Source organism: Mya arenaria, chromosome 10, assembly GCF_026914265.1.
Source record: "Mya arenaria isolate MELC-2E11 chromosome 10, ASM2691426v1".
In the NCBI taxonomy this organism is placed as follows: domain Eukaryota; kingdom Metazoa; phylum Mollusca; class Bivalvia; order Myida; family Myidae; genus Mya; species Mya arenaria.
Genome location: NC_069131.1, coordinates 73,440,824 through 73,512,912, shown reverse-complemented (window position 1 = coordinate 73,512,912; position 72,089 = coordinate 73,440,824). Strand labels below are relative to the sequence as shown.

The window sequence follows — 72,089 nt, the reverse complement described above, 5'->3', positions numbered from 1 at the left end:
AACATATAACAACGCAGTTGTACACACTCTCAAACATATAACAACGCAGTTGTACACACTCGCAAACATATAATAACGGAGTTGTACACACTCGCAAACATATAACAACGCAGTTGTACACACTCGCAAACATATAATAACGGAGTTACACACACTCGCAAACATATAATAACGGAGTTACACACACTCGCAAACATATTACCACGCAGTTGTACACACTAGCAAACATATAACAACGCAGTTGTACACACTTGCAGACATATAACAACGCAGTTGTACACGCTCGCAAACATATAACCACGTAGTTGTACACACTCTCAAACATATAAACACGCAGTTGTACACATTCTTAAATATTAAACCACGCAGTTGTTCACACTCTCAAACATATAACCAGGCAGTTGTACACACTGGAAATCATAAAACCACACAGTTGTACACACTTGCACACATAAAACCACGCAGTTGTACACACTGTCAAACATAAAACCACGCAGTTGTACACACTAACAAACATAAAACCACACAGATGTACACACTCTTAAACATAAAACCACACAGTCATACACACTCACAAACATAAAACCACGCAGTTATACACACTTACAAACATAAAACCACGCAGTCGTACACACTCACAAACATAAAACCACGCAGTCATACACACTCACAAACATAAAACCACACAGATGTACACACTATCAAACATAAAACCACACAGTTGTACACACTATCAAACATAAAACCACACAGATGTACACACTCTCAAACATAAAACCACACAGTCATACACACTCACAAACATAAAACCACACAGTTGTACACACTATCAAACATAAAACTGCTCAGTTTAACACACTCTCAAACATTAAACCACACAGTTGTACACAATCAAAACCATAAACCAACACAGTTGTACACACTCTCAAACATGAAACCACGCAGTTGAACACTCACAATCATAAAACCACACAGTTGTACACACTAACAAACTTACAACCACACAGTTGTACACACTCGCAAACATAAAACCAAGCAGTCATACACCCTCTCAAACATAAAACCACACAGTTGTACACACTAACAAACATAAAACCACGCAGTCGTACACACTCACAAACATAAAACCACGCAGATGTACACACTCTCAAACATAAAACCACACAGTCATACACACTCACAAACATAAAACCACACAGTTGTACACACTATCAAACATAAAACCACACAGTTGTACACACTCACAAGCATAAAACCACGCAGTCGTACACACTCACAAACATAAAACCACACAGTCATACACATTCACAAACATAAAACCACACAGTTGTACACACTATAAAACATAAAACCACACAGTTATACACACTCACAAACATAAAACCACGCAGTCGTACACATTGCACACATAAAACCACGCAGTCGTACTCACTCGCAAACATAAAACCACACAGTCATACACACTCACAAACATAAAACCACGCAATCTTAAACATCATCATCATCATCATCATTATCAATCATTATCATGAAACCGCGCTGTCCTACAAACTCGCAAACATAAACCACCCAGTCGTACACATTCCCAAATATAAAACAACGCAGTTATACACACTCTCAAACATAAAACCACACAGTTGTACACACTGATAAGCATTAAACCACACAGAATAATATATATAATTTTTAACATAATAGATAAATTATATTATATGTCCAGTAAGATGCTTTAAATTGATGATTTATTGCGTTAGGTGTTGTATCAATATTTGTTGATACCAGCCCAAGTTGTTATATATAGTTTGATATATATATATATGACATATGTATTTATGAACATGAAATTAATGAAAGTTGAAATTTTACTCATGAATATCGTTTCTATTTAAGTCAAAATTCAATGAATCGATTACTATCAACTGTCCTTCTTAGCTGCTTTAATATAAGGTTGACAAATTTCTGCTTTAGACATTTTAAAATTGCTGTTTCAATCCGTTTAGTCATGGATCAGGAAACCCTGACTTCGTCATTAATAAAAGTATTTTTATTTCATAACAAATCTTTACTACTGTGTTCCATAGACACAACGTTAAGTTTTCATTGACAACATTTTTAAAATAAAGCTTTTTCTTATAAGAATGGTGACAACTGAAAATTGTATTTGTTTTATTAAAACATATGAGCACATCGTTAGATATTTTTACCTTTATCATTTGAAAGGGATGTTAACTGGTATAGTTGTGAACAATCGGACATACGTATGTAATGTTAATGTTTAAAGGGAAGTAATGCCAATCCGGATCTTTATGTTCTTTTATTGATACCTTCCCATGACACGTGTTATATAGCACAATGTTCATTTTGTATACGTCCATGTGTTATATTATATTTTGGAGACAAACACAAACCCAACTGTTACTTCCCAAATCTGTCTTCTACACCTCTGTATGATTTCTGATTGCAGAGAAAACCACAACCTTGCCTACAGTCTCTTTTCTCAGTCTCAACGGTCAGGGATCTTTTTCCTACCATTTTTAGCCTAAGAGTTTTACACAGGTCCTGACAAAATGAAATGCAAGGAAGTGTATTTGTTAAAAGAGCACAGATGCCTCCACTTTTACTTACTTGTATTTTGATTTTGATAGAAGTACAAAAATACAATAATGCATCCACATTTCATTTTGAGATTGCTATAAATATTTTGAGTTAGCATTAAAAGTTGTTCTTTCATCCGCAACACCTATATAAAGAATAAATAAAATAAAACACAAAACCACTCGTTGTATTGCAAACAATTGTTTGTTAATGTCGGTGAAAGTCATGATTAGTTTTCATTCAAATGTAAAAGGCTTCGTTTAAGGCCTCCGCATGTAAACAGCGTATATTTTCAATATGACTTACATTTTCTTTCTATAACGTTTCTTTTAAGGCAGTCTTTTTCTTGCCACTCAGTTTTGCTTTGCATTGCCATCATTTCGTATTATCCTTTTGAGTGGCACTGCCGTACCGCCTATTTAATCGTGGCAGTATTTCTGCGAGCAACAATGTGTGTGGCATTGGTTTAGTATTGAGCTTTAGATCGGAGTACGTCCATGTTAAACGATTAAATTATAAGATTATTTATACAAATTTTCAATATTTATCAATTGACACAACTGTGAACGAAAATAATATTTACTGCAATTATTTCTCAATAAAGACTTTTTTCTGTTTTATCGCGCTTACTGATACTGCTAAAGCTTAAGATTATTTGAAATAATAAGGTTTACAAATTAGATTGCCTATTCCAGAATAACGTCTATCTTCAGCAAGAATGTTTAGGATAAACATTTTTATCAAAATAACAATTACCTGCGCACCAGCGGGGTATATTTTTTTGTGTGAAATAATGTTTTATTTCTCTATCAATCAAATGAATTGCATGTGTTTAATTGCTACAAACATTATGTTAAATCAGATTGTTAACTTGATTCCACTCCCATCAATATTAACACTATGTAAATGAAAAAAAATGGCAAAGTTGGATTAAAGGCAAATACCTCGTCATAGCAATTACAGAAGAGGACTAACCACTGGACCTAGTTGTCCAGCAGCTAAGGTGGTGTATAGAAGGACCTAGGTTTCCAAACCAGCAACTAATGGCGCATGAAGAAGGACCTAGGTGCCGAAAACAAGCAGCTAAAGGCGCGTATTGATCGACCCAGGTGTCAAAGCCAGCAGCAAAGCGCGCTAATTGAAGGACCCCGGTGTCCAAACCAGCAGAAAAGGGGGCAAATAGAAGGAAATATGTGTCCAAACCAGTAGCGACGGGCACGTATACGAGGACCCCGGTGTCCAAACCAGCAGAAAAGGGGGCAAATAGAAGAACCTAGGTGTCAAAACCAGTAGCGACGGGCACGTATACGAGGACCCCGGTGTCCAAACCAGCAGCAAAAGGTACGTATTAAAGGACCTTTGTGTCCAAATTAGCAACAAAGGGCGTACAAAGAAGGACCCAGGTGTCCAAACCAGCATAAAAGGGGGCGTATAGAAGGACCTAGGCGTCCAAACCAGAAGCAAAGGGCGCGTATGGAAGGTTTTTGGTGTCCAAACCAGCAGCAACGGGCGCGTATAGAAGGAAGTAGGTGTCCAAGCCACAAGCAACGGACCCTAATAGAAAGACATAGGTGTCCAAACCAGCAGCTTAGTACGCGTTTAGTAGTTGCTAAGTGTCCAAACCACAAGCAAAGGGCGATTTTGGAAGAACCTAGGTGTTTAAACCAGCAGCAAAGAGTTATTATGGATAGACCAAGGTGTCCAAGCCAGCAGCAAAATGCGTTTTTAGAAGAACCTAGGTGTCCAAACAAGCAGCAAATATTTCTTATAGCAAGACATATGTGTTCAAACCAACAGTAAAGGGCGCTTTTAGAAAGACCTAGGTGTCCAAACCAGCAGCAAAGGGCGCTTATAGAACGGCATAGCCAGTTGTCCAAACAAGCGGCTGAGGGCGCGTATTGATGAGTCTAAGTATCAGAAACAGCAGCAAACGGCACGTATTAAAGGACATAGGTGTCCAATCAGCAACAAAGATCGCTTATAAAAGGACCAATGTGCCCGAACCAGCAGCTAAAGGGGCGTATAGAATGACCTAGGTGTTCAAACCAGCAGCAAAGGGCACGTATAGAAGGACCAAGGTTTCCAAATCAGCAGCTAAGGGTGCGTATGGAAGGACCTAGGTGTCCAAACCAGCAACCAAGGTCGCTTATAGAAGGACCTATGTGTCAAAAACAGCAACAAAGGGCACGTATAGAAGGACCTAGATGTCAAAAATAGCAGCAAAGGGCAAGAATACTATTCCTATTATACTATTACTATTCTACTATTGTTCTTTATTAAACAGTTACAATTACACTATTACTATAAAACTATTCCTATTGTACTATTGTTACTTTACTTTTCATTATACTATGTTGTACTATAACTATTATACTCTTCTATGAAACTATTGCTCTTGTACTATTACTATTAAACTATTACTAGAATATTATTTATATTATACTGTAAATCTTATACTATTACTATTACACTTTTACTATTATACTATTAGTACTATACTATTATACTATCACTTATACACAATTATTATTCTAGTTTCACTATCATACTTTTGCTATCATACAATTACAGTTATATTATTATAATATTACAATTATACTATTACAGTTATACTATTATACTATTATAGTTATACTATTACAGTTATACTATTAAAGTTATACAATTAAATATTTACAGTTTTACTATTTTACTATTAAACTATTACTATTATACTATTACTTTCATACTTTTATTTTACTTTTACAGTTATACTATTATACTATTACTATTATACTATATCTATTATACTATTACTAGGATACTTTTACAAGTAAACTATTATTATTATTAAACTATTACAAGTATACTGTTACTATTATACTTGTACTATCATCCTGGCACTATTATACTATTTCTACTTTACTATGATACTATTAATATTATACTATTACTTTCATACTATTGCAAGTATACTATTACTATCATACTAATACTATTCTACTATTGCTCTATATAATACTCTTACAATTCTATAGCTGTTACACTATTGCCATTATTGTGTTACTGTTATGCTAGTACTATTATACTATTGCTTTTATACTATTTTTATTACTATTTTACTATTATTATTATACTATTACAATTGTATTATTTTACTAATTATATAAGTAATACCCTACACGCTTATATCGAATCATATCGAGACACGATTATGATATGTTTGCTCTTATCAAAGTAGAAACAATATCCTAAACTCATTAACACCGACCATGTAAATTCCGAAGAAGCAAATGTATATACACACGCTATGTTAACTTTTGATCAACATTTATTTATTCAGTTGCTACATAATTCAGGGTGTAAACGCGGCCCCGCTTAAAACATACTATAATAATCCAACCTTTCAAGCATGTGTAAAGGTTTAATTGCATGCGTATCGAGTACTTTCCATTCCTAAGGGTCTGCGTACTGCGGAACACCCTTGCGTTTTTTAACGACACGAAAACTGCGTTCTCAAAGTCATATATCAGTATACCATATGAGAGAGATCCAGTTGGAGGAAGCTGATTATACAGGTTGAAAAAAAAAATAATAAGAGAAATTCTCGTTCTGAAATAATTACATTTATTTCTTAATTTGCTCATTCCAGGCGCGCGCTTACCTTATAGAAAGTTTGCTCTACATCAGAGGGGAACATCTGTGTAAAATATATCTATCTTCAGAAGCTGGCATTTTGTCAGTGTTGGAGCGCATAAGATAAGTATTGCAGTTTAACATGTGAATAGATGGCTGCAATCCAAACACAGGGAGTTGAGCCTTTCATACCAACAACACAAGATCCTCGGCCTGTCATTGGACACTAAATGGGTTCTAGACGAGTTCACCAGAATACTTCCGGCGATTCTATTGGCGAAAACATAAGCGTAAAAACTTTACCCATTACATATATATTATGGGTTGTGTGCCTCATCTATATTGAACGAAACTGGATATTGATCATATTCTGAAGTCCATGTCATATTTGTTATAACACACGAACAGAAATCAATATCACGATAAAAAAAATTTTGGAAATACTGATAAACGTTTAACTCTGGCATTGACCTGTTGACCTCAAAATAAAAGGGGTCATCAACTGATCAATGGCAACATACAATTGAAGTCTTGTGGACCTTGGTCAATCCGTTCTAGAGTTGTAGGCGGACGAGACTTGGCCTACCGACCGATATTCCATCCGTCCAGCCGACCAGCCGACCAACCGACATGTGCAAACTCAATTCCAAATATAGTTTGTGAGGCATTTGGTTCATTTAACTTTATGATCGTTGTATTACTTAGAACTTAATACACGGCGTAGCCGGGCCGTTGAGTAATAATTGGCCCGATTGACTCATAATGGCCCGAGACGTAATCGAACACTAGCATATCTTACTAAACTGCGTTCGCGTTTGCCTCCCTTGAGGAGTTTAATAATAAATATCAATAGATCAATAAATTTTGTTTATTTAGTCAAGACATTAATCTATAGTCGCCAAAATTGATTTTAAGGCGAAAATTTAATTCACGTGCGAACGTTCTACTTGCCACAAAATAATAATCGATAATTGGCCCCGGCCGCAAAACTGATAATCGCTGAGTCATGCAAATTATCGCGAAATCCCTGTACAAATGTGTTACTATATGTAGTAATATGTATGAAATAGTTAAATGATTATAATAGCGACGGCCCGTTATGTCCAGATAAAGGAAATATAATGAGTCACGAGGAACATAAAGTATATGTTATTCAATAAACACTTGTTAATTTAGTTCAGCACATATTAAACAATAGTTTCTAAAACTTAGCAAATACAATAACAATGCAAAAGCAATTCTTTGTATAATCAATTTAAACCATTTAATTACGTTACCATGACGACAGATCAGCTAAATGTACAACCTATATGCGGAAATTAAAAACAACAACAAATAATATGCAGACAAGTAAAGTTCCTAAAACATGAACAATCCCACAAGCAAACACAGTCAATTTAAACTAGAAAAAAGCTTTCAAGGATTGCACAAATTCTTGATAATAAAAGGCATAGCTTGTTGATAACATTAACGATGACGTATGCAATATGGCGGACATATCGAACATTTTTGAAATCTTACGGATAAAAACCTATTTGTTATAGTATAAACCAAGCAAAAACACTTTTTGACAAATAGAAGGATTGAAAAGTGATTTAAGAAACGTTTTACTAAAAAATAAAATCGGATTATTTAGTGTTTTACTGGACTTATAGGCAAAAACAAATTCAAATCAAACAAAGAACACAAAGGATTTTCCCGCGATCCGCAAATCCACAAATAAAGCCTCCTAAGAGCGGGTGGTGATTGAGTGATTGAGTAGCTAAGTTATGGGTGCTGTTAACTTTATTTTCCGGTACATGTTTGCCTGAAAGTGTGTATTGAATTGGATTATATGTGCATTCTGGATGGTATCTTCCGTTACGGCCACTTTTCACTAATTTCGGACACATACAATGTTAACACGAACTTAAGTGTGGGATGCCTTCAAAGAAAAAAAACAAAAAGAAGAGGAATCTATCATCCCCGGACAACCTCGGCACCCCGGTTAAGCGCACAGTCCCACATAACCCCTCTCCGGGCAGCTCCCAGTTTTCCAGCATGGCGTCCCCTGGGCCACAAGGTTACGTACAGCCTCTGAACATGTCAAACTCAAATGCAATGAATTCTTATCAATCTCAAGCAGCGGCTTTTTTTACACCGCCACCTCCCCAGTACAATATGCAACAACTACCCGCAGTACCGCCGCATTGCCAGCCTACATATCTGCAATCTCCAGTAGCCAGTGACAATGACAATTTCAAACTGATATTTGAGCGGTTTAACTCTCTCGACAAACGTCTATCAAAACTAGATGTGATAGAAAAGCAGCTCTCCGATCTCTCTTCAAAACTTTCCTCAGTTGACAACCGTGTTTCGTCTCTTGAAAAAGGCTCTCGCGATCAAGGAACACGTATTAAGGAAATTGAAGCTACACGTGCATACGAATCCTCTCTGTGCGACGACATTACAAAAAAGCAGTCCGAGTTCGACAAGTCACTAAAGTCCGAACAAGATCGAATCTCCAAACTTGAACGTGAATTTGCTAAAGTTAAACAAGTTAACGAGGACGTTACCGACCTCAAATCTCGCTCTATGAGGAACAATCTGTTATTCTTTGGTTTCCAGGAGCGCGCATCTCCTGATGATAGGCGTTCGGAAGAATGTGTCAAGCTCCTGCTCGATTATTTCCGCGACACACTTCATATTGCCGATGCTCATGAGAACATCAAAATCGAACGAGCCCACCGAATTGGTAAATATGACACTTCCAAAAAACGACCAATTGTCGCAATGTTCAATCATTTCCCGGACAAGGTCCTTGTGAAACAGAAATTCCATGACATGGATACACAAAATGGTTTCAATGCCACAGTCGGCGGTGATAACTCTACTCGGATCCGCTGTAGTGAACAGTTTCCTTCAGAAATCCAAGAGCGCCGGAAGTTCCTCATCCCTGCGATGATCAAGGCCCGTCAGGACGGCAAAACGGCACACCTGTCATATGACAAACTTTTTATTAACAACAAAATGTACACGGTTGAAACTATCCGTACTTCGGGCTTTAGCTAGGATCTTGGCCAATCACAACTATCTTTTTTAGTTTGGAATGTCCAAGGCATCAAAGCAAAACTTGACGATTCAGATTTTTTAAACTTTGTGTCTAATTACGACCTACTATTACTTACTGAGACTTGGAACTCTAAAATAACTAATGTATCCATTGAAGGTTTTGATTACTTTAACTGCCCAAGACCTAAATTTAATTCAAAAGCTAAGCGCCACAGTGGTGGTGTTATTGTTTATATTAAAGAATGCTACAAAAATTACATTGAACTAATCGAACTATGTGATAAAGGTTATATTTGGTTTAAATGTAAAAAAGAATTGATAAAATCAATCCGTGATGCTTACTTTTGTGTATGTTACATTCCTCCGCATGATTCTTATGTTTATAGAAATGTTAACTCCACATTGTTTGAATTTGATTTTTTCGATCAGCTTAACTCATGTATTCGTAAATACACGATTCTCGGCGATGTGTATTTGACAGGTGACCTAAATTCACGCACGGGTGAGCTCCCGGACTATATACCTGAAATACACCTTGACCGATATATTGATTTACCAGGGTATAGTCAGAATGCAAATAACCTACCACATAGACGTAATAATGATAAAATATGCAATCAATTTGGCACACGACTTTTATCACTTTGTAAAGAGAATGATCTTTGTATTCTCAATGGCCGTTTAGAGGCAGGTAACTGTACTTTTCACGGATCGTGGCGAAATAAACCAACTTCAAGTCTTGTGGATTATATTATCTGCAATCACAATAGTTATGAAATTATAAATAAAATGTATGTTATGGACCTGACAGAATTCTCGGATCACTGTCCAGTTTATTTTTCTTTAAATTGCACTGAACTTGAAATAAATGATACTTGTCATGAATATGACAAAATTGTGTGGGATACTTCCCGAAGAAACATTTTCTTGCAATCACTTACAAATAAGTCTGAGCTGTTTGATAATATAAATACAAAATTATTATCCAATCAATCCTCGATTGACGATTGTCTGCAAAACTTTTCAAATCTGATGTATGACATCTCTTTAAATTGTTTCGGGAAGACTTTTCGTAGCCGCAAATCTACCGGAAACAGAAATACCAAAAAAGCGTCTTGGTTTGATGAAAGCTGTAAAAGCGCGAAACGTGATTTCTTGACTGCGAAACGCACTTATGATCATAATCATACTGATGTTAATAAATTACAGTTTTTAAACGCTAGGAGTAAATTTTCTAAAACAAAACGCAAAGCTAAACATATATTTTATGGGGCAGAAAAGAAAAAGATATCATCTTTAAGTAAAACAGCACCTCGTAAATTTTGGAAATACATCAAAAAGTTCAGCAATTCTGCTAAGTCATCCACTAATGCATCTGAAAATTCGTTTTTTGATCATTTTTCAAACATTTCAAATGAAGCTGAGGGTCAATTTAACATTAGAGACCATAATATATCGAGAGACGAAACTCTCTCCATTGATTTTCTCGACTGCGAAATATCAATAGAAGAAATTGTCAAAACCATAAAGTCGCTGAAGCGGCACAAAGCCTGTGATTTTGATAGAAACGTTGCGGATTTTTTCATTGACAGTAACGATTTTATTTCGCCTTATCTTTGTACTCTGTTTAACTATATATATGATAATTGTGTTTATCCTAAATGCTGGACTAAAGGCGTAATTGTCCCTATTTTTAAAAAGGGAGACAATACTAATCCGGCAAATTATAGAGGCATTACTCTAGTAAATGTTACTGCCAAAATATATTCACTAATATTAAGAAATCGAATTAACAAATGGTGTGAAAATAACAATAAATATTATGATGGTCAATTTGGTTTTAGAGATGGTCACTCTACAGCTGATGCAATTTTCCTTCTTCACGCTTCTATACAAAAAGTCCTTAACAAAGGTTCCAAACTGTGGTGCGCATTCATAGATTACCAAAGAGCTTTTGACACAGTTAATAGAGATGCATTATGGGTAAAATTGATTAAATCAGGTATCAGCTGTAAAATGATCAACATGATCAAGTGTATATATAGCGACATCCAATCCTGTATAAAAATAGCTAGAGACAATAGCTATTCTCAAATGTTTGATGTTACAATCGGTTTGAAACAGGGGGAGCCTTTATCTCCCCTTTTATTTATATTATTTATAAATGATATATATGAAAATATTGATTTCAACTCACTCTGTACTAAAGACCTTGAACTGTTATCTATGTATATGATACTATTTGCTGATGATATTGTGCTTTTTACTACTGATGCAGCCAGTCTCCAAGCTCAAATTAACTCTATTTTTCATTACTCTATCAAATGGGGTTTGAAAATTAATGTTAACAAAACAAAAGTTTGTATATTTGAAAAAAGGAAGCAATATAGAAATATTGAGTTCTTTATAAATAATGAGACTATTGAAGTTGTTGATAATTTTACGTACTTAGGTATTAATTTTATGTATTCAGGCAATATGTCTAGTGCTGTTAAGATATTACATGATCAAGCTCTTAGGGCATATAATAGTCTCCTGATTTTGTTCGATCGAGTCAAATTAGATGTCAAGACCAAGTTATCGTTGTTCAATACTATGATTGTGCCTATTCTTGTATACGGGTCAGAAGTCTGGGGAGTTTATAATTTTAAAGAAGTTGATAAACTGCAAGTTCGATTTTTAAAGCATTTACTTTGTGTAAAAAAACAGACTCCTAACTATGCTGTATACGGTGAATTTGGGGAAATACCATTATCTGTCGTTTGCAAGGAAAGGGCAATCAAATTCTGGTTAAAGATTATGAAAAATGGTGACTCTCCGATGAATTATATGTATCTCGATCAGTGTAATAATATTAATGGCCCATGCTGGGCGACTAAGATGAAATCTATTATAAACCATTTAGGATTAAATTTTCTTACTGATAATTTTGATGTAAATGCCGAATACTTTCCTTTGTTAAAAGCTAGACTCCGTGACCAGTTTATCCAAGATTGGCGTGGATCGATAAATAGCATGACTAAATTAGAAACATATTGCTCACTGAAAACAAATTTTGAATACGAAGAATATCTTGATAGAATTGAAAACGATAATTTACGCAAACATTTTTCTTCCATGAGATTGTCTGCTCACAAGTTAGAAATTGAAGTCGGCAGATACACCGGTATTGCAAGAGAAAACAGACTTTGCAAATGCTGTAACGCTAATGTTATAGAAAATGAATACCATTTTGTATTATGCTGTAGTAAATTTAGACTCTTACGCTTAAAATATCTAGGAAATATATCATGGCCAAATTTAAATATGTTTAAACGACTAATGTTAAGCAAAAGACAAACTAAGATAGCAATCTACATTAAAGAAGCCATGAATTTAAGAAATACTTTCCTTGTACAATAGTAATCCGCCTTATGTTAACTTTTGTTAATTTCTGCTTTTTCCTTCTAAGTGTTTAACAATTTATATTTTCATATTTAATTACATGATGTATATTTATTATTATTCCGTTACTTTTTATAGTTGATTTATGTTTTTGCCATATTTATGTTGTTAATGGCCAAAGGCTATTCTATGCCGATCTGCCAATAAATTTTGAAACTTGAAACTTGATAATGTTGATGTGAAAACCGATGGTATAATTTTGATTATATTGTTTTCTGGTATCTGTTTAACTGCCCTAATTGACATGAATGCATGAAATTGAATTCCTTTATAAACAAATAATCCTTAGTGGGTCTAAAGTAGATTCTTTAAGCGCCATGTCGCAATTAAAGAAAAGCACTAACAAATAACACATTAAAAATAAACTAATATGCGATCAAATATGTTCTTAAGAAAAGAATAAAACATTTAAGACTCTAGACGTTAGTGCATATGCCATAGTGCATATGGACCAATAATGCACATTCAGACTCAATACGTTAGTGCATATAGACCAAGAATGCACACTCAGACTCAAGACGTTAGTGCATATGGACCAAGAATGCACATTCAGACTCAATACGTTAGTGCATATGGACCAATAATGCACACTCAGACTCACTACGTTAGTGCATATGGACAAGGAATGCACACTCAGACTCAATACGTTAGTGCATATGGGCCAAGAATGCACACTCAGACTCAAGACGTTAGTGCATATGGGCCCAGAATGCATACTCAGACTCAAGACGTTAGTACATATTGGCCCAGAATGCACACTCCGACTCAATACATTAGTGCATATGGGTCCAGAATACACACCCAGACTCAAGACGTTAGTGCATATGGGCCCAGATTGCACACTCAGACTCAAGATGTAAGTGCATATGGGCCCGGAATGCACACTCGGATTCAAGCTGTTTGTGCAAATGGGCCCAGAATACATACTCAGACTCAAGATGTTAGTGCATATTGGCTCAGAATGCACATTCAAACTCAAGATGTTAGTGCATATTGACCCAGAATGCACGCTCACACTCAAGATGGTAGTGCATATGGACCCAGGCTGTACACTCAGACTCAAAACGTTAATGAATATGTGCCCAGAATGCTCACTTAGACTCAAGACGTTAGTGCATATTGACCCAGAATGCTCACTCGGACTCAAGACGTTAGTTCATATGGATCCAGAATGCACACTCGGACTGAAGACAGTAGTACATATGGACCAAGAATTCTCACTCAGACTTAAGACGTTAGTGCATATGGACCAAGAATTCTCACTCAGACTTAAGACGTTAGTGCATATGGGCTCAGAATGCACACTAAGATTCAAGACAGTAGTGCATATGGGCCGGTTATACACACTCAGACTCAAGATGTTAGTGCACATGGACTCAAAATACACACTCAGACTCAAGACGTTAGTGCATATGGACCAAGAATGCACACTCAGACTCACTACGTTAGTGCATATGGACCAAGAATGCACACTCATACTCAATACTAGGGATGCAAACGAATATTCGAATATTTGGTATTCGAATGTCAAAATCGGTATTCGAATATTCGGATGAAGAGTAATGATACTAATTCTCAATAAAGAAAGTTTGTTTGTCTTGTTTTTACATCGACTGGCCCATAATGCCAGAGGTGTGAATGTGATGACAATACACTAAACACGTGTCATATATCATTAAGGGACATATCGTCGGGTACTGTAAAAAGTCCCCTTACTTTTACAATAACTGACTAGGAATTGGCTTTAACGTTTAAACACCAATGTTTTGTCCTGGCTGCAAATTAAGCTGGGCAACATAGCTCAAATCGCCGTGATGATATGAATGCCATGTGCTACAGTAATGTTGTTACATATATGTGCTTTAAATTGTATTCCATGTTTCGATACAACGTTCGCGCTTTAAAATGTAAATGTATAGTATAGCGTTTTATGATATATTTCCTCCACTGTTGAACACTGGATGAGTCAAATCCAGATATGTTTTCGTTTTATTTTTTTACTAGTTCCCGAGTTGGTTTGGGTTTTCCATAGTTACATTTAGTCAATTTAAAGATCAATCTCAGAACGAGGCTGCTTGTCCTATGGAAAGACCCTCTGTTGGCGCAAAACGCTATTTGACTAGGACTCTGGGACAGCTAATTTCACATTGTTTACACATATAAAGGCAGCGGAATTGAAATTATTTTATTGTGTTGTTTGTCTGTTTATAATGTATTCTTTTTTCTTCCTGAAAATTGCGAATTTCAAAGGCATATTTGGAGAAAATCGGGGTCCGCCGCTACGACAAATACGGTCAAATTGCCCCGGCTATTACTTAAGCGAATAATAATAGTAGTTTACTACATCTTCCAAAATATTGATTTCGGTAAACGAATATTCGAATATTCGATCGAAAGAATTACCGAATATTCGAATATCAATTTTGCCATTCGTTTGCATCCCTACTCAATACATTAGTGCATATGGGTCCAGAATACACACCCAGACTCAAGACGTTAGTGCATATGGGCCCGGAATGCACACTCGGATTCAAGCTGTTTGTGCAAATGGGCCCAGAATACATACTCAGACTCAAAACGTTAGTTCATATTGACCCAGAATGCACGCTCACACTCAAGATGGTAGTGCATATGGACCCAGAATGCAAACTCGGACTGAAGACGTTAGTACATATGGACCAAGAATTCTCACTCAGACTTAAGACGTTAGTGCATATGGACCAAGAATTCTCACTCAGACTTAAGACGTTAGTGCATATGGGCTAAGAATGCACACTAAGATTCAAGACAGTAGTGCATATGGGCCGGTTATACACACTCAGACTCAAGACGTTAGTGCATATGGGCTAAGAATATACACTAAGACTTAAGACGTTAGTGCATATGGGCCGGTTATACACACTCAGACTCAAGACGTTAGTGCACATGGACTCAAAATACTCACTCAGACTCAAGACGTTAGTGCATATGGAACCAGAATGCACACTCGGACTCAAGACGTTAGTGAATATGGGCCCAGAATGCTCACTCAGACTCAAGATGTTAGTGAATATTGGCCAAGAATGCACACTAAGACTCAAGATGTTAGTGCATATGGGCTCAGAATGCACACTAAGACTCAAGATGTTAGTGCATATGGGCTAAGAATGCACTCTCAGACTCAAGACATTTATACCTATGGGCCCAGAATGCCCACTCAGACTCAAGACGCTAGTGCATATTGGCTCAAAATGCAAACACAGACTGAAGACGTTAGTGCATGAGGGCCCAAAATGAACACTCAGACTCAAGACGTTAATGCATATGGGCTCAGAACGCACGCTCAGGCTCAATACATTAGTGCATATAGGCTCAGATACACAACCAGACTCAAGACGTTCATGCATATTGGCTCAGAATGCACACTCAGACTCAAGAGGTTAGTGCATATGGGCTCAGAATGTCCACTCGGACTCAAGACGCTAGTGCATATGGGCCCAGAATACACACACAAAACAAGACGTTAGTACATATGGGCCCAGAATGCATACACAAAACAAGACGTTAGTACATATGGGCCCAGAATGCACACACAAAACACGACGTTAGTACATATGGGCCCAGAATGCATACACATACTCAAGACGTCAGTGCATATGGGCACAGGATGCACACACATACTCAAGACGTTAGTGCATATGGGCCCAGAATGCACACACTTACTAAAGACGTTAATGCATATGGGTCCAAAATGCACACACATACTAAAGACGGTAATGCATATGGGTCCAAAATGCACACACATACTTAAGATGTTAGTACGTATGGGTCCAAAATGCACACACATACTAAAGACGTTAGTGCATATGGGTCCAAAATGCACACACATTCTCAAGATGTTAGTGCATATGGGCCCAGAATGCACACACATACCCAAGACGTAAGTGCGTATGGGCCCAGAATGCACACACATACACAAGAGGTTAGTGCATATGGGCCCAGAATGCACACACATACTCAAGACGTTAGTGCATATGAGCCCAGAATGCACACACATACAAAAGACGTTAGTGCATATGGGTCCAGAATGCACACACATACTGAAGACGTTAGTGCATATGGGCCAAGAATGCACACACATACTCAAGACGCTAGTGCATATGGTCACAGAATGCACACACATACTCAAGACGCTAGTGCATATGGGCCCAGAATGCACACACACACACTCAAGACGTTAGTGCATATGGGCCCATAATGCACACACATACTCAAGACGTTAGTGCATTTGAGCCCAGAATGCACACACATACTCAAGACGTCAGTGCATATGGGTCCAGAATGCACACACATACTCAAGACGTAAGTGCATATGGGTCCAGAATGCACACACATACTCAAGACGCTAGTGCATATGGTCCCAGAATGCACACACATACTCAAGACGCTAGTGCATATGGGCCCAGAATGCACACACATACTCAAGACGCTAGTGCATATGGTCCCAGAATGCACACACATACTCAAGACGCTAGTGCATATGGGCTCAGGATGCACACACACACTCAAGACGTTAGTGCACATTGGCCCAGAATGCATACACATACTCAAGACGCTAGTGCATATGGGCTCAGGATGCACACACACACTCAAGACGTTAGTGCACATTGGCCCAGAATGCATACACATACTCAAGACGCTAGTGCATATGGTCCCAGAATGCACACACATACTCAAGACGCTAGTGCATATGAGCCCAGAATGCACACACATACTCAAGACGTTAGTGAATATTGGCCCAGAATGCACACACATACTCAAGACGTTAGTGCATTTGAGCCCAGAATGCACACACATACTCAAGACGTTAGTGCATTTGAGCCCAGAATGCACACACATACTCAAGACGTTAGTGCATTTGAGCCCAGAATGCACACACATACTCAAGACGTTAGTGCATATGGGCCCAGAATGCACACACATACTCAAGACGCTAGTGCATATGGGCCCAGAATGCACACACATACTCAAGACGTTAGTGAATATGGGCCCAGAATGCACACTCATACTCAAGACGTTAGTGCATATGGGTCCAGAATGCACACACATACTCAAGACGCTAGTGAATATGGGCCCAGAATGCACACTCATACTCAAGACGTTAGTGAATATGGGCCCAGAATGCACACTTAGACTCAAGACGTTAGTGAATATGGGCCCAGAATGCACACTTAGACTCAAGACGTTAGTGAATATGGGCCCAGAATGCACACACACACTCAAGACGTTAGTGCATTTGAGCCCAGAATGCACACACATACTCAAGACGTTAGTGCATTTGAGCCCAGAATGCACACACATACTCAAGACGTTAGTGCATTTGAGCCCAGAATGCACACACATACTCAAGACGTTAGTGCATATGGGTCCAGAATGCACACACATACTCAAGACGTTAGTGAATATGGGCCCAGAATGCACACTTAGACTCAAGACGTTAGTGAATATGGGCCCAGAATGCACACTCATACTCAAGACGTTAGTGAATATGGGCCCAGAATGCACACTCAGACTCAAGACGTTAGTGAATATGGGCCCAGAATGCACACTCAGACTCAAGACGTTAGTGAATATGGGCCCAGAATGCACACTTAGACTCAAGACGTTAGTGAATATGGGCCCAGAATGCACACACATACTCAAGACGTGAGTGCATATGGGCCCAGAATGCACATTCTGAGAGGACAGGTACATAAGATTGTGTTTTGAAAATAATGAGCTCAGTATTAAATCCTGATTAATGATCAGTTCGAACGAAGTTTGATATACCTTCACATTTACAAAACACACACACATTCAATATATTTGCACATTTTAAACGTGATTGTCAAACATTCATGTACTTTCGAAGTCATATATAAAGTGTACATGGACTTTGCTAGATGCATTTGAGTTTTCTGAATTCAATTCGATTCAACTGGGATAGTGTTGAGCCACTTCTCTAGCTAATTTTAAGGCAGGACTCTCAAAGATTGAACGTTTGACAACTTTTTGTCTTTTGAAACGAGCCAATTTTTGCGAAAATGCATGGAAACCAGTTATAGAAGACTGTTGACAAAAAAAAAATACAGATTTTTATATTTCAGTTCAAAAATTGATTAATTTTCGAACGGAAATGTGAAAAATTGCGATCTGATCTTTTGTCATCAATCTTTTATCATTGGTTTGCAGATATCTACGCTACAATTTTCTCTTTGCAAGACAAAAAATAAAAATGATGTAATATTTAAACGGTATATCTTTATAGCGGTGAGGCTTTAAGATGATTTGGAAAAACTCAAACTTAAAAAAGAGCATTAGTCAATTCCGAATTCTTCTTTTATAAATATGAATCCATATAAGAGTAAGGTTGTGACATCCATGGTTGACCTTGACTCTTGAACCCCCCACTCCCGTAAACCACATCAAACAACTTCTCAATGTGGTGAGTTCTTGTGCCAATGTATTATAACACCTATGCAGTAGAATTTTGCATATTCCGGGCAAATATATTTTCATTTATTCATTCACCTTTAACTTATCAACACGTTTCTCGGAAGTTAAATTAGTTCGGAATATTGTGGCAAAGGATGTAATTTCAAACCCAAAATAATGTGTTTCTTTCATTTCATTTCTTAGGAGGTGTGGATAAATGCCACGCTTATTTACTTTAGCCAAATGTCCAAAGCTTAAATAAAGATATAGCGAGGAAGCGAACTTCTTACTTCTTATATTGACTTAAAGGTGTGTGACATTGACATTTTCAAAGTGACTCCCAACTTTATTCCCTGATGGAAGTAAATGACTATTTGATATAAGTACACATACTAGCTATAGGTCTGAACAATTATCCCTGTCTCCATTTACATGTGTCCCACTCTATTTACTACGGCCATTATCTCCTGCAGCTACAGAAAATATTGCTGAGTAAATTCCTAAAATCGTCAAATGTCACGTTCACAAGTGAAACACACGTGCGGATTTGCCATGTTGTTGACAGCAAACGATTTTAAAAATATGTTACACGACACAACCTGTGATGACGTCATATCCTGCGCAATATCAATCCGAAATGTGGAGTAGATGATAAAAGCAAGGTGAAGAATGAAAGAGAGCACGAAAACGGCCGTCAACCAACAAAACATGCTGGTAATCTCATGGGCGGCTCTGTTTACGCGGCTACTGCCAGTGGACGCCTCTTTCCCAACTGGCGTATGGAGGCTGTATGTACTTCCGGTCCTATCTGCTTAATCTTACTTCCGGCCTTTGACTTCGGCGGACTGGCCGTATGTTGATATGTGCACACCGACTGGCTTGATTTGGTTGACTTGTTTAACTTAGACCTTGCTGTGTAACGTCCCGTGAATTTCAGATGCCACTGTAACTGACGTCCAATCCGAATGTACAACACAAGCAATATAGCAAATGAGATCAGCACGACTATGGATTGGAATGGGAAGTAAGTTAGTAAGTAAATAGTTTATTATAGTGACATGTGTACATAGCATAATAAAATTTCATAATAAATAGAAGTATATGGGCCATATTGAATATGTTGGTATGAAGTGATCTTCAACAAAGCATTCAGTCCCTGTGATATTGTGAACTCCGGTTTCACAACCCGTATTCCGTACGTAAATATGGCCGGGACGGCCTCTTCAACTGCCAACTTTGGGTGAATGAGTGAGTGAGTGAGTGAGTGAGTGAGTGAGTGAGTGAGTGAGTGAGTGAGTGAGTGAGTGAGTGAGTGAGTGAGTGAGTGAGTGAGTGAGTGAGTGAGTGAGTGAGTGAGTGAGTGAGTGAGTGAGTGAGTGAGTGAGTGAGTGAGTGAGTGAGTGAGCCAGTTATTTCAAACATACATGCTGATTTCATAACGCTTGAGATTCGTTCACCAGCCTGCTTGAGTTGGATAGTGAAAACAAGTAGGATAAAAAGGGGACTCTCGCGGCCATCTTTGGCGATTTCCCGCGTTAGCGGCCATGTTTGGCGATTTCCCGCGTTAACGGCCATGGAACTCTCGCGGCCATATTTGACGGTTTCCCGCGTTAGCGGCCATATTTAGCAATTTCGCGCGTTAGCGGTCATATTTGGAGATTTCCCGCTCTTAGCGGTTATGTTTAACCATTGTTTGAAATCCAAGACAAAGGGTCATTGTTTAACTGGGTCTCCATTGATTATCAGTATTAATCTTTTTGCGATTGAAGTTGGCAGCCATTGTTTTACCGGCTAATATGAGTTATAATTTGACACCATATGACTCAAACAGGAGAATGTTTGATTCCTTTTGGGATGAGAATGGAACTATGCTACCTTGGATCACCGATTTTGAAGCAATTTCCATATACGAATGGTTGCGAGATAGTCATAGACATATGACAGATTTATTAAGAAGTACCAATTTTCAAACCATAGTTGATCAGTACAATAGCCATCAAGAGATTGAAGAATATCCGGATAGATGTAAATTCATTCCCTTTTTAACCGTATATACAGGACTTAAAGACGAGCCCATAGTACGAGAATAATCAACGTCCAAGACATATTTTTTTGGATTGTCAATAGTGGTATATAACAAACCGAACAAATTGGATATTGTAAGTCTGTGCTTTAACAGTTGTCTAAAGTGTTTAAAAAATACAAAAATGGCTCAAGCTCAGATACGTTTTTCTAACCAGTTGCAGACATATTTGAGAGGTTTTGGTTTTGAAAATGTCTCTTGGTCACCAATAAGAAGGGAAATTACATGCACACTTGGTGACAAATTTGTCATAGTTGTGAAAGAGAGACAGCGACGAATTAAAATAATATTTAACAAGAGCTGTCACAGTATGTGACGAATGCCCCCGAATGTGACATTGACCTACGAACAAGGTCAGTACATGAAAAGTTGATCTTGCCTTTACGTGTCAAATACATATGGCAAGTTATTTTAAATTGCCTCTGAACATAAAAAAATACCACCCTTACTTGACAACCTACACTGCTATGTCCTTATATTCAGAATTCCCTTGTGAATAAACACTAAGTGTATCTTTCACCTTAGAGGTAGGGACATGGGTCTTGCACACGACACGTCGTCTTCGTATGTGGAACACATGTAGCAAGTTATTTTAAAATCAGTCCATACAAGAGAAAGTTACAGCCCGGACACGACAACCTATACCCTATGTCCTTGTATGCAGCACTCCATTGCGAATAAACACTAAGTGTGACCTTGACCTTTGAGGTAGGGACACGGGTCTTGTACGCGACACGTCGTCTTGGTATGTGGAACACATGTGGCAAGTTATTTTAAAATCTGTCCATACAAGGGAAAGTTACAGCCCGGACACGACAACCTATACTCTATGTCCTTATATGCAGCACTCCATTGTGAATAAACACTAAGTGTGACCTTGACCTTTGAGGTAGGGACACGAGTCTTGCATGCCACACGTCGTCTTGGTATGTGGAACACATGTGGCAAGTTATTTTAAAATCTGTCCATACAAGGGAAAGTTACAGAGCCGGACGGACGGACGGACGGACGGTGCGATTTTAATATGCCCACCTTCGGGGGCATAAAAAGGGTCACCAAAGTTTTCAATTACCATTTGATATTTTTGAAACTCTCTGTGATATGAAGGAAAGTGTTCAGTTGTTGGCTTCATTCTTACACGGACAGTCGAAATGACAACTTCAAAACTATTAGAGTTTGAATATAGTTCTCCAAGCATGCTATTTTATCAAGACAGACTTTAAACGTTCGACATGTGGTCACCTCAAATAGAACCAAACAAGTTCCAATTATCTGCAGCAGGATTTTATTATACTGGCAGAAATGACACAGTAGAGTGTTTTTCTTGCGGTTTGCGATTACATCAGTGGCAGAAAGGAGACGAGTCGTTGTTAGAACATAGAACACATTCTCCAAGTTGTTTATTTTTGAACATAATTGGACATCATAAAAAAGACATTTCATGGAATCATAAGGACACCCGATCTTCGTCCTCCAATAACTCATCCCGAGCACCATGGACGTGGATAGAACCTCTGGCGGGTTTTAAATATGGCGATATCCCCGGATGATCTGAAAATTCAAATTTGAATTTTTCCGTTTTAATTTTTCCGTTACCATATGTAACTATAAAAGACATACAACATAGCACAAACATTCAGTGTTTCATCGACATTTAATGTGATCATATCGCAGCTGAAAAACTTAACATGGATTGCAGTGAACTATCTCAAGTTATTTATGAAAATGAGCATTGTGACTCCAAAACGAATGTTACGGACACTACAGAGATTTATACTCCAGTTTCTACAAGTGTCGCGCTAATGAATTCGTACTTTGACTTTGTATATGCGAAGGCACTGTGTGAGGTTATGGGTATGGTGACTAGACAACTTTGCTATGGTTGCCAGATGGATCTCCCATCTCAAAAAGATCACGATTGTATCATGGATACAGACCCTGATGATGATGAACATAAAATAGAACGTTACTTTAGTGACATGCTAAACGCAGTTAATGAAAAAAATATCCTACAAAGTTGGGAAGAAATTGTGTACATTTCAAACATTCCCTCTGAAATGATTGATTTACACAAACATTTGCTAGAGAGCAATGACTATCTGCAGATAATGAAAACCGAGCGGTGGTGTGAAAAAATGAAAAAAATGGTGTTGACAATCAATCGCATTGAAGATCGACTGTTTCGTCCATCACGTTGAGCAAAAGAATATTCACAACACAACAAAATGGACATATTATGCAATGTTGTATGTGTTTTACTGCATTTTTTCTTCAAAAGAAGAATTCATGAGAAATTAAGAACTCTGGCATTGTGTGGCGTTAAATGACTTGTTATATTTATTACTTTACGAATTTCCTTTTTGCATGTTTCAAATAAATATTTAATTCACTTGATGTACATGTATGTCATTGTATGTATATGCGTGTGTGATCATATGCTGACTTATTTTATACATGTTTAGTTTCAAATAAATGTGTATTTATATCTATACATGTTCTCATTTCCTTGCTTTAGTTTAATTAACAACCCATGTGCCCCATAATATAAACCACTTACAACAATGATCATGTTTAATCATGGATAAAACGCAGAAGGAACATATCCTATCACAATATTATTTCGATTCTAAAAACGCAGGCAGCTTTTTGGGTGCAAAAAAGTTACACAGGATATTAAACCAAAACTATCCAAGAGTATTTACTACTTATTTCATACAGAAATGGCTCAACAATCAAGATTCGTATGCCATTCAACGTCAGGCGAGACATAAATATAAAAGACCAGGTGTTGAAGTGGCGGGTATGAACGATCAGGGTGATATGGATTTAATGGCAGTTGATAACATTGCTAAATACAATGATGGAGTTAAATACCTACTCATTGTTATAGATATATTTTCACGTTTTCTATCCGTTCGACCCTATTCTTATTGTTCATAAGTTTAAAAAGTTAAGAACGGACCAAGGTTCTGAATTTATCAATCGTGAATTAAAAGCGTTTATGCAAAAGAAGAGAGTTTACTTGTTTAATACACAAAGCACCGCTAAAGCAAACTATGCAGAGCGAGTCATTCGTACCCTTCGTGGTATGATATTTAGAATTTTAAGATATCAGCGAAATTATAGATATATAGATCACCTTCAAGATATTGTAAATAGTTACAATAATTCCCCTCATCGGAGTTTGGATGGATAAGCACCAAGTGATGTTACAAAGAAAAACGAGATACAACTTTGGAGTAAAATGTATCTAAAACCTAAAAAAATCCCCAAAACGCCTCCTCGCTTTAAATATAAAATTGGTGATTTGGTTAGATTAAGTTACACGAAACATCCCTTTAGAAGAGCTTATCAACAACAATATACTACAGAAGTTTTTAAAATAAAGAGCAAGATTTTCAAACAAGGTTTTCCATTGTATAAGATCATAGACTTGAATAAAGAACCAATATCAGGTTATGTGAATCAAAATGAAATAATTCCTGTTGATAAAGATGCAGACAGTCTTTGGTATGTTGATAAAGTTTTAAAAAAGAGAAAAGTCAAAGGGAAATTAAGAGTATTTTGTTCGATGGGAAGGATTTCCAAAATCATTTGATAGCTGGATTGATGCAGATCAAGTTCACGAACAATAATAATGGAACGTTATGTGTTTGTGAGAGACAATGATATTTTTATTGATAATAAACCGTATAGCTTTAAAGTGCAGTTGAAGTTACCACTTCATTTTGATGGATATTGGAAAGTAGCTTTAAAAGAAATCTGTTTACAAACAGACTATAAAGTTAAAAAGAAGGATTTAACTGACACCATATTTATTTATTCGAATATATATCTAAAGAAAGCATTGTAAATGGCAGTGAACACCCACTACTGAGAAGAGTGGAAAAAAATTACGATAAAAAATGGAGTTATGTGTTTGATACTCCATTTTATTTACCATTAAATAAAACAGAGTCTTGGGAAATGGAATTTGATATAAAGACAGTCGACAACAATTTTGCAACATTTGTTGTTTCACCGGTCTACCTCACACTTCACTTCAAACGTTACTCATTTTACCCTAATTATGAATCGCTCTAAGTTGTATGTACCAAACCCAGAAAAATGGATTAATTACTTTAAACAAAATAAATCACTGGTTGGGAAAGGCTTTGCCATACCTCATAAGGCTTCCGCAGAGAGCAGTGACTTGACATTGAACGTGACTTCCCCCACACAGCAAATTGTAAATCAAGCGAAAAGCCAACTGAGACAAGAAGGTATAAAAACACCTGAAGTATCATCTTTTTCGCATACATCATCCAATCAGTCACACGTTAAGGGTTCAATCAACAAGAGCACCGCGAAACGGAGCATTATACGCCCGAAGAAGATTCGGCTTGAGGTCCTTTTAATGTAGTGATTATTTGTATAAAGTTATTTGAAAATCGCTTTATTAGTTACCGAGTTATGGCCCGGACACGGAATTGCTAACGGACGAGTAACAAAGATGTGGCCCAGACACAGAATTGCTAAAGCCCCCCCATTGTGATTCTAGTCTTTGAGGTATGGACCTGGAAATTGCGCGCGACACATCCTTTTAATGTAGTGATGATTTGTATAAAGTTATTTGAAAATCGCTTTATTAGTTACCAAGTTATGGCCCGGACACGGAATTGCTAACGGACGAGTTACAAAGATGTGGCCCGGACACAGAATTGCTAACCCCCCCCCCCCCTGGTGATTCTAGTCTTTGAGTTATGGCCTGGACATGGAATTGCTAACGTCCCCCCCCCATGGTGATTCTAGACTTTGAGGTATGGACCTGGAAATTGCATGTGACACATCCTTTTAATGTAGTGATGATTTGTATAAAGTTATTTGAAAATCACTTTATTAGTAACAAAGATGTGGCCCGGACACAGAGTTGCTAACGCCCCCCCAGTGTGATTCTAGTCTTTGAGGTATGGACCTGGAAATTGCCCGCGACGCATCCTTTTAATGTAATGATGCTTTGTATAAGGTTATTTGAAAATGACTTTATTAGTGACCAAGTTGTGGCCCGGACACGGATTTGCTAACGCACCCCAATGGTGATTCTAGTCTTTGAGGTATGGACCTGGAAATTACGCGCGACACATCCTTTTAATGTAGTGATGATTTGTATAAAATTATTTGAAAATCGCTTTATTAGTTACCAAGCTATGGCCCGGACACAGAATTGCTAACGGACGAGTAACAAAGATGTGGCCCGGAAACAGAATTGCTAACGCCCCCCCCCCCCCTATGGTGATTCTAGTCTTTGAGGTATGGACCTGGAAATTGCGCGCGACACATCCTTTTAATGTAGTGATGATTTGTATTAAGTTATTTGAAAATCGCTTTATTAGTTACCAAGCTATGGCCCGGACACAGAATTGCTAACGGACGAGTAACAAAGATGTGGCCCGGAAACAGAATTGCTAACGCCCCCCCCCCCTATGGTGATTCTAGTCTTTGAGGTATGGACCTGGAAATTGCGCGCGACACATCCTTTTAATGTAGTGATGATTTGTATAAAGTTATTTGAAAATCGCTTTATTAGTTACCAAGTTATGGCCCGGACACGGAATTGCTAACGGACGGACAGACGGACAGACAGACGATGGAGGCCATAACATAATACGACCCTTCGGGCTTATAAAAAGGTTAAACAACATAGAAAGACAGCGAAAATAGATCAAAATACCACCAAAATAAACGTTATAAAAGGATTGAAAAAAACACCAAAATCCTTGAAAAAGACATCAAAAACTACAGAAAAAAACTTTAAAAACGGTGCTACAAAAGTGAACAGAAAAACTTCAAGACCAGTCCAGGACATATTCACTTATTAAAAATGTCATACTTTTTACAAGATGGATTTTCTGAGGGTGTTCCAAATGAACTATTATTATTTGATTTACCACCTACACAAGTTGCTGTCAGTGATGTGCATTACCAAGAAATTCGACCTTTATCACAAGTGTCAGATGATACTCCTATCGAGTTCCAAATAAGTGGACACAATTCAACGGACTATCTCGATCTTCGAGGAACACAATTATGTGTGAAATTAAAAGTTACAAATCCAGATGGTAGTGATATTACAAGTGTTAAAGTGGGACCTGTAAATTTATTCTTACAAGCATTATTTTCAGCCACTGAAGTCTCATTACAAAACAAAGCTGTAATTTCTTCAAATTACAATCCATATAATGCAATGATTCAGACTTTGTTACACAGCGGTCATGATGCTAGCCATTTGCAATTATTATCTCAATTATATATTAAAGATGATAATGACAGTACTGGAGCAGTTATTACGGATGCCAGCGCTGGTAATAATGGTCTCTTTTTAAGATCAGGATACATTAAAGGCTCCAAGATTCTGGAGCTTCAAGGACCAATATATCACAGTTTATTTACTATTAAACGCTATTTACTAAATCAAGTTGATGTCAAATTGAAATTATACCGAAGCTCTCCAGCATTTTGTTTATCAGCAGGGGATGCATCTCCCAACTATAAAATAAAGATTATAGACATTTACTTACTAGCAAAGAAGGTAAGAGTCAATCCAGCTCTTATTGTAGCCCATGCAGAGTTGTTGAAAAACAGCACAGCTAAATATCCATTTGACAGAGTAGAGTGTCGATCGCAAAGTCTTGCTGCTGGAAGTACAATGTTTACATGGGATAATTTGTTTCAAGGACAAAAACCAAACAAAGTAGTTGTGGCATTTGTAAAATCAAAGGCTTTATCTGGTGATTATAAATCCAATCCATTTCATTTCTTAAACTGTAACATTCAAAGCATATGTTTATATGTGGATGGTGTTCCAGTGTGGGGTAGCCCATTAAAATTAAATTTTGATGCATATGAAGGGCAATCTTTTATGAGAGCCTACACAAACATGTTTATAACAAATGGACAGTGGGGCAAAAACTCAGGACTGGATATAAATAGAGAGGACTTTGCCAAATCATCAACACTTTTTTCGTTTCAGTTAGAACCAAACTTTTTGGATGACAACACATTTCTTTCTCTTGTTAAAACAGGCAATGTGCGTTTAGAGGTTCAGTTTAAGACATCATTGACAGATACAACAAGTTGTATTGTACATAATAGCTCTCCTGCCTTTTTTCAAATCAATTCACAAAGAGACATAATTACAGAATGAATACATCCCAAATTCAGTGTTGTTTAGATTGTTTCCCTTTGCTAAGAAAGTCTGTACTTGGTGTTTATGCAGCAAATGATCTTCCTACAGAAATGAATATTCCATGTGTATTTATAGCAAATACAGATGATCATACAAAGATAGGGAGGCATTGGTGTGCCTTTTACTTTTTAAACTCTACCACCATAGAATATTTTGATAGTTATGGAATGCCTGTCAACTACTTTAATGACTATTTCCCTCAATACACATCAAATTTTTCATCACTTATAACAAATTCAAAGCAATTACAACGTTTGTATAGTGATGTGTGTGGAATGTACTGTTTATTTTTCTTGATTCATGGATTGAATGATGTATTGTTTTATGATATTGTAAATATGTTTTCCAATGATGTTCATAGTAATGATTTATGCGTATATAATTATGTCAGTAGCATGTTTAATAACTGTGTACAAAATCAATGTGTTTTTAACCAATCATGTAGAGCATTAATAAACAAAAGGGCCAAATGGCCCTGAATCGCTCACCTGTCATATATTGCACATTGGTTTGATAAGAAATCTGGATGGTTCAAAGTAGTTAAGGTTTTTTAGAAGTCTGGGTCATTTTTTACCCCAATGCCAAAGTTTGGACAATAAAGGTAGAGGTCCACTTAATGATGTATTATGCCAAATAGCTCCAGTCCTTGTGAATTCGGAGATAATTTTTTTTAATGCTTCTATTATATACAAATATTGAAAACCTAAGCCTATGAACATGCGGCGTGGCCAATTTTGACCCCAGGGCTAAAGTTTGAACAATCTTAATAGTGGTCCAATAAACGATGCTTCATATCAAATATCTAAGGCCTTCGCCTTTTTGTTTCGGAGAAGAAGATTTTTTAAGTTTTCATCATATACATATATAAGGAAACCCATGACCGCCCGGGTGGGGCCATTTTTTGACCCCAGGGCCAAAGATTGAACAATATTGGTACAAGTCAACTAGATGATATATCATGCCAAATATCTAAGCTCTTGTCACTACTTGATTTTACGTGTGTATCTATATATGTATATTTGTTATTAATTGTTGTATGTGGCCCATATTGAAAATTGGTTGTGTACTAAATATGTTATCCAGTTTAAATTAAGACGTTATTTGTCTTTGTGAGTTCGGAGAAGATTTTTTAAGTTTTCACTATAACACATATAGAGAAAACCCATCAGCCCCGGGGTGTGGCCAATTTTGACCCCAGGGCCATAATTTGAACAATCTTTGTAGAGGTCCACTAGACGATGAATCATGCCAAATATCTAAGCTCTAGTCCAACATAAGTTAAGAGGAGAAGATTTTTGAAGTTTTAACTATAAACATATCAAGTATACCCATGACCCCCCGGGGCGGGGCCAATTTCGACCCCAAGGCCATAATTTGAACAGTCTTTGTAGAGGTCTACTAGACGATAAATCATGCCAAATATCTAAGCTCTAGTCCACGTAATTTAAGAAGAGAAGATTTTTGAAGTTTTAACTATAAACATATCAAGTATACCCATGACCCCCCGGGCAGGGCCAATTTTGACCCCAAGGCCATAATTTGAACAATCTTTGTAAAGGTCCACTAGACGATGAATCATGCCAAATATCTAAGCTTTAGTCCAAGTAAGTTCAGAGGAGAAGAATTTTGAAGTTTTAACTATAAACATATAGAGAATACCCATGACCCCCCAGGGCGGGGCCAATTTTGACCCCAGGGCCATAATTTGAACAAACTTTGTAGAGGTCTACTAGACAATGAATCATGCCAAATATCTAAGCTCTAGGCCAAGTAAGTTCAGAGGAAAAGGTTTTGAAGTTTTCACTATAAACATATAGAAAAAAACCATGACCCCCCGGGGCGGGGCCAATTTCGACCCCAAGGCCATAATTTGAACAATCTTTGTAAAGGTCCACTAGACGATGAATCATGCCAAATATCTAAGCTCTAGTCTAAGTAAGTTCAGAGGAGAAGATTTTTGAAGTTTTCACTATAAACATATAGAGAAAACCCATGACCCCCCGGGGCGGGGCCAATTTTGACCCAAGGGCCATAATTTGAACAATCTTGGTAGAGGACCAATTGGTGATCCTACCTACCATATATCAACGGCCTAAGCCTTGTGGTTTGGGAGAAGAAGATTTTTAAAGTTTTTCCTTTTGGTTGCCATGGCAACCAGAGTTCTGCATGGAATTGAATTCTTTGAACAACTTTGATAGAAGACCACCCAAGGAACATCCCTATGAAGTTTTATTAATATTGGCCCAGCGGTTAAGGAGGAGATGTCTTTTAAGTAAATTGTTGACGGACGACGCACGACGCACTACGCACGACGCACTACGCCGGACAAAAGGCGATCACAAAAGCTCACCTTGTCACAAAGTGACAGGTGAGCTAAAAATGAATAACTACATTAAAAGTGTTGTTGTTTTTCAATCTTAAGATCATTTATATTGCTGAAGTCTTCGTATTATCATCATGGCAAACACTGTTGTGAAATTTGAAAGCCCAGCTACTTGCATTATAGCTGGAGTGAGTGGAAGCGGAAAATCTACCTTTCTTTTTGAACTTTTTAAGAGTGCAAATTCCATGTTTAATGATGCTCCAAAAAAAATTATATACTGTTATTCAACTTATCAACCATTATATGACAGCATGAAAACACATGTGCAAAACATAGAATTCTTTGAAGGTAAACCATCTAAAGAAGATATGGATCTTTGGGCATACGACTCTGGATTTAAGATTTTAGTCAATGATGATTTAGTGCAAAAGGCTTCAGAAAGTATTGACATTGTGAACTTATTTACGATTTATAGTCACCACAAAAATTTTTCAGTGTTTTTTGTGGTACAAAATCTGTTTTCAGGAGGAAGGTATTTCCGAACTATTAGTCTGATTAGTCATTACTTTGTATTGTTTAATAACCAGAGAGACCAACTTCAGATTCAAACACTTGCTCGTCAAATGTTTCCAGGTGATTTAAAATATTTTATGGATGCCTATAAAAAAGCAACACAAAACAAATACTCTTACTTACTTGTTGATGTAAGCCCACATTCAAACAAGTTGTATTAATTGCGCACCAACATATTTCCCTCTCAGACGTTGATTGTCTTTCGACCTGAAAAAGAAAAATATGAGTGAAAAAATGGAAAAGGAAAAGTATTTTTTAAAATTTCTCTTAAACACAAGTGAAAATCAACAAAAAATGCTGAGAAAAGCATTAACAAAATCACAAATGAGAGTGATTGTGGAAGTGGTTTACAATATTCTCATTGGAAATCTAAAAATTTCCGACAATATCAAAAAGTCATTGAAAAGATATAGGAATGTCATTCGTAAGTTTGTGGTAAAAGGGCTCTCACAAAAAAAAGAGAAGAGCTCTCCTCCTAAAAAATTTTAAGCAATTTATTTTATTAATACAAACTTGTGAGTCATGGCTCAAGAACTAGTATTGATTTCAAAATCAAAATATGAACATATGAGGAAGGAATTTACAAAAAGTGATAACAATAACCAGTTCCATCATAAAAAATTGGAACAATCATCAATACATAATAAATTGAACGATGATGCAAGAGATATTAAGGATACTTCACATCAAAAAGGAGGACAACTTTTAAATCCAAAGAAAAAAAAGTTTGTAAAACGATCAAATATTGTTTTTGAAAAAGCATGGCCTACTACAAAAGATTTATTAGAAACAAAAGGTCGTAAAAGAACAACTATAAAGACAGAACAATCACCAAAGAAAAAAATGAAAACTGAGCTTAAAAAGACAAAAGCTATTGTTAGGAAAAAAACAACCCAAGAAAAGTGGATCGTTTACAATGTATAAGCGGGAAAAGGTAGAATATTTAAAGCATTTCTGACTTGAAGTGGGATCAGTATAACATAAACCTTCAAATATGGATGATCAAAGTTTTAGTGATTACCTTACTTCAAAATATGCGCATGAATATGAGGAATATCAGAGACAAAAAAGGATAAAATTGGATTCAAAAATATTTGAGTGTGATACTTGTGGAAAACACTTTAAGAACAAGACTTCTTTGATATCTCATGGGCTCACACACAAAAGTTGTTACAATTGTGAAGTTTGTGGAGACAAATTTAAAAGAAAAGATTATCTTAAAAAACACTTGTCTAGAAAACATCAACAAACTGGTGGAAAAATAACTCCATATAATCAAATACCTCCAAGCAGCGACACCCAAAGCTCCTCTTCAACAAGCAATGTAGATCATACAACAGGACTTCTCAGCACTTCACAACTTCAGAACGAGCACAGCTACAGTCAGCTATCTACACCATCTTCGACTGCAAGAACACCGCTCTCTCCAAGTCCGCACCTTTAAAATGAACACAACTACAGTCAATTATCTACATCATCTTCGACTGCAAGAACACCATCATCAACACCAACTTCCACTGCAAGAATACCATCATCAACACCAACTTCCACTGCAAGAACACCATCATCTACACCAACTTCCACTGCAAGAACACCATCATCTGCAACAGTGGACCGCAGTTATGAACATGCTATTAATGAAAACATTCAAGATTTCACCATACAACCAAATCAACATGAACAATATGATCTGTTGGCATTTTTTGCCAATGCCAATAAAAACATTCAAAATATTTTAGAAAAAAGACTTCAATTGTATCCTATTAAATGGTATTTATCAGTGCAGGTTGAGCTAGTGAAACACACAAAAGATGGAGACGATACATCAACTCCACATTTTAGATCTAAGAGTTATAGAAGTTAAAATTTGATAACATTTGATGAAAACAACTTAAATGAAGCATTTCAAAAAATGTTTGAAAGTTTTGAAAAGTACATAAGAGAAAGCTCTGGGTGGGTTCTCAAACAAGTATTAAGTATAACTGTGCACACTGTGAAATATTCTCCAGTGTCCGGATCTAGTTTTGTAGAGCTACCAAAGCCTCTTATTAACTATCAAAGTTTACTAAACATAAGAAATCTTGACCAAAAGTGCTTTCTATGGTGTTGTTTAGCATCTCTTCATCCCTTGGATTCCCCTCTGGTGAGTGATTATGAACAATTTGAAAATGAATTAAACACAAAAGGTCTGCTGTTTCCAATGTCATTGAATCAAATAAATCAATTTGAGAAGCAAAACCCATTTTTGTCTGTAAATGTGTTTACTTTTGAAGACAATGATGTTCTTCCACTACGCATTACAAATTGCCAAAACAGACTCCATCATATTGACTTATTGCTTTTGCAATCAGAAAACAGTTCACATTATGTGCTTATAAAAAACATAAACAGGTTTCTTAGTCATGGTATTGTCGATATTGCCTCCATGAATTTAGTAAACAAAGTTTATTAGATGATCACCTTTCATACTGTCAAGTCCATGATGCTCAAAAAATTGAACTTCCATCAGGAGCAGACTGCTTTCTTGAATTTAAAGATTATGAAAAAACACTGCGTGTCCCTTATGTTATTGTGGCTGATTTTGAAACATTAAATAAACCAATAGAGACTAACAACCAAACAGCTTCAACATCAAAAAATCAATTGTTAGAACCCTGTTCCTTTGGATATAAAGTTATTTCAACTGATTCAAAATTAACCAAAGATACTGTTATCTACAGAGGTCCAGATGCACCCAAAAAATTGTTAGAATGTCTTTTACGAGAAAGTCATGAAATACAGCAACATATGCAAAATATCAAACCCCTAGTTTTAAAGGAAAGTGAAGAAAAACAGTTCGAACAAGCAAACACATGTTGTTTATGTCAAAAAGTATTTGGTAACAAGGAAAAGAAAGCAAGACATCATGTTCACACAAGTGGGAAATACATAGGAGCTGCACATATGAATTGTAATTTACAATGTAAACAACCCAGTTTCATCCCAGTCATCTTCCACAATCTTAAAAATTTTGATGGTCACTTGCTTTGTCAAAGCATTAGTACATTTAAAAATTATAAAATTAAGTGCATCCCACAGTCAGTTGAAAAGTATATCAGTTTTAGTATTGGAAATCTTAGGTTTATTGACTCTTTGGGTTTTCTCCCTTCATCTCTTGGGACCCTTGTAGATAACTTTAATAGCTCAAAATGGCCCACAGTCTTTCCATCACTTTCATTCAAAAATCAAAAATCATGGAAACCTCCTGCTAAGAAAGGGGGTTTATCCTTACGAGTTCATGACTGACTGGGATAAATTTGAAGATGCTGATCTTCCAGCAATAGAGAATTTTTACTCTTCATTGACTGAGGAAAATATATCAAAAGAAGACTATGAACATGCAAAGCAAGTATATCAAACATTTAAACTAAAAAGTCTTGGAGAATACCATGATCTCTATCTAAAAACAGACATTGTTATTAGCTGATGTTTTTGAAAAATTTCGTGATATGTCACTGAAGTGTTATGGTTTAGACCCTTGTCACTTTTACACCAGTCCGGGATTGAGCTGGCAGGCAATGTTGAAAATGACTGAAGTCACTCTAGAGCTCATGACAGACATTGATTAAATTTTATTTATCGAAAAAGGTATTCGAGGTGGTATTAGTCAAATATCAAATAGATACAAAAAAGCAAACAATGAGTATTTGAATGATTATGATCCTACAAAAGAAACCTCATTTCTAGTTTATTATGATGTCAATAATCTTTATGGTTACAGTATGTCACAACAACTACCAACAGGCTTCTTTAAGTTTTTAGAGAAGGAAGAAATTGATACTTTTGAACCTGAAAAAATACCAGAGGATGGATCTAAGGGGTATATTTTAGAAGTAGATCTAGAATATCCAAAACATTTACATGACAGTCATAACGACTACCCATTAGCTCCGGAACGTAAATTCACACCCAAGGAAAAATTATCTCCTTATGCTCAACATGTGTTGAAACATTTACACAACAGTGAGGAACTTCCACCCAGAGCAAAGATTGAAAAATTACTCACCACTTTAGAAAACAAACAGAATTATGTACTTCACTATCGCAACCTGCAACTGTATCTCCAACTCGGTCGACGTTATATTCTATACACGCTCACGGTCTGACCACTGGAATCTATACACCCCCATTGAAATGTCGTGAAATACATGAAAATTTCTTTATCCACATTTTTTGAGATTTCAGATAATAATTAAGACAAATGATGACAATTTTAAATAAAATAAATACTTTGCAAGGAAATAAACAATTATATCTCACTGTTCCCAAGTTCGATCGACATTGGAATCTATACAGCTACACCGCAGGACAGACAATGGAGTCTTTTCAACTCTAACGTAGCACTAACATTGGACTGTATACAGCTTTATATTAAGACAGTTATTGGAATAGCGGTTTTACTTTTTGGTATTTCATTCATCTTCAATCAGACGCTTACAAGTGCTCATGTACAATTAGGAACCTAAAGTAAAACTGACCAAAAATAACTACCGGCAAGTAAAAAGTGTATTTTTTCGGCCTCATTTTCATATCTCTAATCCAAAACACAGGTATCTAAGATAACGACGGATACCATCATAAAAACATATATTGAGCAGTTCAGAGTAAAGATTAACATGATGAAAAGTTACTTACCAAAAATTGTGATTTGTCAAAATATACCATGTACGATTTTTATTATAATCATTTGAAATAAATGTGTATGGTAGCAACGTTGAGCTAGAATTAACGGACACAGATTCATTTTTAGTATCATGCACAACACCGGACATTTTCCAAGATATGTTGGCCTATTCACATTTGTTTGACACTTCAGATTTCCCTAAAGATCATTTTTTATATACAGTAGTGACTTCAACAAAAAAGTAATGGGAAAAATGAAAAGTGAAACAAATGAGAAATGTATTAGTGAATATTGCGGTTTGCGATCGAAAATGTATGCATTTAAGTGTGATGATATAGATGAGAAAAGAGCAAAAGGGATATCAAAAGCGGCTGTTAAAAATCATTGACTCTTAATGATTATAAACATGTATTATTTAATAATTCTCAAATGCACTCAACAATGCATTCGTTAAGAAGTCATAACCATAAAATTTATCTGGAAACAATCAGCAAAGTAGGATTATCTAGTTTTGATGACAAAATATTTTTATTAGAAGATGGAATTAAATCATATGCTTATGGACATTATAAGATACAAGACATATAATTTCTATGTTTTATACCAAATTACATCTAATTTCATGTAATTTCATGTGATGTTATCTACTGCTCTACTGTTGCAATGTAACCTAAAATAAATAATAATAAAAATAAAAATGTATGATCTATGTTAAACAAATTGTTTGAATTCAATTATAATCAACTTTATTTGTATTTGCATTGTATTGTACTTATAAGAAAATAAATATTGAAATCTTGTCTGATATTTTAGTTATTGATGCGACATACCGGAATGGTATAAAATAGCTCATCAGACATGTCCTCAACCTGCAAAAATTAAAAAATTAAAAAATAAATAATAAAAATAATAAATAAAATTTTCCCTTCTTATTGGTGACCAAGAGACATTTTCAAAACCAAAACCTCTCAAATATGTCTGGAACTGGTTAGAAAAACGTATCTGAGCTTGAGCCATTTTTGTATTTTTTAAACACTTTAGACAACTGTTAAAGCACACACTTACAATATCCAATTTGTTCGGTTTGTTATATACCACTATTGACAATCCAAAAAAATAAAAATATGTCTTGGACGTTGATTATTCTCGTACTATGGGCTCGTCTTTACGTCCTGTATATACGGTTAAAAAGGGAATGAATTTACATCTATCCGGATATTCTTCAATCTCTTGATGGCTATTGTACTGATCAACTATGGTTTGAAAATTGGTACTTCTTAATAAATCTGTCATATGTCTATGACTATCTCGCAACCATTCGTATATGGAAATTGCTTCAAAATCGGTGATCCAAGGTAGCATAGTTCCATTCTCATTCCAAAAGGAATCAAACATTCTCCTGTTTGAGTCATATGGTGTCAAATTATAACTCATATTAGCCGGTAAAACAATGGCTGCCAACTTCAATCGCAAAAAGATTATACTGATAATCAATGGAGACCCAGTTAAACAATGACCCTTTGTCTTGGATTTCAAACAATGGCTAAACATAACCGCTAAGAGCGGGAAATCGCCAAATATGACCGCTAACGCGCGAAATTGCTAAATATGGCCGCTAACGCGGGAAACCGTCAAATATGGCCGCGAGAGTCCCATGGCCGTTAACGCGGGAAATCGCCAAACATGGCCGCTAACGCGGGAAATCGCCAAACATAGCCGCGAGAGTCCCCTTTTTACCCTACTAAAACAGTCTAAATATTTCAGAAATTTGGTTATTATGCCTTAAATCTGTAAATTTGTTCTTATGTTTCAAATTAATGTACAACCATTTGTAACTTATTTCGAATACCATAGGAATACTCATGTATACATACACTTATAACGTAGCATGTAAACAACCCAATATAGCTGACCTCGGGCAAACAACTGGACCAATATGAAATCATCTAATTAATAACCAGGGGCGTAGATAGGCCTAAAAATCTTGTTGGCCCGATGGTTCTATGTGATTTTGGGGATAACTCCCCATCCCCCCCCCACACACACACACCACAACCACCACACACACACACGCACGACTTCTTTCTAATTTAGAAGGAAAATGGTGCAATTTCGAAGCATTCCAGGCGAAAAAAGCACAATTATCCCACATTCATTTTATATGCACATTTTACACACTTAATTATATATGCAATGATTGCAAAAAATCAAGCAATAAACACCCAACTTCTTTTGGTAATATATGTTATTAAAAAACTTTTGAGTTGTTCAAAGTGTTTGAGCAGCTATTAGTTTTTTATTTTTTTGTTTATTGGTTTATTTAAATTTTGTCATTTAAAAAAGTGTAAGCCCAGGCCTACAAGGCCTGTATATAGCTACGCAACATTATATTATTTCGAATATCTGAACGTAGGTATATCATACGAACACATTCATACAGAATCATATAAGCTCAATCACACTATATGAACAGAAGTAAAACAAAACATGTATCGCTATAATACTGACCTCGTTCGAAACTCCAAAGTCAATAGAAAATACTGTCATTATTTCTGCTACATGTTAAAATCTTCTCCCCAAATCACAACATATAACCACTATTCACGAGCTGTCCTAAAGCTCTTTTTTCTTGAGGTTACTAAAGCCAGTATTTGACCACATGTTCAAATTCTCTACATAGTACTATACATCGTATAACCGCTCTTCACACGCGCTCATGTTTTTGGACTAAAAAATAGTTTTCGCGATAATGCATCTGAAAACACTTATTTTATCATTTTTTTACTCTATGATAATGAAATAACAGAAAATATATAGTTATAGCATAAAACAGTTTTTGGTTTTAGTGGGGTTTGAAATCACGCCGGTAAATTCAAGAAAAAAATAGAAGACAATCGGCTAGTCCACACGACCACCGGGACTTTAACAAATATGGTGGATATGTTGACCTGTTCAGGATACATTGATAACATGAAGTGATAATGTCAATCAACCAATCACGCAACACCACATCCGTAATTAATGTTCAATCTCGTTACAGGCACTAATGAAATTTGTAGTCTTCAAATACGATATTTGAGCAAAATTCAATATTTGCTGAAGGCTCCCAGCTTTTGGAAAAACAAATATTTTGTAATTAAAAAAGTGCATTTTACAAACCATGAGCGAGTCACTTTAAACTACACTTCTCTGTTTCATTGATTTAAAACAAATCAATGACGCGGAAACATTTAAAGGCTGTTTCTCAATTATCTATGCTCTAGGCTGATCGATAGAATATAAGGCCTTTCCAAATAACAAGTATCAGGGGCGGGTCCAGGAATTGACGTTCGAGGGGATGTAACTTAAAGGCGCATCTTTTTGCCTTAAACTGTTTGCGTGGCGTTACTCCATCAAAATGTTGTTTAAAATTCATAGCCGGTAAAGGTTCATTATGAGCGTATTTTATTATATTTTTCTACGCTAATGACATAAAAGGTAAAATTGGACGACTTTAGAGGGTTCACGCACCTGAAGCCCCCACCCCCTTCTCTTAATCCGCTTGTGGTTATAGAGGTACAAATAATACTCAGTGTGTCGTCTGCAACATTACTGAATGTTGATTCAATTTTAATGGTAAGAGACCTCATTGCCATCAAATTCTAAATGTATGACTCTTGTAAATATTTAAATAAAAACTGTTAAGAAAAGCCCAGATGTCAAAACAAAAAAATATCATTAAATACCTCATCGCGGGATCATACTGTGTTGATACCACAAGCGGGTGCAGAGGGAGGAGGGGCAGGGGGGGGGGGGCGCACACCTTTTTATTATTTTACTTTGTATTTCAATATGGGAGAGAAAAAGTAATCAAATACGCCAGAAATTCCCCATTTCGGACTAGAAAATGTTCATATTACATTGGGGGAGTACCCCCCCCCCCCACACACACACACCCCACATGCCCAAACTTTAAGCTCAATAGTTTCCACTCTGAATGAGGGGCGCAAGTGCCTTAGTTACACCCCAAGTTATAAAGCAAGTACAAGACCTTATTTCTGAAATAGACTATCCGTGGGGTCAGTCTTGACACAAAACTTTAACATAAGCTATGAAACGTGTGAGGTGTTGATCTAGCCTGAAAAATAAGGCATTTATCTGTAAATCTGGACTAGATGTATATGTACTTTTGGTCAATTTTTGCTTAACTCGACGGGCTCCTTGCTACTTTTGAGAAGTAGCTTGTTTTAACCCTGAGGGTTCAATGTTTCTAAATAGAAATACGTAGGTGAGAAATAGCACAACCCTGAGGGGCATATTGTTCGTATATAGAAGTTCATTTATTTCGTAACGTTTGGCCCATCCCTGAGTAGGTCAGTTTGGTCTCTCCCTGAGTGGGTCAGTTTTGCTCAACTCTGAGTGTGTCAGTTTGGTCCATCTCTGAGTGGGTCAGTTTGGGTCATCACCGACTAGGTCAGTCTGGCCCATCCCTGAGTGGGTCAGTTTTGCTTAACTCTGAGTGGGTCAGTTTAGCCCTTCTTTGTGTGGGCTAGTTTGGGCCATTACCGAATAGGTCAGTTTGGCCCATCCCTGAGTTGGTCAGTTAGGCTTAACTCTGAGTGGGTCAGTTTAGCCCATCCCTGTGTGGGCTAGTTTGGGCCATTACCGAATAGGTCAGTTTGGCCCATTCCTGAGTTGGTCAGTTAGGCTTAACTCTGAGTGGGTCAGCTTAGCCCATCCCTATGTGGGCTAGTTTGGGCCATTACCGAATAGGTCAGTCTGGCCCATCCCTGAGTTGGTCAGTTAGGCTTAACTCTGAGTGGGTCAGTTTATAAAACCAAATTTGGTCATAATGTGTTTTGGCATCCCTGTCGATAATTTTTCCATACCATAACCATTGACCATTTCGATAACCATCCATATCGCTCTAGTCACTTGGGAGTTATCGTCCTTTGACTATAAAAAATAAATATAATCAGTCGTGTCCGATCAATAACTTTAGAAGCCTTTGAAAAATCATCACTACCAGGCGTATTTTGTGACATTTGACGCTCTTGTTTCTATATAAAAGTACATGGTTCAATAAGACTCAACCCTGAGTGGCATCATCATCATCATCATCATCATCATCATCATCATCATCATCATCATCATCATCATCATCATCATCATCATCATCATCATCATCATCATCATCATCATCATCATCATCATCATCGACAACAAAAGCAACAACAACAACATCATAATAATCATCATCATCATCATCATCATCATCATCATCATCATCATCATCATCATCATCATCATCATCATCATCATCATCACCACAACCACCACCACCACCACCACCACCACCACCACCACCACCACCACCACCACCATCATCATCATCATCATCATCATCATCACCATCATCATCATCATCATCATCATCATCATCATCATCATCATCAAAATCAGAAGCAGCATCCAGCATTGACCTTTTTGTAATTTTTAAAACTGCAGAAGAATAAAAACGAAAGATCAATTAAGATAATTTATTAATACATTTTATTTTGCATCATTTCTTGCAAAAAAATATATTTTGCATAGGCATGTATAACAAATAATTTATCAGAATACATTATTATCAATGATTGCCATGAAAAAATAAAGGCATGGAATTGCATCGATTGTATGTACAATTCTACTAACAAACAATTCTTGAACACGAATGTCCCTTGCATTGAGTATACATGAGTATATACAATACATGAACTCAATATCGATCCGCTGAGGAACTGGTAGTGCATGTACACAACATTTGCAAAAATAGCTACATGTTTGACAAAACCATCTTTACATAATGCATGTTTAGTACACAATATTACTATCAAATTTTATGAATATAAATGCTTGTTGCATTAATTTTCACATTATTAGAAATATAAAACTCAACAAGAACTTGTATTATATATACATAACATTTGTAAACATTTTACATGTGTAACAAATATATGTTCATAGTGCATGTTTAGGCAATATTATGAATTAAATTGTTTGCATCCAAAATATTTTCTTATAAAGTCGAACCCCGTTGACTCGAATTCGCTTGGCTCGAATTCCTCGTTGGCTCGAACTGAATGTTTAAGACCGATTTCTATATTATACTAAACAAAGGCATTCCCGCTTGGCTCGAGATTTCTGAGGCTCGAGGTATTTTCGCCGGTCCCTTGGAGTTCGAGCCAACGGGGTTCGACTGTATATAAGTTAACACAAACTATGACACATGAGCACAAGTTGAATCTTGATTGACAAAATATAACAGAAGGTTCCACTTAAGTTTTAGCATTCATACTGAGTCCATTATCAATACATAATATGGGTTCAAAATGATGGTAAATCTTTATTTTATTTTAATAGTGTTTTTATTGCTTTCAGTAGAGCATTGAAATGGACACTGTATACAAACTAGTCGCAAACATAACTGTTTATACAGAGTCTTGTCACCGTCGGAGACCCACGACTTACACATTCCGCTCACTCCATGCAACAGATAAATAGGTCTCCCGTGGGTATCCGACGATGACTTTTCGTAAAACATTTCAAAGTAACCTGTACTCTCACAAATGTTTTATTTTTGTTTTATTTATTTTGCCTCAGAATTAACTGAGTTGGTGGCAATGCCTTAATACAGTCATAAAAGATAACTCACAACAGAAATGATCTCAATTGTCTGGAAAACAGCCGATAAAATTATATTTCTTAAAGCATTAGTTTAGCCATAAAGCACCTATTTTACGTGAATATGAAAACAACGGTCTGCTCTTTTGTCAGCAGTCTTATGTCACTGATTTCCAGTAGAAAAGGCTAAGATTGGCTCATTTCAGAAATATAAGAGTCAAAACAATCAATCTGTGAGAGTGCAGCTTTAATACAACGAATAAACAAAATACACTACTCCTGTAAATAGAATGTCTTTTCGACAGATCCAAACAGTAACAATAATGATGAATATTTCTGTGTTGAAATATAAAAAAGGAATATCTAAAGTAAAATGATTTTCAAAATATAAAATACAAATCGGTGTCAGTTTTTATCAATGTTTGTTTGTCACTAGAATGTTTTCAATACATACAATATACAGACAAGAAAACACTCAAAGATTTTATTTAACTTGAAATCGAGTTCTTATACATATTATTACGCGAACACAAGAACGATCGCTGGCATATACTGATTTGAACAAAATTTTAAAGTCGAAGTCTATAACAATCTACTTTCAGTATCGTTAATATTCCTATTTTGGAAAAAAGAGCATCTCCTGTCATTAAAAAAACAAAACAATTTACAATAAATATTTAGTGGGAACTTCTGACCCTTTTGATTGGTCACTTTAATATCTGCTTATATATGTTTTCATATGTAAAAACATTGAACATTTATAAACCCACAAAATTATCGTAAACGCTGCAAACAATATAAAGTACACGCATTAATGTACTAGCAATCATATTTTTAGGTACCAAATTTATATCAGCATGTTTTCATTTGTAATATCATTTTGCATTTTAATCCATTCACCTGTGTGACAGACATATGAAAAAGTTACATATTTTTTCTCAAATGTTTAAACGTTCTTTTTAAAATATTTGAAACGGGATATTAATACATGTTCTATAGCGGGATGAATCACACAAGAAATGAATATTCTTATGTTTTAGCTTATTAAAAAAGAAGCTAATGCCACTGTTATGTGCTTCTTAAAATAAACAATTTATTTTGAAATCAAAATTTTAATATATTCAACAGGCAGATACAAAAAAATACGAAAGTAAAAATACAACAAAAGCTCACTGTACATAATTTGTCCTGCGTGATATCCAAATATCCACAACATATATATAAAAAAAACATCTGAAAGGTTTTGGCACCCAATTCTGCGATTAAACAGGGGACGACTCTATAAGACGATACGGAATCATATAAGCAGGCCTGACGTTGTAAGACTTAACGGAATATGACGCTGTAAGACGTTAGAGAATATGACGTTGTAAGACGTAACGGAATATGATGTTGTAAGACGTAACGGAATATGACTGTATAAGACGTAACGGAATATGACTGAGTAAGACGTAACGGAATATGACGTTGTAAGAAGTAACGGAATATGACTTTGTAAGACGTAACGGAATATGACTTTGTAAGACGTAACGGAATATGACTGTGTAAGACGTAACGGAATATGACTTTGTAAGACGTAACGGAATATGACTGTGTAAGACGTAACGGAATATGACTGTGTACGACGTAACGGAATATGACTGAGTAAGACGTAACGGCATATGACTATGTAAGACGATACGGAATATGACTATTTAAGATGAAACGAAATATGACTGTGTAAGACGAAACTTTATGTACAAACATTAAATAGTAAAACTATTCATTTCGCTGGATCGTTAATTTTAAAGATGCACTATCTAGATTTCTATCCAACGCGAACTTAAGTTAATTTGAGTTCAGCTGCAAACTCTTCAACACAATGTGATTCTCGCTAATAATGTCTTCACCGCAGACGGTGTTGGAAATGCTAGACTGCTGTGTTTCTATCTTGACTTCCTTGATCTCCCAAACCCGTCGTAAACATTCAATCGCCGAATCTAATTCCTCAACTGTAGAACCCAGAACAGGACAATCAGAGAAACTGATATCTGATACACGGAGCCCGACGGGAAGTTCGACCACTCCGCCTGCAGTATTGTCTGAGGCTTGAATAGCCTCTGTACTTGTCAGTAAGGCTACAAGCTGCTGGGCTTTAACTATTTTCACCTTTGCAAATTCAACCTTTTTCACACCGGTTATCTTGATAAAATCAAATACATTTATGTCAAAATATATTAAGCGAAACTTGAATGATTCCAACTTCTCCGTATAAGTTCGACTAACAGTCAATGAACTGAATATTTCCGGAGATAGGTTTTCAAACCATATTCTTCCACAAGGGCAACTGCTTTCAGATATGAACTGTAAAACATTGTTGCAAACTTCTGTTTGTGCACCAAACAATCGAACCTCCTCTAGACGCGGAAGGCCTAATGTCCCTATTTGTAATATATGACTTGTTCTGAGTGTTTGTAACTGAACACATTCCGATAAATCTACGCTATGAATACTCGTTGTATGTACTAAGCTAAGCATCGTAAGTTTGCTTGAGAACTTGGACCCGCTCACAAAGGACACCTTCATGGGCGGTATTTCTTGTATCATTTCAGGCCTCACGTAAACCCAAAACATCTCTAGGGAAGACGGGTTGATTGTTACACGGGACAGACGGGTGTTCTGTATAGTTATCTTTGAGAGATGTGCGAGCCCGCTGAGATCCAGGTGTGTATTTTTGCGGAAGGTTACACCGTCTATGAATATTTTATGCACATTTTGTGGAAACTGAATGGTTATATTCGTCATTAATGTTATCAATGATATATCAGTCAAACACGTTAATTCACTGAGATCCAGGTGCGTATCTGCAGGGAATGTCAATGTGTCAAGCCGCAGTTTCTGAAGTGCATCACAACGTTGCATGTTTCGTACAACGCATATATCTGTTACAGAATCGGATGAGGTATTTTCCATAACTAATTTCTGTAATTGATGACAATTTGCCAAATCAAGGGGAGCATCCATGATCACGTGCACTAAGCTGAGTTCTTTAAGATTGGAAGGGAATTGCGACCCGCCAACAAAGGACAACTTCATGGACGGTATTTCTTGTTTTAGTTCAGGCTTTACGAAAACCCAGAACTCCTCTAGACAAGACGGGTTGATGGTTACTCGGGACAGACGGATGTTCTGTATAGTTATCTTTGAGAGATGTGCGAGCCCGCTGAGATCCAGGTGTGTATTTGTGCGGAATATTACACCGTCTATGAATATTTCATGCACATTTTGTGGAAACTGAACTGTTATATTCGTCTTTAATCTTGCCAATGATATATCAGTCAAACACGTTAATTCACTGAGATCCAGGTGCGTATCTGCAGGGAATGTCAATGTGTTAAGCTGCAGTTTCTGAAGTGCATCACAACGTTGCATGCTACGTACAACGCATATACCTGTTACAGAATCGGATGAGGTATTTTCTGTACCTAAATCATGTAATTGCTGACAATTTGCCAAATCAAGGGGAACATCCATGGTCACGTTCACTAAGCTGAGTTCTTTAAGATTGGAAGAGAATTGCAATCCGCCAACAAAGGACACCTTCATGGGCGGTATTTCTTGTCTCATTTCAGGCCTCACGTAAACCCAAAACATCTCTAGGGAAGACGGGTTGATTGTTACGTGGGACAGACGGGTGTTCTGTATAGTTATCTTTGAGAGATGTGCGAGCCCGCTGAGATCCAGGTGTGTATTTTTGCGGAAGGTTACACCGTCTATGACTATTTTATGCACATTTTGTGGAAACTGAACGGTTATATTCGTCTTTAATCTTGCCAATGATATATCAGTCAAACACGTTAATTCACTGAGATCCAGGTGCGTATCTGCAGGGAATGTCAATGTGTTAAGCTGCAGTTTCTGAAGTGCATCACAACGTTGCATGCTACGTACAACGCATATACCTGTTACAGAATCGGATGAGGTATTTTCCATAACTAATTGCTGTAATTGCGGACAATTTGCCAAATCAAGGGGAACATCCATGGTCACGTGCACTAAGCTGAGTTTTTTAAGATTGGAAGAGAATTGCGACCCGCCAACAAAGGACAACTTTACGGGCGGTATTTCTTGTATTAGTTCAGGCTTTACGTAAACACAGAACTTCTCTAGGGAAGACGGGTTGATGGTTACGCGGGACAGTCGGGTGTTCTGTATAGCTATGTTTGAGATATGTGTGAGACCGCTGAGATCCAGGTGAGTATCTGCAGGGAAGGTCAATGTGTCAAGATGCAGTGTATGAAGTGCATCACAACGTTGCATGCTACGTACAACGCATATACCTGTTACAGAATCGGATGAGGTATTTCCCATAACTTGCTGTAATTGCGGACAATTTGCCAAATCAAGGGGAACATCCATGGTCACGTGCACTAAGCTGAGTTTTTTTAGATTGGAAGAGAATTGCGACCCGCCAACAAAGGACAGCTTCATGGGCGGTATTTCTTGTATCATTTCAGGCCTCACGTAAACCCCGAACTCCTCTAGGGAAGACGGATTGATGGTTATGCGGGACAGACGGGTGTCCTGTATAGTTATTGATGAGAGATGTGTAAAACCACTGAGATCCAGGTGAGTATCTGCAGGGAAGGTCAATGTGTCAAGCCGCAGTTTCTGAAGTGCATCACAACGTTGCATGCTACGTACAACGCATATACCTGTTACAGAATCGGATGAGGTATTTTCCATAACTAATTTCTGTAATTGCGGACAATTTGCCAAATCAAGGGGAACATCCATGTTCACGTGCACTAAGCTGAGTTTTTTAAGATTGGAAGAGAATTGCGACCCGCCAACAAAGGACAACTTCACCGGCGGTATTTCTTGTATTAGTTCAGGCTTTACGGCAACCCATAACACCTCTAGACAAGACGGGTTGATGGTTACGTGGGACAGACGGGTATGCTGTATAGTTATGTTTGAGAGATTTGTGAGACCGCTGAGATCCAGGTGAGTATCTGCAGGGAAGGTCAATGTGTCAAGCCGCAGTTTCTGAAGTGCATCACAACGTTGCATGCTACGTACAACGCATATACCTGTTACAGAATCGGATGAGGTATTTTCCATAACTAATTCCTGTAATTGCGGACAATTTGCCAAATCAAGGGGAACATCCATGTTCACGTGCACTAAGCTGAGTTTTTTAAGATTGGAAGAGAATTGCGACCCGCCAACAAAGGACAACTTCATGGGCGGTATTTCTTGTATCAGCTCAGGCTTTACGTAAACACAGAACTCCTCTAGGGAAGACGGATTGATGGTTACGCGGGACAGTCGGGTGTCCTGTATAGTTATGTTTGAGAGATGTGTGAGACCGCTGAGATCCAGGTGAGTATCTGCAGGGAAGGTCAATGTGCCAAGCTGCAGTTCCTGAAGTGCATCACAACGTTGCATGCTACGTACAACGCATATACCTGTTACAGAATCGGATGAGGTATTTTCCATAACTAATTTCTGTAATTGCGGACAATTTGCCAAATCAAGGGGAACATCCATGTTCACGTGCACTAAGCTGAGTTTTTTAAGATTGGAAGAGAATTGCGACCCGCCAACAAAGGACAACTTCACCGGCGGTATTTCTTGTATTAGTTCAGGCTTTACGGCAACCCAGAACATCTCTAGACAAGACGGGTTGATGGTTACGTGGGACAGACGGGTGTGCTGTATAGTTATGTTTGAGAGATGTGTGAGACCGCTGAGATCCAGGTGAGTATCTGCAGGGAAGGTCAATGTGTCAAGCCGCAGTTTCTGAAGTGCATCACAACGTTGCATGCTACGTACAACGCATATACCTGTTACAGAATCGGATGAGGTATTTTCCATAACTAATTCCTGTAATTGCGGACAATTTGCCAAATCAAGGGGAACATCCATGTTCACGTGCACTAAGCTGAGTTTTTTAAGATTGGAAGAGAATTGCGACCCGCCAACAAAGGACAACTTCATGGGCGGTATTTCTTGTATCAGCTCAGGCTTTACGTAAACACAGAACTCCTCTAGGGAAGACGGATTGATGGTTACGCGGGACAGTCGGGTGTCCTGTATAGTTATGTTTGAGAGATGTGTGAGACCGCTGAGATCCAGGTGAGTATCTGCAGGGAAGGTCAATGTGTCAAGCTGCAGTTCCTGAAGTGCATCACAACGTTGCATGCTACGTACAACGCATATACCTGTTACAGAATCGGATGAGGTATTTCCCATAACTAATTCCTGTAATTGCGGACAATTTGCCAAATCAAGGGGAACATCCATGTTCACGTGCACTAAGCTGAGTTTTTTAAGATTGGAAGAGAATTGCGACCCGCCAACAAAGGACAACTTCACCGGCGGTATTTCTTGTATTAGTTCAGGCTTTACGGCAACCCAGAACATCTCTAGACAAGACGGGTTGATGGTTACGTGGGACAGACGGGTGTGCTGTATAGTTATGTTTGAGAGATGTGTGAGACCGCTGAGATCCAGGTGAGTATCTGCAGGGAAGGTCAATGTGCCAAGCTGCAGTTTCTGAAGTGCATCACAACGTTGCATGCTACGTACAACGCATATACCTGTTACAGAATCGGATGAGGTATTTCCCATAACTAATTTCTGTAATTGCGGACAATTTGCCAAATCAAGGGGAACATCCATGTTCACGTGCACTAAGCTGAGTTTTTTAAGATTGGAAGAGAATTGCGACCCGCCAACAAAGGACAACTTCATGGGCGGTATTTCTTGTATCAGCTCAGGCTTTACGTAAACACAGAACTCCTCTAGGGAAGACGGATTGATGGTTACGCGGGACAGTCGGGTGTCCTGTATAGTTATGTTTGAGAGATGTGTGAGACCGCTGAGATCCAGGTGAGTATCTGCAGGGAAGGTCAATGTGCCAAGCTGCAGTTCCTGAAGTGCATCACAACGTTGCATGCTACGTACAACGCATATACCTGTTACAGAATCGGATGAGGTATTTCCCATAACTAATTTCTGTAATTGCGGACAATTTGCCAAATCAAGGGGAACATCCATGTTCACGTGCACTAAGCTGAGTTTTTTAAGATTGGAAGAGAATTGCGACCCGCCAACAAAGGACAACTTCATGGGCGGTATTTCTTGTATTAGTTCAGGCTTTACGGCAACCCAGAACATCTCTAGGGAAGACGGATTGATGGTTACGCGGGACAGTCGGGTGTCCTGTATAGTTATGTTTGAGAGATGTATGAGACCGCTGAGATCCAGGTGAGTATCTGCAGGGAAGGTCAATGTGTCAAGCTGCAGTTCCTGAAGTGCATCACAACGTTGCATGCTACGTACAACGCATATACCTGTTACAGAATCGGATGAGGTATTTCCCATAACTAATTTCTGTAATTGCGGACAATTTGCCAAATCAAGGGGAACATCCATGTTCACGTGCACTAAGCTGAGTTTTTTAAGATTGGAAGAGAATTGCGACCCGCCAACAAAGGACAACTTCATGGGCGGTATTTCTTGTATCAGCTCAGGCTTTACGGCAACCCAGAACATCTCTAGGGAAGACGGGTTGATGGTGTGCAAAAGTGCATGATCAGTTCCAATGCCTGAATCTGGGTTAAGCAGTGCGTGTTTCAACGTAATTCGTGGCTCTTTAATTCCATTGTCAAAACATTCTTTGTGGGTCATTGCAATTGTTGTTTGATAGGCAATTAGTTCGGATGTGTAAAATGTGCCATCTCTAACAAACAACCGTTTGCTTTCATTAAACATATCTACACACTTGCAACCTTGTTCATAGTTCATGACACATAAAAAAGACAACATATCGGGTGACACAACAGAACCAAAATTTTCTATGAATTTTCTCCAAATATCACTATCAAAACTATGCGAAGATAGAAACACACATGCAAGCATCTCCTTATAAGTCTGATGTAAAAATGTGTACACATTGCTCTCTCCTGATATAGTTTTCAAGCTTGTTTTCGAAAGAAGTCCAGATTTGAGAAGTACCGACGTTTCATCTTTCTTAAGTTTTCTTATTTGGTGTTCTTCTATTAAAGATTTATTATCGCCTAAAAGTGAATAAGCAGCCAGTTTTCCAATAGCGTAAATTAGTTTTGCTAAACCACAGCACGCGTAATTTCTTTCATCAAAACATTCGGGAAGTGCATGTGGTTGACCATTGTTCTTGTAATACTCACTGAGATCTTGTACGAGTGATTCCTCCTTCTTTTCGGTACTACGTAACATCAGTTCTATCATATTTGCATATACATGCGACCTTGTCTTACCAAGGTATGTCAGTCCGGTCTGACGAGGTACTGACGTTGTACCGGAATCTGAACATAATCTGTGAACGGTTGCATTGTCCGAACATGTTTTATTCTCACTGCGTTTATCGTGATAGATACATAACAACTGCAGCGCAAACATTGGATTTTCGAGCTGAGATTCTAAACATTGAGTTTTGACAGCGTCTAAGAAATCATCTGTATCATATGATGTCTTGAAATGCTTGTTCAAACATTCGTTCGCATGATTCACAAGTTGTTTGGACAAATCTTGTTTCATAACCTCAATTTGTGCATGTGTATATTTTTTTTGCATACTTATGTTTGCAAGTTTCCAAGGACGTGATGTAATGAGAACAGTATACTTTCTATTTACAGGCATAGACATTATCAAGGGAATTTTACATTCATCTAAGCCGTCTAAAATGAACAAACCGTTTTCTTTCGACAATATATTATCAAAGGCTTTATTATCCCGCGTTAACTTTGTGTCAACAGATTCCGTATGCGAGAAAATGATATCCTCTAATTTAGCGCATTGGTTTTCACGTAAATTGATGTAAAACAAATAAGTAAATTCCTTCAAATACTCAATAATGCTAGAAACGCTTTGGGTGCCACTAACCGTTGATTTCAGATCGGTCGTTCCCTCTTGAACCTTACACCACGATAAAACTAAAAACTTACAAAATGATGTCTTTCCAACACCAGCGTCTGCGGTGAGAAATATGATACCTTTCGAACTGAACAACTGTTCCAAATTCGAAAGAGGTTCTGTAGTCTGTTCTTTTGATGTCTTGTCTTTATGAATCGACTGAAGAATAACCCTACTAATGTTTGGCCATAAATAGAGGTCCTCAAGTCCTGAATCTTCCAGATTTAAGCAAGGACCAAGCGGTAGCGAGCAGTTATTTGTGCCATGATATACGATGAGACCTTTCTTCAGATCTGTAAAATAAAGGACCAAGCAATAGTGTGCAGTTGTTTTCCGGTGATACATGATAAGAGCCTCCTTCAGATCTGAAAAATAAAGGGCCAAACGTTAGCGTGCAGTTGTTTTCCGGTGATACATGATTAGAGACTCCTTCAGATCTGTAAAATAAAGGGCCAAACGTTAGCGTGCAGTTGTTTTCCGGTGATACATGATTAGAGACTCCTTCAGATCTGTAAAATAAAGGGCCAAACGTTAGCGTGCAGTTGTTTTCCGGTGATACATGATTAGAGACTCCTTCAGATCTGTAAAATAAAGGGCCAAACGTTAGCGTGCAGTTGTTTTCCGGTGATACATGATAAGATCCTCCTTCAGATCTGTAAAATAAAGGGCCAAACGTTAGCGTGCAGTTGTTTTCCGGTGACACACGATAAGAGCATCCTTCAGATCTGTAAAATAAAGGACCAAGCGTAAGCGTGCAGTTGTTTTCCGGTGACACACGATAAGAGCATCCTTCAGATCTGTAAAATAAAGGACCAAGCGTTAGCGTGCAGTTGTTTTCCGGTGACACATGATAAGATCCTCCTTCAGATCTGTTAAATAAAGGACCAAACGTTAGCGTGCAGTTGTTTTCCGGTGATACATGATTAGATCCTCCTTCAGATCTGTAAAATAAAGGGCCAAACGTTAGCGTGCAGTTGTTTTCCGGTGATACATGATAAGATCCTCCTTCAGATCTGTAAAATAAAGGGCCAAACGTTAGCGTGCAGTTGTTTTCAGGTGATACACGATAACAGTCGCAGTAAGATCTGTAAAATAAAGGGCCAACCGTTAGCGTGCAATTGTTTTCCGGTGATACACGATAACAGTCGCAGTAAGATCTGTAAAATAAAGGGCCAAGCGTTAGCGTGCAGTTGATAATTCGGTGATACTTAATAAAAGCAACCGTCAGATATGTTTAATGAAGGACCAAGCGCTAGCGTGCAGTTGTTTTTTTGGTGATACAGGATAACAGTCGCCGTCAGATCATTATCATGGAAACCAGAGAACGGTGTTCCTGCTTTATAGAGTATTTTTCTTCGATTACTAATATCGTATATTATACCTCACATAAATTTATCATTTCTTTATATATATAATCTCGATCGGTTCGTATATCACAGTATTTTGATGAAAATTCAGTATTATGACGTCAGCGGTCAATATTATATTTTGGGCCGGTCTGGACCTCGCCGAAAATGTAATATGGACCGCTGATGTCATACGATTTGATAGTGCGGCTTGCTATTTTCACAACGGCGAAAAACATGTCGCAAGTAAACATTATCAGGTTTGTTAAAAAACACATTTAAATCGCTTTAAAAATATTGACTTATAATGAAAAGTGTTCGGTATAATATAAGACATATAACACACCACCTCGGGCCATATGGCATATTAAGGACCGGTCAGTCAGCCCCCGAAGGTGAATGGATCTCGGCTAGAGCCATATACACCAGTGGTGGCTGAATGGCCGGTCCTTATAATGTCATATGACCCTCAGTGGTGTGTTATATTTCTTAAGTAAGATCCCTGCCCGAAGCACACATTTTTAAATACACATGAATGTATTGTAAAATAAATAAACGTTTTATAAATACAATTCGATGATAGAAAGACCATTGATGCAACACATCAAAGGGTGCCAAAATTTAGCATGTAAAGTTCGTTGGAAATGAATGACAAACGAATTATAAAAATAGCTTTTTTAAATAATATTCTTTCATCGGTTTTAATTAAACACCACGTGACGGCTCTCGTCCAGTCTGTGTCTTACAAATAGAGTGGGAATGATACGCCGAGAAGCCGATCGTGATGTACACTGTGATATATGTATCCGTAACGTGATATATTGCGATACGGTTCTTTTAATATTAGTTTTAAATATTATTTTTCCGGTGTCAATTACAAACACCACGTGACTACTCTCGTCCAGACAATGTGTATATTGCGATAGATATATTTTATTTTACGCAGTAATTAAGTAATTGCAGATACGCAGATGATATTGACCCATGAATCATGAATAAAGACTTTAACATCAACATGATATAACTGTTTTCTTGTTATCATATTTAAGATTTTTTTATTACAGTTAAATGATTTTTGACAGAATGATTTATTCATTTGTTGTAAACGTTGAAACAATACAAAATTATTCAATGCTACATGCAGCTTATAATTACAGTAAAAAAGGATCGCACTTTTAACGAGATGATGCATTATTCTGATTTTGTTGAATCAAGTCTTGCATTTAACTATTTTTACGTCTTATTTGCATAATGTCGGTCATTTAGTCCATTGACCATACTTACTCACAAATAAGATGTAACGTAATTCATGCAATTGTTTTGATTACCAAAAAAGAAAATAAATATCGAAAACAATGTTTTTGTTTTAATTGTGGTCAATTTTAATTTGGGAGTAACAGTACATCTTTAACAACAAATTTGATATTAAAAGATTGAGAGCGTGTTCCCATGCCGTATGAACGCAAAAAGGCACGCAAAATTATTAATGAAGTTTTCTTGCAGAAAGCCTCAATATTATTTCAAAACAAACCACTGACCTGATTTAAACGAGGTCTGTTCATCTTCATTCAACCCTTTTATGTTCTGGAGGGCTTTGTCTTCAGCATCTTGTATAGCATGGACGCCTACATCTGTCTCGTACTGGAGCACGTCACCAAGGACCGACGCTTTCCTCTCTAATTCATCTTTAACTATACTTCCAACATCTTGTATACGGTCGATGGTAACTTCAGCTTCATTTTCAAGCACTTCGACGAAATCCCCAGTTTCTCTCTCTAACGCACGTTGCTGTTCAGCCATTATTGCTTGCTCTGTTCAACAGGTCAAGTGCTGCTTCGATGTCTGAACGTCCAATCACAAGTTCGTCTCTCTCCAGCTGTGAAATAAACTATTGCTATATTAATTATTAGCGTGTGTTTCAACGTCAACGTACACCCAACTGCAAGACATAAAATGCATGTACACTTTGAACATTAACCGATCATCTATATCCAGAATTCCACAAAGTCTTACCTTATAGAGCTGGTCTACGGCATCTTGCGCACGGGGATTGTCTTTGATGGATGTGGAGTCAGAAAATAAGGCCTTCAGATCAGACAGCCAGACCTTTATGTTATCGTCAGTACCCTCAAGTTTCGGAGCATCACGGACCTACAATACGGATACATCATTGTATGTGCATTGAAATTAACTGAATCATTTATGAAGCGTTGGAGAACGTAAGCTAAAGGTAAAACATCATCTTAAGAAGCACGTAAGCTAAGGGTATAAAGTCAGTTAACCATTCCTTAAAGTCAGCGTACTACTACTACTACTACTGCTGCTGCTGCTGCTGCTGCTGCTGCTGCTGCTGCTGCTGCTGCTGCTGCTGCTGCTGCTGCTTCTACTACTGATTATGATTATAATAATAATAATAATAATAATAATAATAATAATAATAATAACCAGAAAAAATATATATTGTGCAAGGTGTACAACTGCACATTACTAGCTAGCTATTATGTTTCAATCAATTCCTTCAAGTAGTTTTTGATACCAGTCTGCATTATAAAACAAATAAACAAGGGGAAAACCTTTTTCAAAGTATGTGCCTCAGAGTCATAATCACAACTTCACATCGGTTTCTATGTATGTGCCAAGTTTCAATCTATATTTGAGTAAGAACAGGACTTTGTTTACATCATTATACCTTGCAGGGTACTCAACTTAACATTGCTGTCAATCTATGTGCCAAGTTTCAATCTATATTTGAGTAAGAACCAGGACTTTGTTTACATCATTATACCTTGCAGGGTACTCAACTTAACATTGCTATCAATCTATGTGCCAAGTTTCAATCTATATTTGAGTAAGAACCAGGACTTTGTTTACATCATTATACCTTGCAGGGTACTCAACTTAAAATTGCTATCAATCTATGTTCCAAGTTTCAATCTATATTTGAGTAAGAACCAGGACTTTGTTTACATCATTATACCTTGCAGGGTACTCAACTTAACATTGCTATCAATCTATGTGCCAAGTTTCAATCTATATTTGAGTAAGAACCAGGACTTTGTTTACATCATTATACCTTGCAGGGTACTCAACTTAACATTGCAATCAATCTATGTGCCAAGTTTCAATCTATATTTGAGTAAGAACTAGGACTTTTTACATCATTATACCTTGCAGGGTACTCAACTTAACATCGCTATCAATCTATGTGCCAAGTTTCAATCTATATTTGAGTAAGAACCAGGACTTTGTTTACATCATTATACCTTGCAGGGTACTCAACTTAACATTGCTATCAATCTATGTGCCAAGTTTCAATCTATATTTGAGTAAGAACCAGGACTTTGTTTACATCATTATACCTTGCAGGGTACTCAACTTAACATCGATATCAATCTATGTTCCAAGTTTCAATCTATATTTGAGTAAGAACCAGGACTTTGTTTACATCATTATACCTTGCAGGGTACTCAACTTAACATTGCAATCAATCTATGTGCCAAGTTTCAATCTATATTTGAGTTAAAACCAGGACTTTGTTTACATCATTATACCTTGCAGGGTACTCAACTTAACATTGCTATCAATCTATGTGCCAAGTTTCAATCTATATTTGAGTAAGAACCAGGACTTTGTTTACATCATTATACCTTGCAGGGTACTCAACTTAACATCGATATCAATCTATGTTCCAAGTTTCAATCTATATTTGAGTAAGAACCAGGACTTTGTTTACATCATTATACCTTGCAGGGTACTCAACTTAACATTGCAATCAATCTATGTGCCAAGTTTCAATCTATATTTGAGTTAAAACCAGGACTTTGTTTACATCATTATACCTTGCAGGGTACTCAACTTAACATTGCTATCAATCTATGTGCCAAGTTTCAATCTATATTTGAGTAAGAACCAGGACTTTGTTTACATCATTATACCTTGCAGGGTACTCAACTTAACATTGCTATCAATCTATTTGCCAAGTTTCAATCTATATTTGAGTAAGAACCAGGACTTTGTTTACATCATTATACCTTGCAGGGTACTCAACTTAACATTGCTATCAATCTATGTGCCAAGTTTCAATCTATATTTGAGTAAGAACCAGGACTTTTTACATCATTATACCTTGCAGGGTACTCAACTTAACATTGCTATCAATCTATGTGCCAAGTTTCAATCTATATTTGAGTAAGAACCAGGACTTTGTTTACATCATTATACCTTGCAGGGTACTCAACTTAACATTGCTATCAATCTATGTGCCAAGTTTCAATCTATATTTGAGTAAGAACCAGGACTTTTTACATCATTATACCTTGCAGGGTACTCAACTTAACATTGCTATCAATCTATGTGCCAAGTTTCAATCTATATTTGAGTAAGAACCAGGACTTTGTTTACATCATTATACCTTGCAGGGTACTCAACTTAACATTGCTATCAATCTATGTGCCAAGTTTCAACCTATATTTGAGTAAGAACCAGGACTTTGTTTACATCATTATACCTTGCAGGGTACTCAACTTAACATTGCTACCAATCTATGTGCCAAGTTTCAATCTATATTTGAGTAAGAACCAGGACTTTGTTTACATCATTATACCTTGCAGGGTACTCAACTTAACATTGCTATCAATCTATGTGCCAAGTTTCAATCTATATTTGAGTAAGAACCAGGACTTTGTTTACATCATTATACCTTGCAGGGTACTCAACATTGCTATCAATCTATGTTCCAAGTTTTAATCAATTACTCCAACAAGTTTTTAAGTAAGTGTATGGACAAAGTTTGCAGTATAACTTTATGACAATGGACAAAGGGAGATTAATTTACAACAAAGTACCCCGAAGTTATAATAAGTTTTATTTTTTTAGTTCTGCTGCGGACAAAGTTTGAAGAAGAGTATAATGACAAATACAATATGTCGGCCTTCCAGTCAAAGGGGAAACATAATAATGATGATATTTATAATACATTTATTTTCAGTTGGTAACGCATTTAGAATATGTACTAACACAATACATCTTAGGACATTACATACAGCACACAGCTAATTTACAATGTGGCCATCTTTATAAAACATCAGTTAACCCTTAAAGGATGTAAACTCAATGTATATCACCAGTGAACCGTTAGTGGACGTAAGCTAAAGTTATAACGTCATTCGATGATTTTAAATGGACGTACGCTATAAGTATAACGTCAGTTAACCGTAAATTGACGCAGCTAAAGGTATTACATTAGTCAATTGACGTAAACTATAAGTAAAACGTCAGTTCACCGTAAAAGAACGCTGCTTAAGGTAGTACATCATTCAACAGTTAATGGACGTCAGCTACACAAGTATAACGTGAGTTATACGTAAAAGAACCCATTTAAGGTAGTACATCATTCAACAGTTAATGGACGTAAGCTATAAAGTATAACGTCAGTAAACCGTAAAAGAACGCGGCCAAAGGTATTACATTAGTCAACAGTAAGTGGACGTTATCTATAAGTATAACGTCAGTAAACCGTAAAAGAACGCAGCCAAAGGTATTACATAAGTCAACAGTTAGTGGACGTTATCTATAAGTATAACGTCAGTAAACCGTAAAAGAACGCAGCCAAAGGTATTACATTAGTCAACAGTTAATGGACGTTATCTATAAGTATAACGTCAGTAAACCGTAAAAGAACGCGGCCAAAGGTATTACATTAGTCAACAGTTAGTGGACGTTATCTATAAGTATAACGTCAGTAAACCGTAAAAGAACGCAGCCAGAGGTATTACATCAGATAACAGTTAATGGACGTTATTTAGAGATTAATATATGGCCGCACGGGGCCAATGAGTGATAATAGCCCCGGCATGTGGATAATGGCCCGAGGGCTTTAGCCCGAGGGCCATTATCGATATGCCGGGGCTATTATCACTCATTGGCCCCGCGCGGCCATATATTAATCTCTAAGTATAACGTCAATAAACCGTAAAAGAATGCAGCCAAAGGTATTACATTAGTCAACAGTTAATGGACGTAAGCTATAAAGTATAACGTCAGTAAACCGTAAAAGAACGCAGCCAAAGGTATTACATTAGTCAACAGTTAATGGACGTTATCTATAAGTATAACGTCAGTAAACCGTAAAAGAATGCAGCCAAAGGTATTACATTAGTCAACAGTTAATGGACGTTATCTATAAGTATAACGTCAGTAAACCGTAAAAGAATGCAGCCAAAGGTATTACATAAGTCAACAGTTAATGGACGTTATCTATAAGTATAACGTCAGTAAACCGTAAAAGAATGCAGCCAAAGGTATTACATTAGTCAACAGTTAATGGACGTTATCTATAAGTATAACGTCAGTAAACCGTAAAAGAATGCGGCCAAAGGTATTACATAAGTCAACAGTTAATGGACGTTATCTATAAGTATAACGTCAATAAACCGTAAAAGAACGCGGCCAAATGTATTACATTAGTCAACAGTTAGTGGACGTTATCTATAAGTATAACGTCAGTAAACCGTAAAAGAACGCAGCCAAATGTATTACATTAGTCAACAGTTAATGGACGTTATCTATAAGTATAACGTCAGTAAACCGTAAAAGAATGCAGCCAAAGGTATTACATTAGTCAACAGTTAATGGACGTTATCTATAAGTATAACGTCAGTAAACCGTAAAAGAACGCGGCCAAAGGTATTACATTAGTCAACAGTTAGTGGACGTTATCTATAAGTATAACGTCAATAAACCGTAAAAGAACGCAGCCAAAGGTATTACATAAGTCAACAGTTAATATTAACACCTCAACTTCCATTCCTTAAATGAACTGCCTTTCGGCAATTGCGTTCATCAATCGATGAACGCAACATCTTCGGATATGTTCGGATCGTAATTCATTGCATAACAATATACATAAAAGCTATTGATCTTGTTATTGGTTGTATTGTGTCTGCAGGTCCCGTAAAATATAGATCAACATTTTTAAAAGTGTTCGTTTATTATATTTTAAATACATTACCAGAAGTGTTTCAATTTTACGTTTTAAAGTGATTTCAAGTGGTTGATCTTTTCCTGCGTTATTGTGACGTCATTTGAAAAACTGTTTCCGGTTATAGTCGGGTCGTTCTATTTACAGAATGGGTAAGAACGGATTACTGAAAGGTTTTCTTAAATGAAATGAAGTACTTTTTTTAACAATTCTTGAATGAAATAATGAACTATTGGTGTAAATATAAGGAATGAATTGCGGGGTTGATGTCATTATCGGGGATATAAACGCAATTGGGTTGGTCAAAGTACGCGTGGAGTCCTTCGGACTCCACACACATTGACCAACCCAATTGCGTTCATACCCCGATAATAACATCAACCCCGCAATTCATTCCTTAAATGGACGTAAGCTATAAGTATAACGTCAATAAACCGTAAAAGAAGGCGGCCAAAGGTATTACATTAGCAAACAATGCGAATGTCCGTCGGACATGTCCGGTATATTTCAATTTTGACCGACGAAACTTTTGTTTTGGTCGGTCACAATGTCCGGTGAAAAATTAAAGTCAGCACCGTTTAATTTTCGGAAAATTTACTTTCAGTTTCTAAATAAATGTTCAGAGTTATTTTTATATCATGATTATTCAGCGTGTTAATCCGTGTTTCACTATTTGTAAACCCTGTTTCGACATGTTTCCGTAAAAGCCGATAAAACGCGTAAGGTTCCGATTTCAGTTCGCACTCTAATACTTTTATTTTACGGAAATGTTCGGAAATTACAAAATTCCGTATGTAGTGGTTCCCGGCATTCGTGTTAATTTAAATATGATGATTAATATACCGAGCTGACTTTCTTTCCGCTCGGTTTAACATTGCCAATAACATAACTCTACTTTCGTTTTTATCATAAATGTTGTGCCTGAGTTTGACTTGTAGTACAATTCGTTACATTTTATAACCCTATTGTATCTTTAATTTAAAGATGAATTAAAAGAGTAAGATCTAGCTGTTCCATGGATAGACGAACCAGATATGAGTTTTTTTGGGGAGGCAAGGGAAGAAAAAAAATGACATTTAGAAGATCCGAATATTGATTTTTTTTACATTATGTTTGGCTTTTTTTGTAATTTATTATAGTTCTGTAGGACAAATCTAACCAAAAATATCTAAACCTGTTATAATGGGGAATTACAAAACTTATTTAAAAAAGAGGCTTAAAATCAAGGTTTAGGCTGATGTAACTGAATACTGTTTGTAACATTGCGACAGGTAAAAATTTGGTGCGACAGGTAAACTTTCAGTGTTTACCTGTCGCAATGTCCTGTGAAGAAGAAAAAGTTTTCGCGTTGTCTGCATTAGTCAACAGTTAATGGACGTTAGCTATAAGTATAACGTCAGTAAAAGAACGCAGCCAAAGGTATTACATTAGTCAACAGTTAATGGACGTTATCTGTAAGCATAACGTCAATAAACCGTTAAAGAATGCAGCCAAAGGTATTACATAAGTCAACAGTTAATGGACGTAAGCTATAAAGTATAACGTCAATAAACCGTAAAAGAATGCAGCCAAAGGTATTACATTAGTCAACAGTTAATGGACGTTATCTATAAGTATAACGTCAGTAAACCGTAAAAGAACGCAGCCAAATGTATTACATTAGTCAACAGTTAATGGACGTTATCTATAAGTATAACATCAGTAAACCGTAAAAGAACGCGGCCAAATGTATTACATTAGTCAACAGTTAGTGGACGTTATCTTTAAGTATAACGTCAGTAAACCGTAAAAGAACGCTGCTTGAGGTAGTACATTAGTCAACAGTTAATGGACGTTATCTATAAGTATAACGTCAGTAAACCGTAAAAGAACGCAGCTAAAGGTATTACATTAGTCAACAGTTAATGGACGTTATCTATAAGTATAACGTCAGTAAACCGTAAAAGAACGCAGCTAAAGGTATTACATTAGTCAACAGTTAATGGACGTTATCTATAAGTATAACGTCAGTAAACCGTAAAAGAACGCAGCCAAATGTATTACATTAGTCAACATTAATGGACGTTATCTATAAGTATAACGTCAATAAACCGTAAAAGAACGCAGCCATAGGTATTACATTAGTCAACAGTTAATGGACGTTATCTATAAGTATAACGTCAATAAACCGTAAAAGAACGCAGCCAAATGTATTACATTAGTCAACAGTTAATGGACGTTATCTATAAGTATAACGTCAATAAACCGTAAAAGAACGCGGCCAAATGTATTACATTAGTCAACAGTTAATGGACGTAAGCTCAAAGTTAAACCTCCGTTTTTTGTACGTGTAATAAAGAAATGGTTTCCATTAACTGTAAATAGCGGTACGGTAAAGCTATTACGCCAGTTGAACAGTTAATGAACGTCAGCTAAGGGTATAACATGCGTTCACATCTAACAGATTAAGTTAACGGACGTGAGGTAAAGGTACAACGTCCGTTAATAGTGAATGCTTATGTATTTCATCTGTCAACCGTTTGGACGAAAGTTAAAGGTATAACGTCCGTCAATTGTTAACGTACGTAAACCGTTATTGGACGTACGGAAAGTGTACAACAAGGTAAACATCCGTTATCATTTAACGTTAGTAAGTTTAAGGAATAAAGTCCAACTGATAATGGACGTAGGCTACAGATATACCGTCTGTTAACTGTAAATGAATGCAGATAAAGCGGTTAACTCTTTATTGACGTAAACGAAAGTTTTAACATTCGCTTGCGCTGACAGACGTGAGGTAAAGGTATTACGTCCGTTTATCGTAAATGGCCATGAACTTAAGGTATAAAGTCCGTTAATACGGTCCTAAGCTAAATGTTTGACTTCATTTTACCATTATCAGCCGTAGGCAAATTTTATTACACCTGGCGAATGTAAAAAAATGTTTATGACGTCCGTTATGCCAATACGGACGAACGCTAAAGAATTACTTCTATCAAACGCTATCAAACTTAAAAACGCACAACGTGCTTGACCGTAAACAGACGTTTGACAGAGCCATATTACGTTAACCGTTTCCGGAAGTTAGTTAAAGGAATAACATGTATCCGAAATCCGTGCACATACGTAAGCTAAAATTATAACAGCAGTTAACTGTCGATGGACGTGAGCAAAAAGCATATCTTCCTTAAAACGTAATCGACCATGAGCTTAAGGTATTACGTCTGTAAATGATTATCTGACGTTAGCGAAAAGTATAACGTCCATTAACCGTTAACGGACGTAAGCAAAACATATATTATACCATAACCGTTAAAGGCTGTGATCTATAACATATGTTAAAATATGGGCATAAGCTTAATTAAAGCTGCACTCTCACAGATTGAATGTTTTTGAAACTTTTTTTTATTTTTTGTCTTGGAACGAGCCATTTTTTTGCAAAAATCCATGGAAACCAGTTAAATAAGACTGCTGACAAAAAATTAGATCGCATATTTTTATATTTCAGTTCAAAAATTGATGTGTTATGCATTTTTCTTAAACCGTTAGTAACGGTTTAGGCAATAAAACATTAATTTTCGAACGGAAATATGAAAAAATGCGATCTGATTTTTTGTCAGCAATCTTATATCATTGGTTTGCAGATATTTACGCAAACATTTGCTCCTTCCAAGACAATAATAAAAAAGTTTTAAAAATGGTTAATCTTTGAGAGTGCAGCTTTAAGATACAACGTCCAAAAACCGTAAATCGACGTTAGCTAAGGGTATAACATCCCTTAACCGTTATTCAACGTGAACTAAAGGTTAAACGTCCGTTACCCAATAATAGCCTTTTACGGACGTAAGATTAAGATTTAACGTTAGTTAACATTTAAAGAACGTAAGCTGAATATAAAGCGTCCCCCAATCTTGGATTGACGTAAGCTAAAAGTATACAGTAACGTCAGTTTTAACCGTTAAATGAACCCAGCTCTAGTTAATACAACAATTAAGTTGGTACGACCCTATGGGCATCATTTCAAACTAATTTTAAAAAATCTTTACCGTCAAATAACAATTTTTATCCCACCTCCGATTTCAGATCTTTGTACGCAATGCTTCGTTATGTGCCGTGGGCAATTTGGCTACGAAAATCTCGTTATCATGAATAGTTAATGAGGCAGTTTCATGGGTTCCGCAAAGTACCAGATGCTTTACAGTTGAAAAATATTCTGGCGATTTCCGGATATAAACCGGTCCGCATTCTCAGTACAGAAATATTTGGCAGTAGTCAAGACCACACGGCCACGGAGACTGCTTACACTGTGAAGTTATTGAACAATATTTGAGTGTAACATGCGAATTCATCCGAAGAAGAGTTGTCTCTCCTGCCTCATGTGTATTCATTAAAACGAGATTTTGTCAGTCAATTGTCCCACGGTATTTATGAAGTGGAACGGAAGAAAGTGCCGTGGTTGCCGACGATGGGTGACAGTTAATATTTGCTTTCAGAAATGGTACATTATTGATCACATCATCAACAAATATAATCAATCTGTACTGAAATAGCCATATGGTATGACAATTTTAGCATACTGTTTTGACCGCGTACAAATTGGAACATAGACATTTTAAAGCAAAGTTGTAGAAAAACAAATAAGCTGTTCTTTGTTAGTAACTAACTTTAATCTTTTGGGAACATTTTGCCAAAAACATCTAAATGTTTTACCGTCTCTTTAAAAAAATAGAGTTCGAAATACCCAACCACATATTTCATCCGGGCCTGAAAGTTATGGGGTTTTTTTAAATCAAATATTTGTGTGTAGAAAAGTATTTAATTATTTCTTGATATTTTTTTATAAACTTCCGTATAAGATGTAAGCTAAAACAGTAAAAAAAAAAAAGAAATATACGTGCTTCTGGGTGGATTCGAACCCCTTCGTTGAAGCCCTAAAAAGATTTGTAGAGCTATGCTTAACAACATAGGCTAAATCATTTATATTGAAGGGTGGAGGTGTTCACTATGGGTGTGCTACCTTAACCTTAGATGGTATTCAGCTTTTAAGGTTTAAAGTCCGTTAAACGTTAATCATTTTGAGCTTTAGGTAGAACGTCCGTTTGCCGTTAATGGTCATGGGCTATATGTATGACTATAAGTTTCTAGCACATCGGATAGGCATTTCCGGTGAATTCAGCCGTGCTGGGAAACTCCATCTGGCATCCCCCCATGTCAGATGAGTCACGCGCTGTGACGTATTACTTTTCATTTCTTTTATTTTACATTTAATCTAACCATAATTATAAGTTGTCAGTAGATGAGTTCCATAACTATTAACTTTACAAAAACACACCTACAAAACAAAACAAAATAACCCTTAAAAGACGTGATACTGAAGGACCTTCTTGACGTATGCAGTCAGAGTGAATAAATATTAATGCGCGTCATGACGTCAGCTAACATCATCGCACGTGCTTTTTGGTGAAATTTACAAAACTGCGCTTTTCTATGCATTTTTCACAAAAAAAAAGTGTAATTCAAGGTATGCTAGAAAAATATTTATCATGTGTGTCCGTTCCGGATCGAAAAATCCGACCCGAGGGCACCTGCGTTGCCAGGTAACGAGGCTTGCCGAGTTACCTGCTACGCAGCGTGCCCGAGGGTCGGATTTTTCGATCCGGAACGGACACACATGATAGATATTTTTTCTAGCATGCCTTAAATTACATTTTTGGCAAAGAAAATACATAAGAAAGCGCGTTTTTGTACATTTCACCAAAAAGCGCGTGCGATGATGTTTACTGACGTCATGACGCGCAGTAATTTGTATTCACTGCATACGTCAATAAGTTCCTTCGCTATCACGTCCTTTAATGGTTATTTTGTTTTGTTTTTAAGGAATATTTTTGTAATGTTAATGTTAATGGAACTCATCTATTGAAATCTCATAACTATGGTTACATTAAGTGTTAAATAAAAGAAATTGAAAGTATTACGTCACAGCGCGTGACTCATCTGGCATGGGGGGATGCCAGATGGAGTTTTCCAGCACGGCTGAAATCACCGGAAATGCCTATCCGGTGTGCTTGAAGAGTTTTTCCAGCACCGGTCACATGACCGGAAACACACGTCCGGTATGCAAGGATTCCGTATTCCGTTAATAGACGTAAGTTTAAGGTTAAACGTCCTTTAACTGTTTACGGCAAAAACGGTTTAACGCCTCTTACAACGTGAGCTAAAGGTCTAACATCAATAAACCGTTTATTGACTTAAGTTAAAAGTATATTGTCAGTCATAAATGGACGTGCACTAAATGTTAAACATCCATTAACCTTGAATAAATTTAATGTTAAGGTATAGCCTCTATGAACCGTTAATTGGCATTGTTTAATGGCTTAACATCATTTAAGCCTAAATAGACATTCGCTAATTTTATAATAAAAGCTTTATTATAATTGACGAAACGTAAGGTTTAACGTCCGTTAACCGTTAATGGACGTAGGCTAAAGCTATAACGTATGTTTACTTTCAATGAATGTAAGCTTAAGGTAAAACTTAAGTACATTAAAAGTGCTGAGTGCGTTATAAATAACATTACTTATCTGCATTTCACGATAAAATAATGAGCTCATTAAGAAGATCTAGCAGGTGAGGCCCGCGTTATTTGAGTCGACTAGGTAGTTGTTTAAAGTCAGATATTTCTCCCTCAAATAGAGGTCAGAGTAGCAATACGCCAGATAGTTAGGGTCTCCCTATTCCTATAAACGATTAAGACAAAATGCCTGCATACTAACACGACGAGATAGGTAAGCAAACGTCAATAATTGTGTGACCCAATTTATGCAAAAATATAGTGAACGGAACAATGACAGCACGAGGCAAAAACATTGACAGTGTCACAACATTTAACACAACAAGCTGCATATTGAGAAATATATTTACCATGTTTTTCGTTAATGTTATTCCAAAATCTGTCCCAATTCACGTGACAGGGCGATAGAGCCATAAAACGTTTCAGTATTCTACCACTTCTAACATATATTTTAATTCCTCGGCACATATTTACAATAAAAATAAACCGCGTGTAATCACTGAGAACAGTTGACAGCAATGACGTCATTTTCAAAGAATCTTCCTTATTCTATAGTCTATTTCAGTATGTTTCTCTGTATTAAGGGATAGTTGCTTAGTGTACAGTACCAACTGTTCAAGCATGTATACAGTTTGAGGAATCACGTGACTGAAAGGGGGGGTTCTTACACACAGGCGTCTGGCTCATTGTTTGTGTCTAAAATGTTGATAAATATAATTTCGGGTATATATAATGCTATAAACAACACCACTGAAGATATGTAATGTCTTTGGCATACAAGAAAATAACAAGGTATGTAAATCAAACATACAGGAGTCCAGGTTTTTTTTCAAATTTCTAAATCAACATAGAAACAGTGAATTGTTAAACAGGTGACATGAAAATAGGAATGAAAACCCTTTAAAATGGTATGCGATATGTTGATATAACTATTGTTTTAGACAAACAAGCCAAATTCAATGACCCGTTCTTGTCTTTTCTGTAATCGGAAACAGCAAATTCCTGTCTTCAATGTGCACCCGAGTAAACAGCACTATTTACATAAATATTTAAGTGATTTATGCTTCTGTGTATAGATAATACAATTCCATTCAGAAATATCACAAAATAACTAATGCATGCTATTTGACACAAACAATGAGCCAGACGCCTGTGTTCTCACATGAATAACCACGGGTCACATGAGTCAGACGCCTGTGTTCTCACATGAATAAGGACGGGTCACAACCGATGTAAACAATCAAGTAGGTGACGTTAACATCTAAATTATTGTTTTCTCAAAAATAGATGTGAAAATATTTCTAAGCCTATAAGACTATGCTATTTTCTGCTTCTACACGTGTAAAATATTTTAGATTTGTTTGTATTTTAATAATGCAATCATTGGCCAAAATTTCAATTTGACGGAATTTGTAGAACGATGCAATGCTGAAATTTTCGCCTAAAGCTTTAAAATTAAACATTGGAGTATCAGTGTGTGTATACCACGTGATTAAATGCGTCATAAATGCTATGTCAGAAGGATAAATTTTGCTTCGAATGATGCCTTAAAACAAAAATACATTTTCTTTCTCTCCACCGTTATGAAACAAAGCCCCCCCCCCCCCCAAATTGTCCAAGTTATCTTTTTATTTCAATATAGGCGAAAAAAGTAATGAAATTTGTAACCGCCCTGCAACACTTTATCCTAATAAATTTCTGTTCTGAGGTTGGGCCGCAAGTCAAAAGTTTACGCTCCTAAGTTACGCCCCCTATAACGTCGAATCCTGGTGCAGCCCCTGATGTTTTAAAGATAAGCAAAGGACAGTATTTACAGAAAAGAGATTTCCAGCTATCTTGTGAAGTGTTGTATAATATTATGCTTAGAGGGTTATAAAGTTAGTGTTGTACTGAAACAAAATGAATTAGTGATATTTAATTGTATTATGTTCTTAAAACTAAGTTTAAAAAACAAATCAAAAACAAAACAAACAATAACATTGGACTAACAAGGTCCCAGTCTCGACATAAAATAATAAACCAAAATAAATTAATGTTTGAATTTAAACAAATAAAATAAATGTTCAACATTAGTATCAATTATAGAGTAAACTATGTGGAAGCCTGCTTAACTCATTGCCTGTTTCCCAGGACAAAGTTGAAACAGGCTATACATTCCTTAGGTACGATCTCATAAGAAAAACAGCAGAATGGACGATATCGTTAATATTTTGACCTTATTTTAAAGCTGCACTCTCACAGATATACCATTTTTACAACTTTTTTATTTTTTGTCTTGGAAAGAGCAAATTTTTGCGTAAATATCTGCAAACCAATGATATAAGATTGCTGACAAAAAATCAGATCGTAGATTATTATATTTCCGTTCGAAAATTAATGTTTTATGGCTTAAACCGTTACTAACGGTTTAAGAAATACGCATAAAACATCAATTTTGGAACTTAAATATAAAAATCTGCGATCTGATTTTTTTGTCAGCAATCTTATATAACTGGTTTCCATTGATTTTCGCAAAAAATGACTCATTCCAAGAAAAAAAATAAAAAAAAATTGTCAAAACGTTCAATCTGTGAGAGTGCAGCTTTAAAGGAAACGGCAAGTTGAAGGGATTTCTTAGTACGGAGATTAAATCATCTTAGTACCCAATTTATTCATGCAAGCTTTTCCACGTTATCAAGAAAAACATGAATACCTTTTTATAATTGAAAATTTTAATGACCTTTAAGTGACTCGCTCATGTTTCTGAACCAAAAAATTTGTTTTCCCGGTAATGCAATTGTACACACTTATTTTGTCATTATTTTACTCTATGATATCGAAATTGCAGAAAAACTAGCGTTATAGCATAAATAAGTATTTTGGTTTTAGTGCCGGTAAAGTCAAGAAAAAAAAGAAAACAGCCGGCTAGTCCACACGGCCACCGGAACTTTAACAAAAGTGGAGGATATGTTGACCTGTAAAGGATACATTGATAACATCACGTGATAATGTCAATTAACCAATCACGCAACACCACATCGGTAATTCATTTTCAATCGCGTAATTAACGCTTATGAAAAATGTGGTCTTTAAAAACGACATTTAAGCAAATATCAACATTTGCTGAAGGGTTTAGGTATTTTTGTTTAAGCACTCCTTATGATTTGCCAAACTTTATTTCGGAATTAAAAAACACAACATTTTACAAACCATGTGCGAGTCACATTAAAGAAGGATGATTACTCACGTAATATCTAACACTCTCTTTCCAATATTAACATCGAATTCCAGTCCTCTTCCTTTGAAGCATTTTCAAGCACCAAATTGATTATGTAATTATAATGAGTCCTGTCCCTCTGGAGGTTCGTTGTGAATGGTGAATTTCAAAACAAACTTGTATCTTTTATATACTCCAGATCATTGTCAAATGGCGTGATTTTCAAAATCGGTGAAGGTAAAGAATAACATGTTCGAGGGTCATTCAAAAAGGACTTAATCAGAAAAGCAGTTAATTCATTGCGTATCAGTGCCGTAGCCAGACTTAAAAAAAAAACACCGAGGCAGAACGGTCTAGGGGATTCCGGGGGCACGCACCCTCGCCCTTTTGCAAGATGGGATTTCCAGCATTCTGGAGTATCTTTGGTGGAATTAAATGCATAAAAATGTTACATAAAAATATAACATTTCAACATTTTTAGTGCTATAACTTTTGATACAGTTGAAGTTAATTCTACACGGTTAACATACATTTAGACGAAACAAATGTGCATTTAGAAGAAATTTACAATCATATGTGGCTTTGTTACGAATACCATGAACCTACTTCTAAACGTCTCACATATCGCCAGTGCTATGCGATGGTGTCCTGTGGCGTCCCACAACTTGTTTAGTGTTAACAGAAATGTTGTTCCTGTGGATGTAGGCAAGTGCCAAACCATTAAGTCTGATGTCCGACCCCAGGGCTTAAGCCGCCTCACTGAACTGAAACTCCTTTCACAAGTGCAAGAACCAACAGGCAGACACATAATTAATTTGAATAATCTTTAAATGTTGGGGAAAAATACTTCGTCACATGCAGCTGTTGGAAGTAAAGCCTCAGCCATATAGTCTACGGCGTAACGTTTAGTATATGTATATGGTGTCACGTTGACACTTTGGAAGATCCGTCTACATTCTTGACGATCATTATCCCGTATCGCTTGCTTAAGATTTTCGATTTCGGCATTCCGATAAAACGAAAACATATACAATTCGTACTGAGTATGTTTGTTTCAACATTTTGTGTAGTTCGATTTTATAGATACATGTATTTAGATTTTGTTTCGGATATTCTTATTTGTATCATTCTGTTTTAGTTCCGAGTTATTTGAAACAGCGAAAACAAAACAAAAGTTTATTTTAATTTTCAAAAAGAAAAAAATGTGACCGAACCATCGCCCAAGAGGTTTGTTTCATACAGCTCTCTAGAAAGCGCTCGCGCGTTTCCACTACACCACGGGGACGTAAATTTAAGATTTATAAACTCATAAAACAAAATAGCACAGAGTGGCGAGTGAAACGACTTTGATAAATTCCACTAATACTATATAAGTCAGGTTAAGGTGTATAATTCTCATATTATTCATGACAAGTATCTATATAGTGTGTACTTACAATCATGTTTGGCTCTGTCATCTTGGTTTAATCAAAAACATTGGGCCGCTGACGCATTAGAACTCGTTTATTTCTGGCACCGTTTGTGTTTACATTCTGCCCGGTGCATGTATAAAATTCGTGATATCTTTCTAATAAAATGTTATATAATCAATAAGTGAGCCTTAAACGGTATGGTACCGTAGTTTGTAGAGTTTATTCTATTATATCTAATATTCAGTTCTTTTTTCAAATATAGACATTCCGCCTCGATGGTTTGTGTACATTGAAGCAAATGAAAAAAGTCGAAAAGAGTTATTTTTAGACCTATAGAAATTGTTATATGCCCCCAAAAACACCGAGGCAGCTACGGCACTGCGTATCAAGGAAAGATGTAAAACGGCCATTGCAATATGATTGGACTTAGTTTTAATTTTATCTATTTGAATACGATTTAAAAAAGGTAACATTAACTTGATTGGCACGATATTGCGCGAGAGTGTGAATTTGTTTTGTGTGGGTGAAAGTATGATGCAGATCCCAACAGCTGCCCCTAGCTTACTTTAAATAGTTGCCTGTGCCCAGTTGGGTAAAAGCAGTCTTGACACAAAAAAATAAATAAATAATACAACATTTTATGGGCTTATCACGTCATGGGACACACACTTTGAAAAGAAAGAAAGAAGAAACTTTCCAAAACACAATTTGTCATGAAAAGATAAACGCAGAACGCAGTGATATGCTTTGGATCTGTATATTAGTGTTTGCATTCATGTCTGAACTAGACGTTTATCTTTTTCATGACGAATTGTGTTTTGGAAAGTTTCTTCTCTTGTCAATGATATAACCTAGCGGATTTTTAGATTTTATAATTTGTTGAAATATCGTCGCCAAATCATGATTAATAGTTTTGTATTGTGTCCCATGACGTGAAAAGCAGCCCATAAACTGTTGTATTTTTTTATTTTCTAGGGTCAATACTGATTTCACTCA

The 72,089-nt window shown here is 36.7% G+C and overlaps 1 protein-coding gene and 1 long non-coding RNA gene across 5 annotated transcripts; both read right to left on the bottom strand.

Annotated features, from left to right (window-relative positions):
- Positions 1 to 22,637: 22,637 nt before the first annotated feature.
- On the bottom strand, positions 22,638 to 35,475 carry LOC128205341 (uncharacterized). Of its 3 annotated transcripts, none has more exons than XR_008256219.1 (6): positions 35,408 to 35,475; positions 32,646 to 32,800; positions 31,486 to 31,569; positions 27,795 to 27,915; positions 25,405 to 25,490; positions 22,638 to 22,792 (listed from the first exon to the last, which is right to left on the bottom strand). It is a non-coding gene; the product is annotated as an uncharacterized LOC128205341 (long non-coding RNA). The 3 variants fall into 3 exon arrangements; XR_008256220.1 differs by lacking the exon at positions 22,638 to 22,792 and adding an exon at positions 22,988 to 23,179 and having other exon boundaries at positions 27,799 to 27,915; XR_008256218.1 differs by lacking the exon at positions 25,405 to 25,490 and having other exon boundaries at positions 27,799 to 27,915.
- Positions 35,476 to 41,530: 6,055 nt separating this feature from the next.
- LOC128205776 (uncharacterized) lies at positions 41,531 to 69,855 on the bottom strand. 2 transcript variants are annotated; one of them, XM_052907712.1, is made up of 4 exons: positions 69,712 to 69,855; positions 54,970 to 55,107; positions 54,495 to 54,832; positions 41,531 to 51,975 (listed from the first exon to the last, which is right to left on the bottom strand). In XM_052907712.1, exons 3-4 carry the CDS (start codon positions 54,754 to 54,756, stop codon positions 44,498 to 44,500), a joined length of 7,740 nt encoding a protein of 2,579 aa, XP_052763672.1. In that variant the 5' UTR covers positions 54,757 to 54,832; positions 54,970 to 55,107; positions 69,712 to 69,855; the 3' UTR covers positions 41,531 to 44,497. The 2 variants fall into 2 exon arrangements, with proteins under 2 accessions (XP_052763672.1, XP_052763673.1); XM_052907713.1 differs by having other exon boundaries at positions 41,531 to 51,903.
- Positions 69,856 to 72,089: the final 2,234 nt, after the last annotated feature.

Excerpts from the sequence above, each read along its gene's own strand:
- LOC128205776 (XM_052907712.1), bottom strand. The coding sequence starts at position 54,756 with ATGGCTGAACAGCAACGTGCGTTAGAGAGAGAAACTGGGGATTTCGTC. Across the intron at positions 51,976-54,494 it reads ACAGACCTCGTTTAAATCAG|ATCTGAAGGAGGCTCTTATC; the intron begins GTCAGTGGTTTG and ends TTTATTTTTCAG.